Here is a 72,089-nt window from a genome sequence, read left to right on the forward strand (position 1 = left end):
TAAGCCCTCGCTCAAAGTCCGTCAACTGCACATACGGTTCACGTCCACGCTGTCGCGGCATGCTACCAGTGTTAAAGACTGCGATGGAGCTCCGTATGCCACGGCAAACTGGCTGACACTGACGGCGGCGGTGCACAAATGCTGCGCAGCTAGCGCCATTCGACGGCCAACACCGCGGTTCCTGGTGTGTCCGCTGTGCCGTGCGTGTGATCATTGCTTGTACAGCCCTCTCGCAGTGTCCGGAGCAAGTATGGTGGGTCTGACACACCGGTGTCAATGTGTTCTTTTTTTCCATTTCCAGGAGTGTATTAATATGATACACGGCCTACGTTTCCCACAAAAAATACTTTTGCTCACAGATAACTTTGTGAGCTATCGAATCTGTGGCAATGGCACTCTACTGCAACTTCATTTATCATACAGTGACTGTGTCCTACTATTTACATTAATTGCTTACTCTTGATGGAAGACTGCTATGAATTCTTTTTACTTTGTGTACTGCATACTCGGTTCGCTAGACAAACAATCAAACAGCTCGTATTAATGAGTTTTATTAAAAAAGACAATTACAGGTACTTAACCTTGAGATGTGTCGCAAGCAAAGGGCGATATGCAAAATAATCGGACTTCTTCAGAATCGACAAACACAATTCTATGCTACATAGAGATAGCTAACGAAGTGACTAACGTTGACGCTGCTATCGAAGTGTGCTTCCACCTGTTGGGCACGGCGCTTATATCTTCTTCACTTAGGGACCACTGCTGTTTCGTTGTCGTCCTGGAATGAGGTCGGTCAGCGTTCGATTGGCTGACCTCATAGCCGTCTCTTCTCTTTCGTTTCCGACTGGCGTGCCGGCACTGACATTTCGCTGTGACGCTTTGGATTTTGTATGCCGATGGGAACTTAACTTCGAGGAAAGTTTCTCCTTGCTTATCTTATCACTAATTCATAGCGATTGAAAATAGATTACAAGGAAGATTAATTCTTTAGAATTTCAGGAGTACCAGGGGGTGTCGTGACGATGATGATTAGTGACATGTCGCTATGCGACCTTTAATAATTGCATTGTGTGTTGTATTGACCGGAACTTTCTGGAAGGAGGACAGGGTAGGTGTGGGCGAAATTCTGTGTTCGCTAAGATTCCCCGCTGATGGGAAAAGAGGTATGTGGCCACCCATATGCTTTAGGCTTCCTGTGGTTGAATAGCGAGATGTTCCCAGAAATTTTCGCGAGGGCGGGCTAATCCGCGTGAGGCAGAGGGCTGAGAGGGCTATTCTCGGACGATGGTACCGCTAGCCACCTTTCTGCTGCGTGATGAGCTGTTCTTGTGGTGGCTCCTGAAGTCCTTGAGGAACGCAGTTGGGCGTTTCTTGGAAGCTGAGGGGAAGCCACATCCATATTTTCGCACACGGGTTGGGAAACGAGCGACTTTTTGCACGGTAAATGTGCAGCCAATAAGGAAATAGAGCATCGCCTACTGCCAAATTCTGATTAGTCTACGGCAATACCAAAGGCGTGAACTGGAAAATTTTGGAAGACCTTCCCTGTAAAGTAACGGGGAAAAAGAAATTCACGCTTGTCATGGTGGAACACCCAGGAGACGGGCTCCCTCAGTGTGTGAGAGCAGAAGAAAGTGATTTCGAAAGGAGTCGGGGAGCAGGCAGATTATTGGGCGGTTCTATCAGGCACGGCAGAGCGGGGTCTTTCCCGAGAGCTTATGAGTGGTGCCCGGTCCAGCCAGGCGCTTCTTGTTGTTGTTACGAGTTAAATGCTGCGAACAACGTTTGCGCTAATTGTAGTCTGTGCGGATCTCAACTTGCGAGCGCTTTCCACAACATGTGTTGTTGCCGTTTGGCTCAGAGTTTGTATTACGAAGATGGTGTTCTGAGCTTCGCCGATGTTGCTGCATTTGTGAGCTGCGTTGGCTTTGATAAGCACTGGACCTACCAATGTCTTGTAGAATCCATGTCAGGCAGAATCGCTGCTGTATTGCATTCCGAAGATGGACATGAAGAGCGTGTAGGGCAGTGAACATAAATGAATTTGATGAAGACGGAAGGAGTGGACACTTTGAACATGTGTTCTCACTTTGAACTTAGTAAATATTCTTTCATTAAAACGTCAGTAATATAGTTTAGTCACTTATATATATGGTCATCTATCGTTTATTTTTATGAAGAATCTGCCCACAAATTTTATAGCGTTTGAAGTTGAACTCATTGTAAATATCGGTCTTATCATGATAACTCCCAGGAAACTTCGAAAGAGGGAAAGGAAGCTAACGGTAACGAAAGTTAGGGACGTGATTATCAGGTGTGATTTTATCCTTAAAAACAAGTGAAGCCTCCCGAAACGTAGTATTATGCTTAACTTGTTTCTGGGGCAATATATCTCCGATAGAAGTTTGAAGGTTTAGTGAGTGTATGTATGTATGTTTGTTACTGTGTGTAACTGACATATAATGCAGTGTACTTGCTTGGTTAAGAAACGTAGGTTTATTCATTTGTATCGTATCAGCTGCAAGGAACAGAAGAAGTAAGAACAAGGATGCCTTAAAGGTAACACATGATGTTAGATACCATCAGGGACTGGGAAAATAACATTTAAATATTTCGTGTACCACGATATTGTGCTAATATCTCCCTCATGTGAGGTGTGCACAGGACACCATAAATACTCCATCAGATTTTCCGAAAACGTCGCGTTTCATTGCTAGCAAGCTACTTGTTTTAGACTCACGTAGTCAGAGCACGCATTTTATGTTACACCAAGAAAAGAAACACAGGAAAGACCAATCCATTCCAGAGGGAGCACAAACTTCGGATTGCATAAAGAATGAAAACGAAAATATCATCAACAATTTACTTACGTTGTTGTGGCCTTGCGTGTGCAACTGCTTACTATTTTCATGTGATGTAGACTAGTTTCCTTGCAATCACAAATAACGTCACTGAATTTCAGTCTAAGGAACAGTCTGATAGGGAATGAATTCTTCCTTCAAGGAATCCTGTGCAGAATTAAGCCTTGTGATATTTTGTGAAGTACACGTTATCAGAATATTCTTAGAAGATCGCTACTGTATGTTATTCAGCTAATTTGTGATTTCGTTACAGTTCCCAGAACGAATTTTTCACTCAGCAGCGGAATGTACGCCGATATGAAACTTCCTGGTAGGTTAAAGCTGCGCACTGGACCGCGCTTTTCCTTACGCGGGCAAATTCCCTACCAAAAGAGTACATGCCCGCGAAATGCAAAGGTCCCGTGTTCCAGTCTCGGTCCGGCACTCAGTTTTAATATGCCAGGAAGTATCATAGCAGTTTATTGAGAGAATAAAACAAAACAAACAAACACCGTCCGAACAGGCTGTAAAGGCCCAACGGTACCGTCCTGCCGTCGTGTCATCCTCAGCCCTTAGGCGTCTCTGGATGCAGATGGGCATGTGATCAGTAAACGCTCTCCCAGCCGTTGGCATGTTTCGTGAACAGCTCCGCTATTTCTCAGTCAAGTAGCTCCTCAACTAGCCTCACAAGCACTGAGTGCACCCCGCTTGCCAACAGCGCTCGGCAGACCCGGATGGTGACCCAGCCAAGTGTCAGCCAAGTCCCACAGCTTTGAACTTTGGTTATCTGACGGGAATCGGTAATAACACTGCGGCAAAGCCATTGGCTTATTGAAAGAATGGCGTAAGATATCTGGAGTTAGATGACTGTCTCAGTGTGATTCAGTTCTTTCACTGACACACTATTATACTAGTATAAGCTTTATTGCTGAAAAGGGTGTCAAATGTTCAAGGTATCGATGACAGATGATAACCTATTCAGACCATTATTTTGCCCTTTTTCGTTGTTGGCGGATTGTTTTCGCAGGTTTCCCTTATTCTGCGTTTTTGTAGTGGCGCTTTGTATCACGACAGTGAAGAGAAGCCGAAGTTAGTATTATTCTCTCTGCTTCCTTCTAAATTGAAGTACGCTATATACAGCTACAGGAATGACTTCCGCTATGCTCTTTTGCGTTCGCTAATTACTCTTCTTTTATCAGTTTTCGCTGAACGTTATGCGTACAGAAAAACGTTTCTTGATCTTAATTTACAAGCAAAGGAAGTTCTTAGAAAGTAAAGAACGAAGGCTCACATTTTACGGAACATTAGAAGTAATTCTTCACTTGGAGTATGACGCTGTCCTGTTCGAACGCGTCATTTTAATCTGCCGAGAATCTTCGTGGAACAATTAATTTTAAGCACTGTTTATCCGTAACGATATTGCACGGATTCCAGATGAAGTACTGGGCTAAGAATTTTTTATTTATACGTAATTCTTTCTCGGAAGCACAGACTGACCTTTGGTTTTGGTCAGTCAACGGTGATATGACAGTATGTACTGATCTGACGCTAATATTATACTAATGTTGTGGAGCAATGGTTCTTAGGTGGTGGTTATAGTTGTCCACTACAACTTAAGACAACTGCTGATGATGGAATTTAATACAAACAAATTAACGTTTGAATAGGGCTTCGCCACTAGGCATTTTCATCTAGAAAAGAATGAAAGAAAATTCGTATTACCTTCATGTCTATGTCAGAACAACGGGTGTTTTATTGAAGTTAGGTGGTTATGGTATTTTTCGTGTTATGAAGGTTATTTCTTATTTGGGTTTGGCTGCACGTCCATTGATGTGTTGCTATGATGGTTGTACCATGAGACACGGTAAAACATTTGTTATCAGTGAACAAATTGCTTTTGTTGCTTTAAGAGCATGTAATATCAGCGAAAGTTTCCACCTACGATTATCATAAGTCGTTCACATATTAAAATGCTAATTATCCATATCTGTACAATATCCCAAAAATAATTCATATGAAAACTGAAGTCAACACGTCGCTCTTAACGGAACAAAATCGAAAGATGTAAAGGCAATTTCGGGAGTACCCCAAGGATGTGTGAGAGGACCGTTACTGTTTACAGTGTATAAATGATCTAATAGAATGCGTTGGAAGCTCTTTAAGGCTGTTCGCAGATGATGCGGTTGTCTATAAGTTGGTGGCAGCACCAGAAGACAATAAAGATTTGCAGAAGGACGTAAAAAAGATTGATGAATGGTGCAGTTGACCCTGGACGTATGTAAATGTAACATATTGCATATACATACGAAAAGAAATCCACTACTTATAAATACAATGTTGATGACAAATTGCTAGAAATAGTAACATCAGGAAAGTATTTACAGTTATCAATCCGGAACAGCCTTAAGTGGAGCGACCACATAAAAAAGATGTAGTAGGAGAAGCAGATGCCGGACTGAGATTAATCGGAAGAATCTTGAAGAAATGAAATTCATCCACTGTGGAAGTGGCTTATAAGGCGCGTTTTCGACCGATTCTTGAGTACTGTTCATCAGTCTGGGCTCATTACCAGGTAGGGGAAATCCACCGAAGAGTGACGCGTTACGTCACGGGATTGTCTGGTAGGGGCAAGAGTGTTACCAACGTGCTCAACAAATTCCATTGTCAGACGCTACAAGAGAGGCGTTGTGCATCACACAGAGGTTTACTATTGAAAGTTCTGGAGAGTACTTTCCAGGAGGAGTCGGGAATATATTACTTCCTCCTACATACGTCTGCAGAAACGAAAATAACGAGAAATTAGGGCTAATTCAGAGGCTTACCGACAATCATTCTTCCCAAGCGCCATTCATAAATGGAACAAGGACGGGGAGATCAATTGCTGGTATCATAAGTGCACTCCGCCACGCACCGTCACGTGGTTTGCGGAGTATTGATGTAGGGTACATAGCAAAATGTAATTTTCTCATAGAATTACCGGTGAAGATATTTCTTAGAAATCCGGGAATGGTGCAACATATTTTACGGGATATTAAAAGTAATGCTTCAAGCGTAGCACGACGCTCTCGTATTTGAACCTGCCATTTAAGTCTGCCGAGAATCTTCGTGGAGCAATCGTGCTGAGAAGATTAAAAGAATTATTTTTCAACGTACGACGTTGTAGGGATCGCAGACGACATTCTGGTGCTTCAGAATGGACTTCAAATCTTTTACTTACACGTGATTCTTCCTCAGAGCAAAACCTGGCCTTAGAGTTTGATCACTCAACCCTATGTCAGTCTCTACGTTACACCAATGACTGTCTCTACTTATCTGACGCTAATGTTATACTGAAGTTATGGGGTTAATAGCTCTTCTTAGGTGTCGTAACACGTATTCTCTTCCACAATTTTAGCTCCTTTATTTCCTTCGCACACTGTCGGACAACTGTTCAAAGTGCAAGTATATATGACACACACTCCTGGAAATTGAAATAAGAACACCGTGAATTCATTGTCCCAGGAAGGGGAAACTTTATTGACACATTCCTGGGGTCAGATACATCACATGATCACACTGACAGAACCACAGGCACATAGACACAGGCAACAGAGCATGCACAATGTCGGCACTAGTACAGTGTATATCCACCTTTCGCAGCAATGCAGGCTGCTATTCTCCCCGATCGTAGAGATGCTGGATGTAGTCCTGTGGAACGGCTTGCCATGCCATTTCCACCTGGCGCCTCAGTTGGACCAGCGTTCGTGCTGGACGTGCAGACCGCGTGAGACGACGCTTCATCCAGTCCCAAACATGCTCAATGGGGGACAGATCCGGAGATCTTGCTGGCCAGGGTAGTTGACTTACACCTTCTAGAGCACGTTGGGTGGCACGGGATACATGCGGACGTGCATTGTCCTGTTGGAACAGCAAGTTCCCTTGCCGGTCTAGGAATGGTAGAACGATGGGTTCGATGACGGTTTGGATGTACCGTGCACTATTCAGTGTCCCCTCGACGATCACCAGTGGTGTACGGCCAGTGTAGGAGATCGCTCCCCACACCATGATGCCGGGTGTCGGCCCTGTGTGCCTCGGTCGTATGCAGTCCTGATTGTGGCGCTCACCTGCACGGCGCCAAACACGCATACGACCATCATTGGCACCAAGGCAGAAGCGACTCTCATCGCTGAAGACGACACGTCTCCATTCGTCCCTCCATTCACGCCTGTCGCGACACCACTGGAGGCGGGCTGCACGATGTTGGGGCGTGAGCGGAAGACGGCCTAACGGTGTGCGGGACCGTACCCAGCTTCATGGAGACGGTTGCGAATGGTCCTCGCCGTATACCCCAGGAGCAACAGTGTCCCTAATTTGCTGGGAAGTGGCGGTGCGGTCCCCTACGGCACTGCGTAGGATCCTACGGTCTTGGCGTGCATCCGTGCGTCGCTGCGGTCCGGTCCCAGGTCGACGGGCACGCGCACCTTCCGCCGACCACTGGCGACAACATCGATGTACTGTGGAGACCTCACGCCCCACGTGTTGAGCAATTCGGCGGTACGTCCACCCGGCCTCCCGCATGCCCACTATAAGCCCTCGCTCAAAGTCCGTCAACTGCACATACGGTTCACGTCCACGCTGTCGCGGCATGCTACCAGTGTTAAAGACCGATGGAGCTCCGTATGCCACGGCAAACTGGCTGACACTGACGGCGGCGGTGCACAAATGCTGCGCAGCTAGCGCCATTCGACGGCCAACACCGCGGGTCCTGGTGTGTCCGCTGTGCCGTGCGTGTGATCATTGCTTGTACAGCCCTCTCGCAGTGTCCGGAGCAAGTATGGTGGGTCTGACACACCGGTGTCAATGTGTTCTTTTTTCCATTTCCAGGAGTGTATAATGGAATGTATTTACACGCATTCTTCTTGGGATGTGATTTTTTTTCTCTTTCGATGAGCGGAGAGCAGTTTCGAAGCTTTTTGGTCAAATTATTTACTTGACAATAAAAATAGACACCGCAGAGTTGCAGTAGCGAGTGCATGTGAAGGGCGCATTACTTTAGTATTGCTTGGTGTCAATCTTTTATCTTGAAAAATCTCTTTGTGGAATTGTTTGTTCTCCCCACGAGTCAATTAACAGTTCTCATCACATGAGTAAAAATGTTTTGTTTAAGGTTGTTGTATGTTTCCCAGATTTTGATGAAGTAATGAGGCGTACCCATCCACCAAATATTTCTTTGCTTTTATGAAAATAAGAAAAAAGATTAAAAAAATTTCCTCAGCAAGAATCGAGGCCACGATCCTCGAATTACCGTTCCGTAGTACGACAGACATGGGACCCGTGGTCTAGGGTAGCGTCTTTGATTCATAATCAAAAACGTCTTCGGTCCCGGGTTCGATCCCCGTCGCTGTCTAAATTTTGATAAATAATCAGCATTGGAGGCCGAAGACTTCCGGCATAAGAAGTCAGCCTCATTCTGCCAACGGCCTTGTCAAAGAGGGCGGAGGAGCGGATAGAAGTTCAGGGCACTCTCTTGTCCTAGGGGTGGGAAATTACCCCTAAAGGCGGAAGAATCAGCAATGATCAACGACGTGAGGATGCAGAAACCACAATGGAAACCACTGCATTAAAGACACGTAACGTGTATCCACAGGACATGTGGCCTGTAATTGAAGAAGTATCATGATGATCTCTCCATTGGCAAAAGATTCCGGAATAGTCCCCCATTCAGATCTCCGGGAGGGGACTGCCAAGGGGGAGGTTACCATGAGAAAAAGATTGAATAATCTTCGAAAGGATAACGTTCTACGAGTCGGGGCGTGGAATGTCAGGAGCTTGAACGTGGTAGGGAAACTAGAAAATCTGAAAAGCGAAATGCAAAGGCTCAATCTAGATATAGTAGGGGTCAGTGAAGTGAAGTGGAAGGAAGACAAGGATTTCTGGTCAGATGAGTATCGGGTAATATCAACGGCAGCAGAAAATGGTATAACAGGTGTAGGATTCGTTATGAATAGGAAGGTAGGGCAGAGGGTGTGTTACTGTGAACAGTTCAGTGACCGGGTTGTTCTAATCAGAATCGACAGCAGACCAACACCGACAACGATAGTTCAGGTATACATGCCGACGTCGCAAGCTGAAGATGAACAGATAGAGAAAGTGTATGAGGATATTGAAAGGGTAATACAGTATGTAAAGGGGGACGAAAATCTAATAGTCATGGGCGACTGGAATGCAGTTGTAGGGGAAGGAGTAGAAGAAAAGGTTACAGGAGAATATGGGCTTGGGACAAGGAATGAAAGAGGAGAAAGTCTAATTTAGTTCTGTAACAAGTTTCAGTTAGTAATAGCGAATACCCTGTTCAAGAATCACAAGAGGAGGAGGTATACTTGGAAAAGGCCGGGAGATACGGGAAGATTTCAATTTTTTTACATCATGGTCAGACAGAGATTCCGAAATCAGATACTGGATTTTAAGGCGTCCCCAGGAACAGATATAGACTCAGATCACAATATAGTAGTGATGAAGAGTAGGCTGAAGTTCAAGACATTAGTCAGGAAGAATCAATATGCAAAGAAGTGGGATACGGAAGTACTAAGGAATGACGAGATACGTTTGAAGTTCTCTAACGCTATAGATACAGCAATAAGGAATAGCGCAGTAGGCAGTACAATTGAAGAGGAATGGACATCTCTAAAAAGGGCCATCACAGAAGTTGGGAAGGAAAACATAGGTACAAAGAAGGTAGCTGCGAAGAAACCATGGGTAACAGAAGAAATACTTCAGTTGATTGATGAAAGGAGGAACTACAAACATGTTCCGGGAAAATCAGGAATACAGAAATACAAGTCGCTGAGGAATGAAATAAATAGGAAGTGCAGGGAAGCTAAGACGAAATGGCTGCAGGAAAAATGTGAAAACATCGAAAAAGATATGATTGTCGGAAGGACAGACTCAGCATACAGGAAAGTCAAAACAACCTTTGGTGACATTAAAAGCAACGGTGGTAACATTAAGAGTGCAACGGGAATTCCACTGTTAAATGCAGAGGAGAGAGCAGATAGGTGGAAAGAATACATTGAAAGCCTCTATGAGGGTGAAGATTTGTCTGATGTGATAGAAGAAGAAACAGGAATCGATTTAGAAGAGATAGGGGATCCAGTATTAGAATCGGAATTTAAAAGAGCTTTGGAGAACTTACGGTCAAATAAGGCAGAAGGGATAGAAACATTCCATCAGAATTTCTAAAATCATTGGGGGAAATGGCAACAAAACGACTATTCACGTTGGTGTGTAGAATATATGAGTCTGGCGACATACCATCTGACTTTCGGAAAAGCATCGTCCACACAATTCCGAAGACGGCAAGAGCTGACAAGTGCGAGAATGATCGCATAATCAGCTTAACAGCTCATGCATCGAAGCTGCTTACAAGAATAATATACAGAAGAATGGAAAAGAAAATTGAGAATGCGCTAGGTGACGATCAATTTGGCTTTAGGAAAAGTAAAGGGACGAGAGAGGCAATTCTGACGTTACGGCTAATAATGGAAGCAAGGCTAAAGAAAAATCAAGACACTTTCATAGGATTTGTCGACTTGGAAAAAGAGTTCGACAATATAAAATGGTGCAAGCGGTTCGAGATTCTGAAAAAAGTAGGGTAAGCTATGGGGAGAGACGGGCCATATACAGTATGTACAACAACCAAGAGGGAATAATAAGAGTGGACGATCAAGAACGAAGTGCTCGTATTAATAAGGGTGTAAGAGAAGGCTGTAGCCTTTCGCCCCTACTCTTCAGTCTGTACATCGAGGAAGCAATGATGGAAATGAAAGAAAGGTTCAGGAGTGGAATTAAAATACAAGGTGAAAGGATATCAATGATACGATTCGCTGATGATATTGCTATCCTGAGTGAAAGTGAAGAAGAATTAAATGATCTGCAGAACGGAATGAACAGTCTAATAAGTACACAGTATGGTTTGAGAGTAAATCGGAGAAAGACGAAGGTAATGAGAAGTAGTAGAAATGAGAACAGCGAGAAACTTAACATCAGGATTGATGGTCACGAAGTCAATGAAGTTAAGGAATTCTGCTACCTAGGCAGTAAAATAACCAATGACGGACGGAGCAAGGAGGACATCAAAAACAGGCAAAAAAGGCATTTCTGGCCAAGAGAAGTCAACTAATATCAAATACCGGCCTTAATTTGAGGAAGAAATTTCTGAGGATGTACGTCTGGAGTACAGCATTGTATGGTAGTGAAACATGGACTGTGGGAAAACCGGAACAGAAGAGAATCGAAGCATTTGAGATGTGGTGCTATAGACGAATGTTGAAAATTAGGTGGACTGATAAGGTAAGGAATGAGGAGGTTCTTCGCGGAATCGGAGAGGAAAGGAATATATGGAAAACACTGATAAGGAGAAGGGACAGGATGATAGGACATCTGCTAAGACATGAGGGAATGACTTCCATGGTACTAGAGGGAGCTGTAGAGGGCAAAAACTGTAGAGGAAGACAGCGATTGGAATACGGCAAGCAAATAATTGAGGACGTAGGTTGCAAGTGCTACTCTGAGATGAAGAGGTTAGCACAGGAAAGCAATTCGTGGAGGGCCGCATCAAACCAGTCAGTAGACTGATGACCAAAAAAAAAAAAAGTACGCCAGTCTTCGCCTGTAAGCTACAATAAGATAAAAGACACAGCATGTCGCTCACGTGCCGAAAGTGCGATTTTTTCTAAACGCTTGGCTACCCGCAGCTCCAACTTCTGTCACTTTTATTTCTGGCTAAAACTTGAATTTTCTACAAATTTGGACGAAATCGGTGGTGACGAGTAGACGCGGTCCCCTAGTGAGCCATAGAAGCAAATAAGATTTCTTAGAAAGCGAAGTTAATGCGGTTTAACGGCGTTAGAGAGGCCTTAATGACAATGTCGTCACTTTGCTTATAGCACTGCGAAACTATCGTTCTCGACCGCGCAATGTGTGGCAATCAACGCCCCAATGGAAGGGGTGGTTTCATTGGCGCCCTTTATGCCAACTACTGAGGTATTTTCTCGTCGATTCTGAGCGGTGGTGTGTCTGAAATGTTTTTCTTGTCCCCCACAAGAAAACTTCGAGAGTACCATGGCAGAGGCGTCGAAAGAAGGGGTGAAGTGTGGGTAAGAAATGGTGCAACGACCTTCCAATTATGTGAAACGTCCATGATGGTGTTCGGCAGAATTGTGGTGAAATTTTGTGGCGATGTGACATTAATTACCTTAGAGCTCACTTCAACTTCCGAGCCGTTGTCTTTCTTTCGCAAGTGTCAACATCATGCTGTTTGAAATGTGGCCGAACCCGAGGGTGGCGTAGCAGGGTACCATGCTTTTGCATCATTACAGAGAAAGGTTGTACGCGCCTGTGCGCCACATTTCAAACTTGTGCATCGAAATGGGAGGCAGTTAGGGGGTTTCGAAAAAGTGTCGTTGAATTTTGTTGCGCAGAATCTATACATACATACATTCTCCTTCTACACGTGTTATAAATTAAAGTTGCCCGCCACCGTTTTCGGCCTATGTATGAAAGCTAATATCAGGAACTTTAGTATCTTGATAACCTTTTCAGTAATAGATAGCCTACATTGGTTAGTTCATGTATAATGTATATAATTTATAAATACTAAATATTTTGTGCAAATTGGCTGAACTATAGTGAATTATAGTCCCGCACTGCGTTTCTTCTGTCTCTATGTGAAAGCTATCTCAGAAACTACGTGTAGGGATTATGGTACTCGCGGCGGACTGCTGCGACCCCCTACTCTCCCTCCCCCGAATAATGAGCGACCAATTACGGCATCTCTACGCAGTGCCCCGTAAACAAAATCACCACTACGCCAGACAATTCCTCGGGCTTTAGGTACTTAGCACTACGTATGCTAAGCTGGGGCGAGTCGCTAGTTATTTACTATGACTTTTACTGTTGTTCTGTGTTATCATTGACTCCTTGTTGTTAATTCATGATGCGTGTGAACTACGGAATGAATGCTCCGCGATCACTTGTTGTTGTCTCCATAGTTTTCTGGTCGTGATTTTATGCCTTCCTATACGGTTGCGGGTTTGACTGTAGCTATTTCTCGGCATGTCTTTCGTGGCATCTGGTAAATTTATGAATAACTTCCCCGAGTTCTTTCACTTTTATTATCATTGGTATTGTGACGTAGCTCGTCTGAATTATCATAGCGACAGTTTACTGTAAAAAAAGAAGTTCATTAGTTCCACAGGAATTTTGGAAACATTGTCGTTGAATTAAATACTCCTCAAGAGTGTGTCCTGAACCTGTGCAGTGAGTTACAGATAGAGGGGAGGGGACACATTGTTAGTTCCGCGGTGAATGGTGATATAGTTTTGAGGTTTCATGATAAATGACTTCGTGTCAAATAGGACATGATTATAACAAGTATATGCTCATATTCGAATGTATGCGCTAATAACCGGCACTGTTGAAACGTCCCCTTTGAACAATTATTACAGGACTGTGCTTAAACTGACACACAATATTTTTTTAGCGCAACGCAATCTGACTTTCAAAAATCTCTACAAAAACTCCGCCATCTCTCTCCCCACATCCACCACTGCTGGCGGCTCACCTCCAACTGCGCAACGCTACGCGCTGTTCACAGCCAGCTGCCTAACACTACAATGGTTGAGTATTACAACAATGCAAAGCTGCCACAGACTGCACACAGCACAGCCAGTGATTTTTTTTATAAAGACATGGCATTACCAATAAAAAAAACCTAAACAGCCTACTTACATAGCCCCCATGCTCCCCACAAAAATTTTTACAAATTGGTTTGGGCAGTGCCCAATACAGATTTGAAAAAAATTTTCATAATTACAATAACAAAGAAATCAAATGCACACACTTATTGATACAATGTTGGTCAAAAGCTAAAATTTTCTTACAGTCCATAAAGACAGTCCTGATCATTCATCACATTGCAGTGTTTTTCTCAAAGTCTGAGCAGTAAAAGAAAATGCACACGGAAGTAGTGGATTTCCATGCAGTCTTGAAGAAGTATCGTTGTCCTTCCAACGGAAAGACGGTGCTGACTCTCGACATGCAGACAGGTCATGGGCCACAACAGAGCAAACCCACAGCGGAGTCAGTCGAAGTTTTGAAGAGTATTGGTGGGTAGGTCATCACAGAGCAGACCCACTGTAGTCCTGGTAGAGATTGCGGTATTGGTGGGCCACCAAAGATGCAGACCCACTGTAGTCCTTGTAGAGATGGCCAGCAGCCATCTGTTGTGACTATGCAGGTACACAATCACCATTGAAGAGTCTTGCGGATAATAGAGCAAGTCCATAAACCACCACTTGTGCACTCACAAAGTTTTTGAATTGTCCTGAGAACCAGCAATGCTGTTAACCAGTCCCTTGCTGAATTATTAACACATGTGCAAACACTAACAGTCCCTACTTCTCACATATTGTCCATATCCTATGACCAATAGAAACGTTTGCAGTGAAATGTAACTCACAAGTTAGTTAATTTGATGACCTGGTGTCAATTACAATTTTATAACAGAAGAATACAATTACAAAGGTACAAAATACATCATTAAAGAACATAACAATACAGATAACATTTGTAGTACAGGTTTTACAATAGAATAGAAATAAACATATACATCAGTGTTACAAAAATAATGACATAAGTACATACATAAAGATCAGAATAAATTTTGAAACATCAACTTCACACATGAGCATTAAAACAAAACAGAATAAATAATGTCTAAACATCTTTACAAGGTAAATAACATATTATTAATGCCAATTGTATTTGAGGATAGCAGTATTCCTCATCATAGTGAATGTAACTTAGTATTAGAAGAGAAAAAAGTTCTATGAAACAGTACACAGAGACAGGAAGAAAACAAATACACAAGGGTACACAAACACAAAGCATAATAACACAGGGGGAAAGGACAGGGTTTGTTTTCAATATAACATTTGGTACTGCAGTATATTGCGAACAAAACCTTTTTTGTTCTTGGAGATCTCCCTTCATTCATCATTGTTCCCAAAAAGTCCTATCTATACCTCCTTTTTGTATTCCAACCATATTTCTTTCAAAATAATTATGGCTCATTGTACAATACTCATTTTGGCCCAAAACGTTTTCATATACCTTCAATGCATTTCTTTCCATTCATCACAACTAGTTTCTTATATAGTCTACCCCCTCTTAAGCTAACTTAAATCTACTGAGCTCAGATGCTAAACTAAGGGACAAGGCAATGCAGCAGCACATAAAACAATTAACGCAAACAGCAATGACAAAAAAGTGCAGATTTGCAAAGGAAGCAGCATTTTAGAAATTAGCGAAGCAATTGTAATATTACGACTAATATAAGGCAATGTGCAGCAAACAAGAAAAATAAATCTGGCTTAGCAGAGTAACACAAATTAAAATTCAGTAGCACTATGCCTGGCAAACAGCATAACTTATGCCTAAACATGACAAAGTTCAAGCAGAAAAAGTATTACACTAAAAATGGTCATGTCTAATACCTATGTCACATCTTAACACTAGAGTGATGCATCACAATTTATTCTACAAAAGAAATTAACAAGTACTTGAAAAGAAAACTATGATTGCAGTTCCTGTGAAGGTAAATGTCTTTTTGTGCTCCCTCATTTTTTTTGAAAAAATTTTTATTTACTCGATCTGTAGACAGAAAATTTTTATATTAGTACATCTATAAAATTTTATTTTAACCAATGCTGCAGTGCAGCTAGAAACTAGATATCAAATGAAATAAGCAATTACGCAAACCAAAGCATAAAAATATCATTCAATAGTCATGTGACATTTCATAAGTTAGTAGACATTCTCTCAACTCTCGTAGAAAGACGCTTGTCATAATCAGGTGTGCAGATGTAAAAATATTTCTCGTCATTTCATTAGGCATTTCTGTAAATATCATAAATTAAGAGCTCCACAGTGTCAACATATGTTTTCAAGTTCGACCGTGTCGTTTTTGCGATGCTCTCTACAAAGGAACGTCAATAGCGAGGATAATGGCCTCCCTTTTTTTTTTTCTACCTGTGCCGCTGAAAAGGGCTCGCAATAATGGCTTTTTCTCCAGGCGTCTGACAGTTGGGTGCCCGCGATGCATTACGTGCAGGTGGTCACTGAACTTTCTTAGCGAAATATTTATGACACCAGTTTCCGCTACAGTGACAGTCTCATATAAAAATATTTCACATGTCAAGAATTAGCGTTGCAAATCTGTAGAAACAAAATCCTATAAATATAAGAGCGTCCAAAAAATTTTCGCCAGCATTGTGATACATTCACGCATATACACACATTTCATAACTCTTAAAGTACGATTCTTGGTTTCCAACAACCTTCTTCACAAACCATAGTCCCTAACTTCTATTCATTATTCATATACATATAAACACGTAATCACATTCCTTATATAGCATCAGCTTATTGATCATAAACATACCTCAACAGCATAATACACATCGTCGTCGTAAAAATAACATCATAACACCTAAGTCAAATCTCAAAAACGTCGTAGCTTTCTGCAATAATTTCAAACCCTAAAGAATATTCTCTGCTCATTTCAATAGTGTCATCTACCTCAAACGTACTTAAAAATCATGATCTCATACCAAATATATCATTCAAAGCTCTCATAATATCACAATGGTTCTGAAAAAATATGAACAGTTCACAAAGTACAGACAAAATACAATTTCATAAGTGTGAAGGTATCCAACTGCGTAATTGCGTAAACATCTGTCACTGATGTAGTAAAGAAATGTTTGTTTCTCTGTTAAATAATCAGATAGCTGTGTAATTCTGTGTTAGAGAAATATGGTACCGATGTGTAAAGTTGTATAAGCAAATACCATATTAGCTAGGGCTCCTTGTGCTTGCCAAACACATGGTACACAAAGTAGGCGTGTACCCCCCTGAGGATTAATGTATATGATGTGTTGGTGAATGTGCCAACACCTTGTAGATAGAGGAGGCCGAAATGCACGCTATCTAACGCAGACGGGCGTGAATTCTGGAACAGGATAAGTAGTGAATTCTAATAAGAAAAGTATGCAGCTCCTCTAATACTTAACTTTTATTTATCCTTGTTGTGAATACAGCATTCTTGATGAGACATTTCATACGATAACTATCAAACTATGTAAGGCTAATGGCGCCTTGCTAAGTCGTAGCCATTAACTTAGCTGAAGGCTATTCTGTCTCTCGGCAAATGAGAGCAAAGGCTTCGTCGGTATAGGCGCTAGCAACGTCGTCGTACAACTGGGCGAGTTCTCGTAGGTCTCTCGAGACCTGCCATGTGGTGGCGCTCGGTCTGCGATCACACAGTGGCGACACGCGGGTCCGACATGTACTAATGGACCGCGGCCGATTTAAGCTACCACCTAGCAAGTGTGGTGTCTGGCTGTGACACCACAGTATAATACCCTCAGGTGTTACAGATTACAGCAATGGAATGAAATGTATCACAGAAAACCCTTGTATCATTGCACTTCAAATATCTTAAAAAAATAAATGATTTAAGTGCAAAATTAATCACTCAAATGCGTGTCCTGTAGCGCTAAATGTGCGTCTTGTCGTAAGATAATTCTGTGGAAGTGTCGTAGTTATCGTCCTCTGTAAGCAAAGTTCTGCTGAAGTCAATGTACTTACCTCGTAATAAACGAAGTGAATTGCTTTGCGTATAGATATCTTAGTATTACGCTTATTGCCGTGATGAAGTAAGTACTGTGCTGTAAGGTGTTGTTGTGCTACGGAAAAGGCTGTCTCATTGTAGCTACACCACAAAAGTTACTACTAAATCATGTTTTACTTTCCAGAATAAAACAGAAAACTGTGCAGATATAAAACAGAAACACTGCAAAAGCAACATTGTAAACTGTCACTCATTAGTAGCGTCGTGATAAAAATCGTGTAGCTGTCACATAAACTAACCACTGTGTCATCTGGTATCTCACAGAAAGTACTTTAAATCCAGAATGTATTTTCAAGTAAACCAAAATGTTGCATTAAAATCTCATTAGCAGTACCAGTATGTGTCCTAAGTATGTAAGCCTGATAGTCGTTATGTAATCGTGCAGCTAACAAGCAAGAATGTACAAATACAACACTGTGTAGTCTGTTCACTATAACAATGCATTCATAATTTCTGTTTAAATAAGTTCTCTTGGTTCTTGGCTGGATATTTAACTTCAAACATTGTTGCATGGTAACAGTTTCTAAGTCTGACAATGCATACTAGAAATGTGAAGTGAAGAGTTTTATGGCAAAGACAAAGTTAAAAAGCAGATTATATTTCAATAAACGGTTTTACATGTGAAATGTGGTGTAAACCTTTACTCTTCTTAGTACGCAGAGTTTCAACTTTAACGCAATTATCATGCAGTATACGTCGGTAAAGAACACTGGAATTTTTCTCAAGGTTAGCTTCTATGTTATTTTTCTCTGAGCCAGCCTGCGCACGTGGGTGCCTGCGGCACGAGTCATTGTCTGTCTCTTTGTTGGCGCGCGTTGTTATTGGGATTAGGAGACCTAACTTCTACAAATTCGCCTTGCCGAGAGGGCCCAGCTCTGTTAGAATCCCGCCAGTTATGATGAAACTCACGTCTGTCGTTATGATTATATCGTCTGTCGTCATGTCGGTAGTTCCTGTAGTTTCTTTCTTGTCGGTCATGTGGAGGAGAATTTCTCCCTGAATCGTAACTGCGCGCTGGACCGTTGCATCTAAAGTTATTCTGTCTCCCTTGAGAATAATTATTTTGGTTCCCATATTGTCTGTTTCTATGGTTGTCTCTGTCACATTCATTACTATGGAAAAGCGATCTTTCTCTGTAACTATTATTCTGCCAGCGGTTGTCATAAGGGTGGTGTCTGTTTTGGTCACGAATTGTGTTGTGAGAATAGCCTTTTCGTGTCCATTTATTATTTCTGTCATCACGGAAATGTGGCGGATGTGACCTGTAATTGTTGTTCTCATGTTTTCGCGTTCCGCGATTGTCGGTGTCAATTTCTAGTTCTTGTAAGATTCCCTGAAAAGCTTCAATGTCGTCTTTGCAACGTCCTGCTAAAATAATATGTCGTAAATGTTCAGGCAATTTGATTAAGCAAATGCGGATGAGTTCCGAGGGGCTGTATGGGTTTGAAAGATACTGATTCTTATGCAACATGTCTTCAAAATATTTGACAAGACTGGAAAATTCAGATTGTTCAAAGTGTTTCATCATCATGATGCTATGTTTTACTCGGTCTTGTGTAGCTTGAGACCAATATGCTGAGAGGAAGGCATGATAAAATTCTCCTTCACTGTGACAATCGTGAATGACCGATCGCATTCTTACAGCTGGTTCATTCTCCAAGTAGCCACACATAAATTCTAATCTGTGCTCTAATGACCAGTTGGGAGGAAAACAATGAGAGAATTGATGGAGCCACGCTTGTGGATGAATGTCGTTGGCAGAATTCTTAAACGTTTTGAATTTACGTGTAGTAATGAACAGCTTATAGTCAAAATCATCATGTCGGCGAGTCGCATAGCGGTCATTGTTACGTCGTGTCGGCGGTTCCATCACAAAATTCGGTGTGCCTTGCCAATTTCTTTCATAATTTCCGAAGTGTCTTGTGTTATTATTTTGTGGTTGTTCCGTATTTCTATGTCCCTCTTCCCGTGTTGGGGCGCGAGTGTCCTCTGAAATACGTAATTCTTGTATTACCTGTGTCAGCTGATCTTGTACTTCGCGGATTTCTCTTTGGTGTTGCGTATTAATTTGATTCAGATTTTGTTTCAGTTTCCTAATTTGTTCGCTCTCTTCTGTGTCATTAAAGACTACCGGTTTTGTGTCATTCAGATTATCATCTACCTTCGTAGATAAGTTAGTGAACTGATCCGAAAGTTCGGCTACTTTCTCCGATAGTGAACACATTTCCTCAGTGTGTTTTTCTGAACCAAGTTTCAGAGTATCTACTGTGTCCTTTAAGTTTTCCTGAGTTTTTGCAAGTTGCGTAACCGAATCGGTAGATGCAACTGAGTCAAATTTAGCTTGCAAGGTCTCATGATTTTCGTGAACAGTAGTTTGCAGTTCTTTTATGGCTGCTTCGTGATTCTGTAGTGCATTTTCATGCCGCGAAAAAATAGGTTGGAAATGCTCACAAATTTGTGTTTTTACGTCATTACAGACTTTTTGACATTTCGATTCGATGTTATGTAACTCAGTAGTTAAATCTTCACGTGTTTGTTCAACCGTGGAGTCTAACTTTTGAAGATTTTGTTCCATTGTGTCTAACTTTTGAAGCATTTGCTGTGTTTGTCTCTGATTTTGTTCCATTGTGTCTAACTGTTGCTGTGTTTGTCTCTGATTTTGTTCCATTGTGTCTAACTTTTGAAGCTTTTGTTGTGTTTGTCCCATTTGTTGTATTATTTGTAATAACAATGCACTGGTGTCTGGAACATGTTCCTCAGTGCTTTTCGGCAGTGAATTTGCACCGGAAACATTCACATTTTGACAAGCAGAAAATGTGTCTTGACTTATTTGAGAAAACGGTGAGGATCCAAAACCTGAATCTACAGTATTTGCGAGATCGTGTCGTGTCATTTCGGATTCCTGAGGCGAGCTATTGCCGACCGATCGATCGATAATACTTCCCTGTTCACCAATTGTTTCACTGCCTACGCCATTGTTTGCCGCCCGCTCCATTTCCCTATGCACAATTGCCAAATTACTACTTTGATCATTAGTCAATTCATTACTCGGTGGCGCTAACACACTGCTTTCGTTTTCACTGTCATTTCTCAGTTTACTTTGGAGCCTAGTATTACGTTTTTCACACGCCATTATTGTCACAATATTTCACACGACAACACAGAAAAGCACAATTTGAAGAGCAAAAATAAGAGAACACATTAACATAGCACTGAAAATAATATCTAGTTAATTGCAGCTGCGAAATACTTGGTGCAAATCTACATGCATGCCACAACTGTTTTACTGTACAACAATGAAAGACTGCAACTACAAAGGAGATTTTCTCTACAATTACGCGCTAGCAATAAACAAAAGCTACACTAATTACACAAACTACAAGAAAAAAATCAGAAGATTCCAGTGAGGTATCCTCGGCTAAGGGTCGACATATGAAACGTCCCCTTTGAACAATTATTACAGGACTGTGCTTAAACTGACACACAATATTTTTTTTAGCGCAACGCAATCTGACTTTCAAAAATCTCTACAAAAGAATAGCCCTGACTAACATTAAACTATACCTTTCACAAATCACTAAATCACTTACCTCACAATAATCTTCGTTTCTCCCACTACTGCAATACAGCAAGTGCCACTACTGCCAGCTAAATAAAAGATTCAAACTATGGAAGGCACTAACTACTGATAGGGATAGTTAGCAAATGAAAGATATTAATAGAGAACAAACAATGTATTTACCTTGATATCATCATATATATATATATATATATATATATATATATATATATATATATATATATATATATATATATAAGTTCATGACAAATTTCAAAACTCCGCCATCTCTCTCCCCACATCCACCACTGCTGGCGGCTCACCTCCAACTGCGCAACGCTACGCGCTGTTCACAGCCAGCTGCCTAACACTACAATGGTTGAGTATTACAACAATGCAAAGCAGCCACAGACTGCACACAGCACAGCCAGTGATTTTTTTTATACAGAGGTGGCATTACCAATAAAAAAAACCTAAACAGCCTACTTACACTGTCATGTACTCTTTGACATCATACGTTGAACTGATTCTTTAAATTATTGATATGACGATCCAGTTTGTTGAAAACTGTAATTAGAAGAAATAAAGTGTAACCTCGACGGAAGAAATTTTGTGTATAAATTCTTATTTTCAATTGATAATTGCTAACAGGTAATTCTCCCCCCCCCCCCGCCCCCCCCCCAGAATGAATGGCCCTTGCAGTGCCAGGCTCATGACAACGCTGGGTCGTAGTATGAACTCCATGTACCACACGGATAAAAATCCACTGGATTGTACTCGAATTCATCCCCATTCGCTGTTGTGCAACGGCCGGCACTCTCGGCAACAGAACCATGAAACTGTGATCCACTACATATCTGAAACTCTTGAGAAGAGTTACATTTGTTACATCTAAAGGCCCCACTCCAGCAGACCTGTCAGTTATATTTGAACAGTCCACCTGAGCACCGGTAGCTTGAATGGACGGAATGCTGAATACATCTTCAGGTGTAACCAGGCCGGCAAGCAGGTGAGGTTGAATGTTATCGTGTCCCCCAGTGATAAAGATGGGCTTGCAATTCTTGCTGAAATTATGTTATGAGAGAATAAGGGTGAAAAGGGGTAAAACGTCGGGTGTGTTGTAAAGAATGATTGCTGAAGAGACAGAAGTGTACGGTGTTGAGAAATGCGAAGTCTCCTCGAGAATGACTTACAGCAACACTGACGTTCCTAACTAAGGAGTGAAATCTGGAGGACCTAAAGCTTTTTATTGTCGTATCACCTGAGGCAACTGGAATGTGCAAGGAAATGTGAAGGTGAATGGGAGACAGATTTGTTGGAAAACTTCTGGAAAAATGCACTGTCTCTGTAAAGGAGACTGCATACAAGTTGCTAGTCAAACAATAGTGGTGTATTATTACGGCCTTTGTTCTTATCAAGTAGGTATGGCAATAGACATTAAACTGGGATCGCGAGCCATGTTCTGGTATAAGTGCTAAAGCGCTCAGCCTCGGTGCAGACTTACCGCACCGCCATGCCACCCGGTCTGAATGCGAAGAGGGGGAAGAGGAAATAAACTGTGAACGCGCCGCATTTAAATGGGAGTGCGGTCGCACTACATACGACCTGGTTTTATATTTCACACTTCGCAGCAACATACATCACAAACAAAACAAATATTCTGCGTTGTTTAATTATTTTTGGTACATTGAAAAGTAGTATAATTCTTATCTCATACAAATTATCGGCATTCTGACAGACGCCGACAATTTCATAGATTTCCGCGCTCAGACTGCCACGTAATTGTGACTTACTTAGTTTATAATCAAAAAAGATCCTTGAGCCGTGTCGGCTCGTATCGATTGCGATCTATAGATCGTGTCTGTGGATCGTTTTGCCTCTGGTAGCCTGGCGGCGCTCACGAGGGTTTGAAATGTTTGCGAGGTGAGCGAGTGCGGAACGGACAGTCGCCGGTGGACGAGGAGGAAGGAAGTCGGCGGGAGCGAAGGTGTGTTGTAACGCGCCGGAGGTCGGTGCCTTGACCGACTCCCTCTGAGGGAACCGTCGCAACGGGAACGATTATGATTAGCTGACTCCGCGCGCTGAAAGGGCATCTCTTACCTGTTGTCGAGCGGTGTTGTGTGTTGTAGTTTGGCGGAGTTAGCGGGCTGTGTTGTCACGGCCCTGCCCTATGTGATTCTTCCCTGAGTTGTAAATTTCCGCTTTCCTGGAATTTTGGATTCCGCCGTTAGAGTGGTCTGTATCGCTTATACAAACTGTTTGAGCCTACCAACCTCAGTGTTCAAAAATGGTTCAAATAGCTCTGAGCACTATGCGACTTAACTTCTGAGGTCATCAGTCGCCTAGAACTTAGACCTAATTAAACCTAACTAACCTAAGGACATCACAAATCCATGCCCGAGGCAGGATTCGAACCTGCGACCGTAGCAGTCGCTCGGTTCCAGACTGTAGCGCCCAGAACCGCACGGCCACTCCGGCCGGCCCTCAGTGTTCGCTGAGGGCGCTGTATTACTTTCCTGAAAAATAACTTAGTTGTGATTCTCGGGTGTGACAATTGTTGCGATAGATCTTTACTGTTAGGTTTTAAGATACCTCCGGTGGTGGAGTTATTTTCTCCGTGGGGAATCTTCTCCCTTAATAGTATTTATCCTTGCCAAATGACGCCTAACATTATTAATGTCACCGCCTATGCAAGATGTGGGAATGTGACGGCGGTCGCAGATGCTACTGGTGCTGTCACGATCATTTGTGATTAATGTGCTGTTTTAATTATGTTTCAGATTCTGATCTGGCCAGAACTATCAGTGTACAGGCGCGATTCGGAGAGTTGTGAAATTGTCTGTATTGGCATTCTTGGGTGTTGTAAGACGAGATTCCTTACCTGGTTCTTGGAGCCTGGTCGGGTCTGCGGGCCGCCTTGTACTATTATCTGACCTTTCAGTATTAACAGAACCAAGATTTCAACTCTGAAGAGAAATTAAAAATTGTTATTTAAAATCTACTTAAACTATGTTTGTAGGGTGATTATATTTGTTATATTTGTTTCAAAATTGGCTAAGCCATTGTGCTCCTTTGTATTTAAAGCATTCCACTCACTATTTATGAGCTGCTGTTTTATGAAAGATTATTTAATGTGTTTTACTGTTTTTGGTTTTTAAAAAAAAGGTTTGGCTCCCTTGGCAAATAATGAATGTTGTCATAACCTGGTGCCTAGCCCTTCCATGAACTCCTTTTAACCTTGTTTCCTGCAGCTCAGTCCTTCACACAAATGTGCTAATAGAAATATAGTAGCAAATTTGCAACATTGTTATGGATATTTAGAAATTCTACCTGAGGAAAGCAACGTAGACGTACTAGACAGTTAACGAACAAGGATTTGTCATTGAAATGGGAATAACCCTGCAGATGAAACACACATGCACATGAGCATGCACATGCACATGGGCAGAGGGGCTTTCCACTGAAATTGCAAACGGTCTTGGAAACGCATCGAAACCAGATATAAGATTGGCAGTGTCATAAAAACATTTAGGAGACTATCCTTGTTAATTAGGCCATAATGAATTCTTGAAACCTCGCGTTTTCGTTAACGGTACTGAGCTTAGGGAACTGCACTGTGTTTGCTAGAATGCGTCCCTTCAGTAGCGCGATTTTCTTTTTAAATGCATCGCCATCAAATCAGAAAGAAGTTGTTTCTCAACTTGCTGTGTCTTACTGTGTGCAGTGTGCAGTCAAGTGCACTCAAAATGCAAGGTCTGCAATCCGGATGTTTCAGTTTCGTTCCTGTGCTCTTTTTCATTCATAAATTCAACAATAGCGAGTTTTAATTCTAAAAATCGTTCCAGGCATGCCACATGACGTAGCCAACGTACTTTGCAGCAATATACAAAATCTACATACTCTTCGTTCGATTCCATCGAAAACTGTTGCAACTGACAGTGGAATAAAGCATGCAACTTCAGAAGTTTTACTATTCATACCACCAATTCCTGCACTTGCTGCACGCCTGCAATTTTACCTAGGGTGCTTCTTGATGTACAGAACAATGAAACCCGTCTGTCGACCGTTGTAATTGTTTCCTCTTTCATTGTCAACTAAGTCTTTAATAGCGTAGGCAAACAAAGCGATCGAAATGATGTAATGCCTGATAGATATGCAACACACCTAACATACAGGTAATGCGGTTACGATCTTAACTGACCAAAGCTACTTAAAACTACCGTAGTCTACGCTTACTTACGATAGTCGTCGGTAGCCCTCGCTCGTTTCACTCCTCTGCTTGTTAGTGATTCTTCACGAATATATGAGCTATGTTCAAAAAGTAAGGTGATTTTACATTTTTATGAAAAATATTTATTTATTCATCAATATTCATGTTGTCCCCTACAAAGTAAATCCCCTTAAGATACAATACACTAGTGCCAACGCTTCTTCCAATCCTCGATGCACTTCTCATAAGCACTTTTTGATACAGCCTTGAGTACTTCCAGCGACGCAGTTTTTATTTCCTCAATCGTGGAAAATCTTCGTCCTTTCATAGCTCTCTTCAGTTTCGGGAACAGGAAAAAGTCACAGGGGGCCAAATACCGGTGAACAGTGGCTGAGGCATGATTGTTATGTTGTTCTTGGCCAAAAAATCTCACACAAGCAACGCTGAATGAGCAGGTGCATTCTCGTGATGCAAAAGGCATGAATTGTTCTTTCACAATTCCGGACGTTTTTTGCGTATTGCTTTTCGCGATCGGCGCATAATGTCGAGGTAATACTCCTTATTGACTGTACGACCTTGAGGCAAAAATTCATGATGCACTACGCCACGGTAATTGAAAAAAAGTGAGCAAAACTTTGACATTTAATTGAACTTGGCGTGCTTTTTTCGGTCTTGGCTCTCTGGGATGCTTCCATTGGGACGATTGGGGTTTGGTTTAGACGACATAACCGTAAACCCATGTTTCGTCACCAGTTATGACCTTTTTGAGCAAATCAGGATCATCATTGACGACATTCAAGAGCTCCTGAGCGATGCTCATGTGATGGTTCTTCTGATCAAAATTGAGAAGTTTTGGAACAAACTTCACTGACACACGTCTCATGGCCAAAACATCCGAAAAAACTCAACAACTTCTCTTGCGGTAATTCGACGATTTTCGAAAACAATTTTCTTCACAACTTCGACGTTATCGCCTGTTGTTGATGTTCCGGGGTGCCCAGAGCGAGGTTCGTCGTTGACATCTTCTCGGCCATTTTGGAAGAGCTTGTACCACTTGTAAACATTTTTTTTACTTAGAGCACACTCACCATATGGCACCGTCAACATTTCAAGTGTTTTAGAGCACTTGATTCCATTTTTCATAATAAAGTTGATGCAAATTCTTTGCTCCATTTTTTATAACACTCGAAAATCGCCGAGCACACTAAAACACGTCTAATCTTTCTGTCTGTTAGAGACAAACGAAGTAAGCTGTACACTTGAAACTCTGAACATACACTACTGGCCATTAAAAATTGCTACACCAAGAAGAAATGCAGATGATAAACGGGTATTCATTGGACAAATATATTATACTAGAACTGACATGTGATTACATTTTCACGCAATTTGGGCGCATAGATCCTGAGAAATCAGTACCCAGAACAACCACCTCTGGCCGTAATAACGGCCTTGATACGAATTCGCCTGGGCATTGAGTCAAACAGAGCATGGATGGCGTGTACATGTACAGCTGCCTATGCAGATTCAACACAATACCGCAGTTCATCAAGATTAGTGACTGGCGTATTGTGACGAGCCAGTTGCTCGGCCACCATTGACCAGACGTTTTCAGTTGGTGAGAGATCTGGAGAATGTGCTAGCCAGGACAGCAGTCGAACATTTTCTGCACACAGAAAGGCCCGTACAGGACCTGCAACATGCGGTCGTGCATTATCCTGCTGAAATGTAGGGTTTCACGGGGATCGAATGAAGGGTAGAGCCACGGGTCGTAACACATCTGAAATGTAACGTCCACTGTTTAAAGTGTCGTCAATGCGAACAAAAGGTGACCGAGACGTGTAACCAACGGCAACCCATACCCTCACGCCGGGTCATACGCCAGTATGGCGATGACGAATACACGCTTCCAATGTGCGTTCACCTCGATGTCGCCGAACACGGATGCGACCATCACGATTCTATAAAAACCTGGATTCATCCGAAAAAATGACGTCTTGCCATTCGTGCACCCAGGTTCGTCGTTGAGTACATCATCGCTGGCGCTCCTGTCTGTGATGCAGCGTCAAGGGTAACCGCAGCCATGGTCTCAGAGCTGGTAGTCCATGCTGCTGCAAACGTCGTCGAACTGTTCGTGCAGATGGTTGTTGTCTTGCAAACGTCCCCATCTGTTGACTCGGGGATCGAGACGTGGCTGCACGATCCGTTACAGCCATGCGGATAAGATGCCTGTCATCTCGACTGCTAGTGATACGAGGCCATTGGAATCCAGCACGGCGTTCCGTATTACCCTGCTGAACCCACTGATTCCATATTCTGCTAACAGTCATTGGATCTCGACCAACTCAAGCAGCAATGTCGTGAAACGATAAACCGCAATCGCGATAGGCTACAATCCGACCTTTATCAAAGTCGGAAACGTGATGGTACACGCTTCTCTTCCTTACGCGAGGCATCACAACAACGTTTCACCAACTGTTGTTTGTGTATGAGAAATCGGTTGGAAACTTTCCTCATGTCAGCACGTTGTAGGTGTCGCCACCGTCGCCAACCTAGTGTGAATGCTCTGAAAAGCTAATGATTTGCATATCACAACATCTTCTTCCTGTCTGTTATATTTCGCGTCTGTAGCATGTCATCTTTGTGGTGTAGCAATTTTAATGGCCAGTAGTGTATATTTGGGACATGTGTATCACTATAACAAAAAAAAAAAAAAGATCGATAGTCGAATGTACGTTGCCCGCGCAATTTGAAAAGCCACCTTACTGTTTGAACAGGCCTCGTATATTAACCAGTGTATTCGCATGTGGCTCGCTATCAGACTGGCGCAGCCGCCATCTGTTGCAAGCAGCAGTTGTAGCGACAGGCTGACGACAGCGGATGCGCGCGGGCGGTGTCCATCCCCGCTGCCAGCAGGGGTAATAGATGGCGGCGGCGTGTGCCCGTCTAGCCATGTGGCCGCTGTCAGCCGCGGTGGCGCTAAATGGACGCTGCCACTCAGGCGGCGCGCCGTGCAAAGTGCCCCCCCGCCTCCGCCTACGCCTCTGCCCGCCCCCCACTTCCCAGCCGTATCGCCAGCCGATGCGTCCGATATGTCTCCCGGAAACATCGTTCAGCAGCATTACAGCTTTTGTTTTGTTAGTCACTACACCACGAGTGGAAAGGCAGATAATGTGCTCGGATGGGGACTCGTACAAGGCAAAACCGGGAGATTACGCATACATATTTAGTCCGGAAGCCACTTCACAGTGCGTAGCGAATCTTCCAGTCTCATCGGTTTTCTGTTCTATTCCTTTCGTATACTGAGCGAGGGTAAATTACAGACTATATTCGACGGTACATGCTCTAATGTCACTTATCTTACTCCCCTGGTGTCTACGAAAGATGTACAGTGGCGACAGCTTCTACATCTACATCTACATCATGCCCCACAAGTCACCTAATAATGTGTGGCGGAGGGTACTTTTGGTACCACCTTAGGGGTTGCGAAGCAACTCAAATCGCTTGATACGGGCAAGTCTTCAGGTTCAGATTGTATACTGATTAGGTTCCTTTCAGATTACGCTGATACAATAGCTCCCTACTTAGCAATCATATACAACCGCTTGCTCACCGATAGATCTGTACCTACAGATTGGAAAATTCCGCAGGTTGCACCAGTGTTTAAGAAGGGTAGTAGGAGTAATCCATCAAACTACAGACCTATATCATTGACGTAGGTTTGCAGTAGGGTTTTGGAGCATATACGGTATTTGAACATTATGAATCACCTCGAAGGGAACGATCTATTGATACGTAATCAGCATGGTTTCAGAAAGCATCGTTCTTGTGCAACGCAGCTAGCTCTTTATTCGCTCGAAGTGATAGCCGCTATCGACAGGGAATCTCAAGTTGATTCCGTATTTCTAGATTTCGGGAAAGCTTTCGACACCGTTCCTCACAAGCGACTTCTAATGAAGCTGCGGGCCTATGGGGTATCGTCTCAGTTGTGCGACTGGATTCGTGATTTCCTATCAGGGAGGTCGCAGTTCGTAGCAATGGACGGCAAATCATAGAGTAAAACTGAAGTGATATCAGGTGTTCCCCAGGGAAGCGTCCTGGGACCTCGGCTGTTCCTGATCTATATAAATGACCTGGGTGACAATCTGAGCAGTTCTCTTAGGTTGTTCGCAGATGATGCTGTAATTTACCGTCTAGTAAGGTCATCCGAAGACTAGTATCAGTTGCAAAGCGATTTAGAAAAGATTTCTGTATGGTGTGGCAGGTGGCAGTTGACATTAAATAACGAAAAGTGTGAGGTGATCCACATGAGTTCCAAAAGAAATCCGTTGGAATTCGATTACTCGATAAATAGTACAATTCTCAAGGCTGTTAATTCAACTAAGTACCTGGGTATTAAAATTACGAACAACTTCAGTTGGAAAGACCACATAGATAATATTGTGGGGAAGGCTAGCCAAAGGTTGCGTTTCATTGGCAGGACACTTAGAAGATGCAACAAGTCCACTAAAGAGACAGCTTACACTACACTCGTTCGTCCTCTGTTAGAATATTGCTGCGCGGTGTGGGATCCTTATCAGGTGGGATTGACGGAGGACATCGAGAGAGTGCAAAAAAGGGCAGCTCGTTTTGTATTATCACGTAATAGGGGAGAGAGTGTGGCAGATATGATACGCGAGTTGGGATGGAAGTCATTAAAGCAAAGACGTTTTTCGTCGCGGCGAGATCTATTTACGAAATTTCAGCCACCAACTTTCTCTTCCGAATGCGAAAATATTTTGTTGAGCCCAACCTACATAGGTAGGAATGATCATCAAAATAAAATAAGAGAAATCAGAGCTCGAACAGAAAGGTTTAGGTGTTCGTTTTTCCCGCGCGCTGTTCGGGAGTGGAATGGTAGAGAGATAGTATGATTGTGGTTCGATGAACCCTCTGCCAAACACTTAAATATGAATTGCAGAGTAATCATGTAGATGTAGAAGTAGATCTGATCCTTCCAACCCTTTTCCACTCGCGAATGGTGCATGTTAAGAATGATTGTCGGTAATCCTCTGTATTGGCTCTAATTTCTCGAATTTTCGCCTCGTAGTCAATACGCGAGATGTATGTGGGGGGAAGTAATATGTTGTCAGACTCCTCCTGAAAAAGTGCTGTCCCGAAATTTCAATAGTAAATCTCTCGGTGACGCACAACGCCTCTCTTTTAACATCTGCCAGTGGAGTTTGTTTAGCATTTCCGTAACGCTCTCTCGCCAGCTAAACGATCCCGTGAGGAAACGCTCCGCTCTTCGGTAGATCTTATCTATCTCCTCTTTCAGTCCTACGTGATAGGGATCCCAGATAGATGAACAGTACTCAAGAATCGGGCGAACAAGCGCCTTATAAGCCACTTCTTTCGTGGATGAGTAACACTTCCTGTAGATTCTTCCGATGAATCTGAGTCTGGTGTCTGCTTTTCTCACTATCTGTTTTATGTGGTCATTCCACTTAAGGTCGCTCTGGTTAGTTATGCCTAGATATTTTACGGCAGACGCTGTCTCCAGCTGTTTGTCATCAATAGTGTAGCTGTACAGTAGTGGGTTTCTTTTCCTATGTATGCGCAAAATGTTACATTTATTTACGTTCAGGGTCAACTGCCAGATCCTGCGCCATTCATCAATTCTCTGCAGGTCGTTCTGCAAATTCTTACTATCTTCTGGCGTTGCTACACAACAGTTTCTCAGTCTTCTTCGAATACAGGTTCCGTAAATGTATCCGACGGAGTTTCCCGAGAACTGCTTTGTCTTTATTTCAGGGATTCACATTTAAATTCTCTGGTCATTTCTGTTACGCTTCCGTATCAGCTGTACCAACATATTAGCGTCTCTGAATTCCTTTCTACGGGGATTGGACAGAAGTACGGAAACACCAGAAACACAACAGAATAAAACGCCTAATACGGTGTGTGAAACCCATTGGTACCTAAAACAGTTTCTTGCCCTGGAATGGATAAATACAGGACCTGTATGGTTTTCAAGGGAATCTTATACCATTCTTTCTGCGAAACAGGGGAAAGTTCAGGAATCGATGATGGAGATCGCTAGCAAACACGGACCTTCTCTCCAAACTAGACTACAAAGGCTGAATATTACTGTGATTTGATGACTGTGGTGGCCAGAGAAGATGCGACAGTTCATCCTCGTGCTCACAGAACTAGTCCTGGACGATGCGAACATGTGACCAGGGGCTCTTTCGTCTTGGCATACAGCACCACAATTATGGAACAAACTTTGTACCATAAGGTGGTTCAAAAATGGTTCAAATGGCTCTGAGCACTATGGGACTTAACTTCTGTGGTCATCAGTCCCCTAGAACTTAGAACTACTTAAACGTAACTAACCTAAGGACATCACACACATCCATGCCCGAGGCAGGATTCTAACCTGCGACCGTAGCGGTCACGCGGTTCCAGACTGAAGCGCCTAGAACCGCACGGTCACACCGGCCGGCCCATAAGGTGGACTTAATTATCCAAAATGCTCATATCATACGTTGTAGTAATGCGACCTTGCAGAGTAACCATGGGGCGCATGGAATATAACGATTTGGCTGCCAAAATGACAGAACCTCTGCCATGTTTCACTCTAGGGACGTAGGCTTGGTAAGAAGCTGCAAAAAGGTGTGGAACAAGACTTATTCGACGCTACGACTTTCTCCTATCGCTCCATAGTCCGGGTTTCACGCCCTGGGCACAGCGTTTTCCTGTTACAGACATTTTCTTCACTGTTGATTAGTTTTGGAACTCCAGATCTTGATGTACAGAACAATGAATCCCGTCTGTCGACCGTTGTAATTGTTTGCTCTTTCACTGTCAACTAAGTCTTTAATAGCGTAGGCCAACAAAGCGATCGAAATGATAACGCCCGATAGATATGCAACACACCTGACACACGGGTAATGTGGCTACGATCTTAAATGACCAAAGCTACTAGGAAAACTACTGTAGCCTACGCTTACTTACGGTAGTCTTTGGTAGCCCTCGCTCGTTTCACTGCTTTGCTTGTTAGTGATTATCCACCAATATACCGGCCGGCCCCACATCTTGGATAGGCGGCGAAATTAATAATGTTAGGCATCATCTGGCAAGGATAAATACTATTAAGGGAAAAGATTCCCCACGGAGAAAATAACTCCACTACCGGAGGCATCTTAAAACCTTAGATAGGAGCGTATGGTATCGTTGGCCGGGAGGCGATAAGCGGCATATGAAAGTGACGTCGGTCTGCAATGTTGTGGGATCTGTATTATGGTTTTTTATGTAATATTAGACACAATCTACACCCATTATGTGATCATACCATTTTTCATCTATAGGACTGGATTTCTTCTATTGCTGTCCGCCTGCTCGCCTACCATACAAGCGGGCCCAGGTGCGATTCCCGGCCGAGTTGGAGATTTTCTCCACTGGGGGACTGGATGTTGTGTTGTCCTCATCATCATTTTATCATCACCACCGGCGCGCAAGTCGCCCAACTCATGGACAATAAGTTCCCAACGTTTCAATGTTGAAATCGCATCCGTGGCCTCCCTGCCACGCCCATGTTTTGAAGCAGCACTTCAATGCCAGCTCAGTGAACAACGATTCTGTGTATTACTTTCAACCAAACGTGTGCGGCATACATACTATTTGGTTTTATAGGTCATCTTTGGCCGATCCTGCACTTCTCAAAAAGCGTGTTCATGGCAAAATCCAAAATCCAAATGAGTCTCTAAATTCACTCATTTGGAAACGATGCTCTAAAGACACATTTGCATCTGCTACAGTTGTCAGAACTGCAACTTATGATGCAGTTATCGTATTTAATGATGGGAACGGGAAGATGAAGGTGTTAGAAAGAATAGGCTTGAAGATAGGAAATTTTACTCAAGACATCTTGAGAAAAATAGATTTACAGCGCGTCTCTGCAGCTGAAAAGTCAGTTGAAGACCTGGTAAATCTGGTAAAGGAAAGAAGACAGAAAACAAGAAACCAGACGAGAAGCCTTGAAGGGAAAGACGACCCAGAGTACTTCTGAAGAAGTGACACACGCACAAAAGTTAGGTCGAACTTTAAACTACGTTTCCCGAAAAGTTTGCTTTTTAAAGTTTGTGTACCTTTTCCTCAGATTCTATGAATGCTAGAATTATGAAATTTTGTACACATATTTTTGTAAACCTAATAAACGTTGTCTCAAGAGCAAATTTTGAAATTCTGATTGCAAGCTGAGATATGGGGCAAAGTACTGTAAGTAGGCTGTTTAGGTTTTTATGCTGGTAACGCCATGTAGCGCTCTATATGAAATTCAGTGACTGTGCTGTGTGCAGTCTGTGGCTGGTTTGCATTCTTGGAATTTGCTATTGTAGTGTTGGGCAGTTGGATGTGAACAGTGCGTAGCGTTGCGCAGTTGGAGGTGAGCCGCCAGCAGTAGTGGATGTGGGGAGAGAGATGGCGGAATTTTGAGAGCGGACGATCTGGACGTGTGTCCATCAGAGAGAGTAAATTTGTAAGACTGGATGTCATGAGCTGATACATATATTATGACTTTTGAACACTATTAAGGTAAATAAATTGTTTGTTCTGTATCAAAATCTTTCATTTGCTAACTATGCCTATCAGTAATTAGTGCCTTCAATAGTTTGAATCTTTTATTTAGCTTCCAGTAGTGGCGCTCGCTGTATTGCAGTAGTTCGAGTAACGAAGATTTTTGTGAGGTAAGTGATGTTAGTCGGGGCCATTCTTTTGTAGGGATTATTGAAAGTCAGATTGCGTTGCGCTAAAAGTATTATGTGTCAGTTTAGTGTTGATCACAACAGGTAAAGAGCGAAATGTCTGAGTACGTTCAGTTCTGCTCAGCTGTTTGAAAATCAAATGACGTAAGGGGTTTATCAGTGCAATCATTCATAAATTTTTCTAAAGGGACGTTTCATATGTCGACCCTTAGCCGAGGATGCCTCACTGGACTCTGCTGATTTTTTCTTGTAGTTTGTGTAATTAGTGTAGCTATTGTTTATTGCTAGAGCGTAAGTGTAGAGATAATTTCCTTTGCAGTTGTAGTTTTTCATTGTTGTAGTGTAAAACAGTTGTGGCATGCATGTAGATTTGCACCAAGTATTTCGCAGTCGCACTTGCAATTAAATAGATATTATTTTCAGTGCTATGTTAAATCGTTTTCTTATTTTTGCTCTTCAAATTGTGCTTCTCTTGTTATCGTGTGTGTGTGCCGGCCGCGGTGGTCTAGCGGTTCTAGGCGCTCAGTCCGGAACCGCGCGACTGCTACGGTCGCAGGTTCGAATCCTGCCTCGGGCATGGATGTGTGTGATGCCCTTAGGTTAGTTAGGTTTAAGTAGTTCTAAGTTCTAGGGGACTGATGACCACAGATGTTAAGTCCCATAGTGCTCAGAGCCATTTGAACCATTTTTTTTTGTTATCGTGTGAAATACGTGATAATTATGGCGTGCGAAAAACATAACACTAGGCTCCAAAGTAAATTGAGAAATGATAGTGACGACGAGCGTAGTTTATCAGCACCACCGTGTAGTGAATTAACAGACATTCAAAGTAGTAATTTGGTAACTGTGCATAGGGAAATGGAGCGGGCGGAAAATAATGGTGAAAACAATTATTGAACAGGGAAGCATTATCGATCGATCGGTCGGCAACAGCTCGCCTCAGGAATCCGAAATGACAGGACACAATCTTGCAAATACTGTAGATTCAGGTTTTTCGTCCTCACCGTTTTCTCAAATAAGTCAAGACACATTTTCTGCTTTTCAAAATGTGAATATTGCCTGTTAAAATGCACTGCCGAATAGCGCTGAGGAACATGTTTCAGACACCAGTGCATTGTTATTACAATTAATGCAACAAATGGAACCAAAGCTTAGAAAGTTAGACACAACGGAACAAAATCAGAGACAAACACAGCAAAAGTTAGACACAATAGGACAAAATCTTGAAAAGTTAGACACGATGGAACAAAATCAGAGACAAACACAGCAACAGCTTCAAAAGTTAGACTCAATGGAACAAACACTTGAACAAACACGTGACAGTTTAACTGCTGAGTTACTTAAAATCGAATCGAAATGTCAAAAAGTCTGTAATGACGTAAAAACACAAATTTGTGAGCATTTTCAACCTATTTTTTCGCGTCATGAAAATGCATTACAGAATCACGAAGCAGCCATGAAAGAACTGCAAACTATTGTTCATGAAAATCACGACACCTTACAAGCTAAAATTGACTCAGTTGCATCTACCGATTCAGTTACGCAACTTGCAAAAACTCAGGAAAACTTAAAAGACACAGTAGATACGATTTCAACACAAATGGACACTCTGAAACTTGATTCAGAAAAACACACTAAGGAAATCAGTTCATTATCGGAGAAAGTAGCCATATTTTCGGATCAGTTCACTAACTTATCTACGAAGGTAGATGATAATCTGAATGACACACGACCAGTAGTCTTTAATGACACAGAAGAGTACGAACAAATTATGAAATTTAAACAAAATCAATACCAAATTAATACGCAACACAAAAAAGAAATCTGGGAAGTACAAGATCAGTTGACGCAGGTAATACAAGAATTACATATTTCAGAGGACACTCGCGCTCCAATACGGGAAGAGGGACATAGAAATACGGAACAGCCACAAAATAATAACACAGGGAACTTCGGAAATTATGAAAGAAATTGGCAAGGCACACCGAATTTTGAGATGGAACCGCCGAAACGAAGTAACAGTGACCGATATGCGAGTCGCCGACATGATGATTTTGACTATAAGCTGTTCATTACTACACGTAAATCCAATCCGGCCACGACATTCATCCACAAGCATGACTTCATCAATTCTCTCATTGTTTTCCTCCCAACTGGTCATTGGAGCACAGGTTAGAATTTATATGTGGCTACTTAGAGAATGAACCAGCTGTAAGAATGCGATCGGTCATTCACGATTGTCACAGTGAAGGAGAATTTTATCACGCCTTCCTCTCAGCATATTGGTCTCAAGCTACTCAAGACCTAGTAAAACATAACATCATAATGATGAAACATTTCGAACAATCTGCATTTTCCAGTCATGTGAAATATTTTGAAGACATGTTGCATAAGAATCAGTATCTTTCAAACCCATACAGCCCGTCAGAACTCATCCGCATTTGCTTAATCAAATTGCCTGAACATTTACGACATACACTCCTGGAAATTGAAATAAGAACACCGTGAATTCATTGTCCCAGGAAGGGGAAACTTTATTGACACATTCCTGGGGTCAGATACATCACATGATCACACTGACAGAACCACAGGCACATAGACACAGGCAACAGAGCATGCACAATGTCGGCACTAGTACAGTGTATATCCACCTTTCGCAGCAATGCAGGCTGCTATTCTCCCATGAAGACGATCGTAGAGATGCTGGATGTAGTCCTGTGGAACGGCTTGCCATGCCATTTCCACCTGGCGCCTCAGTTGGACCAGCGTTCGTGCTGGACGTGCAGACCGCGTGAGACGACGCTTCATCCAGTCCCAAACATGCTCAATGGGGGACAGATCCGGAGATCTTGCTGGCCAGGGTAGTTGACTTACACCTTCTAGAGCACGTTGGGTGGCACGGGATACATGCGGACATGCATTGTCCTGTTGGAACAGCAAGTTCCCTTGCCGGTCTAGGAATGGTAGAACGATGGGTTCGATGACGGTTTGGATGTACCGTGCACTATTCAGTGTCCCCTCGACGATCACCAGTGGTGTACGGCCAGTGTAGGAGATCGCTCCCCACACCATGATGCCGGGTGTTGGCCCTGTGTGCCTCGGTCGTATGCAGTCCTGATTGTGGCGCTCACCTGCACGGCGCCAAACACGCATACGACCATCATTGGCACCAAGGCAGAAGCGACTCTCATCGCTGAAGACGACACGTCTCCATTCGTCCCTCCATTCACGCCTATCGCGACACCACTGGAGGCGGGCTGCACGATGTTGGGGCGTGAGCGGAAGACGGCCTAACGGTGTGCGGGACCGTAGCCCAGCTTCATGGAGACGGTTGCGAATGGTCCTCGCCGATACCCCAGGAGCAACAGTGTCCCTAATTTGCAGGGAAGTGGCGGTGCGGTCCCCTACGGCACTGCGTAGGATCCTACGGTCTTGGCGTGCATCCGTGCGTCGCTGCGGTCCGGTCCCAGGTCGACGGGCACGTGCACCTTCCGCCGACCACTGGCGACAACATCGATGTACTGTGGAGACCTCACGCCCCACGTGTTGAGCAATTCGGCGGTACGTCCACCCGGCCTCCCGCATGCCCACTATACGCCCTCGCTCAAAGTCCGTCAACTGCACATACGGTTCACGTCCACGCTGTCGCAGCATGCTACCAGTGTTAAAGACTGCGATAGAGCTCCGTATGCCACGGCAAACTGGCTGACACTGACGGCGGCGGTGCAGAAATGCTGCGCAGCTAGCGCCATTCGACGGCCAACACCGCGGTTCCTGGTGTGTCCGCTGTGCCGTGCGTGTGATCATTGCTTGTACAGCCCTCTCGCAGTGTCCGGAGCAAGTATGGTGGGTCTGACACACCGGTGTCAATGTGTTCTTTTTTCCATTTCCAGGAGTGTATTATTTTGGCAGGACGTTGCAAAGACGACATTGAAGCTTTTCAGGGACTGTTACAAGAATTGGAAGTTGACACTGACAATCGCGGAACGCAAAAACAGGAACACAGCAATTACAGGTCACATCTGTCACAATTCCGCGATGACAGAAATAATAACTGGACACGACAAGGCTATTCTTACAACGCAAATCGTGACCAAAACAGACACCACCCGTATGACAACCGTTGGCAGAGTAGTAATAATTACAGTGAAAGATCACCTCTCCCTGGTAATGACTATGACAGCGACAATCAGAGAAACAGACAATATGGGAACCAAAATAATAATTATCAAGGGAGACAGAATAACTTCAGACGCAACAGTTCAGTGCGCAGTTACGATTCAGGGAGAAATTGTCCACCACGTTACCGACAAGAAAAAAATTACAGCAACTACCGACATGACGACAGACGATATAATCGTAACGACAGACCTGAATTTCATCAGTACTGGCGGGATTCAAACGGGGCAGGGGCCTCTCGACAAGGTGAATTTGTAGAAGTTAGATCTCCAAATCCCAACAACGACGCGCGACAACAGAGACAGACAATGACTTGCACCGCAGGCAGCCACGTGCGCCGGCTGGCTCAGAGAGGAATAACATAGACGCTAACCTTGAGAAAAATTTCAGCATTCCTTACCGACGTATACCACATGATAATTGCGTTGAAGTTGAAACTCTGCGTACTAGGAAGAGTAAAGGATTGCACCACATTTCACATGTAAAACCGTTTATTGAGAGATAATCTGTTTTTCAGTCTTTGCTATAAAATTTTTCACTTCGCGTTACTAGTACTTTTTGTCACACTTAGAAACTGTTAACATGCAACTATGTTTTAAAGTTAACTATCCAGTCAAGAACCTAGGGAACTTATTTAGACAGTAATTACAAATGCATTGTTATAATGAACAGAGGACACAGTGTTATTGTGTGTGTACATTCTTGCTTGTTAGTTGCACGATTACGTAACGACTATAAGGCTCACATACTTAGAACATATACTGCTAATGATAGTTTAATGCAACATTTTGGTTTACTTGAAAAGAGATTCTTTGTTTGAAGAACTTTCTGTGAGATTAAAGATGACTTAGTATTTGGTTTCTTTGACAGCTACACGATTATATCATGACGCTACTAATGTGTGACACATTATACATTGTTGCCTTTGCGGTGTATCTGTTTTATATCTGTACAGTTTTTCTGAATTCTTCTGGAAAGTAAAACATGTTTTAGTAGTAACTTTTGTGGTATAGCTACAATGAGACAGCCTTTTTCGTAGCACAACAATACGTTACAGTACAGTACTTTCTTCACCACGGCAATAAGCGTAATAACTACGATATCTATACGCAAAGCATTTCACTTTTGTTTATTACGAGGTAAGTACATTGACTTCTACATAACTTTGCTTACGGACGACGATAATTACGACACTTGGCACATTTTTTACCCTTAAGTAATGATAGAGATTACCTTACAACAAGACGCACAGTTTAGCGCTACAGTACACGTATTTGAGTGATTAATTTTGTACTTAAGACATTTATTTTTAAAGATTTTTGAATTATAAAGATACAAAGGTTTTCCGTGATACATTTGATTCCATTGCTGTAATCTGTAACACCTGAGGGTATAATTACATTAATCCTCAAGGAGTACACGCCTACTTTGTGTGCTAAGCGTGTAGCGAGCGCTAGGAGCTCTAGCTACTATGGTATTTGCTTACACAACGTTACACATCGGTACCATATTTCTCTAACACATACATTACACAGCTATCTGATATTGAACTGAGAGAGACAAACTTTTTTTTTACTACATCAGTGACACATGTTTACGCAATTACACAGTTGGGTAACTTCACACTTATGAAATTGTATTTTGTCTGGACTTAGTGAACTGTTCATATTTTTTTCGGAACCATTGTGATACTATGAGAGCTTTGAATGATGTATTTGGTATGGGATCAAGATTTTTAAAGTACGTTTGAGATAGATGACATTATTGAAATGAGCAGAGAATTTTTTTTTTACATTTTTAAATTATTGGAGGAAGCTACGACGATTTTGAAATTTGACTGAGGTGTTATGATGTTATTATTACGACGACGATGTGTATTATGCTGTTGAGGTATGTTTATGATGAATAAGCTGATGCTATATGAGGAATTTGTATATGCTTCATACTTATTACGATGAAATATTGAAGAAGTGTCTACGAATATGTATATGTGTAATAAGGTAAGGAATAATGAGTAGTGGTTAGGGACTCTTGATTTGTGAAAACGGATGTTGGAAACCAAGAATCATACTTTAAGAGTTATGAAATGTGTGTACATGCGTGAATGTTTCACAATGCCGGCGAAAATTTTTTGGTCACTGTTATATTTGTAGGATTTTGTTTCTACACATTTGTAACGCAAATTATCGACCTGTGAAATTTTTTTATATGAGACTGTCACTGTAGTGCAAACTGCTGTCGTAAATATTTTGGTAAGAAAGCTAAGTGATCTTGACGTAATGCGTTGTGGGCGCCCACCTGCCTGGAAAAAAAAGCCAGTAGGTGGAAAAAAAGAGGTCATTAACCTCACTATTGACATTCCTTTGTAGAAAGCATCGCAAATATGACACGCTATTACTTGGAAACATATGATTATACTGTGGAGCTTGTACTTTCTGATATTTAGTGAAATGCCTAATGAAATGATGAGAAATATTTTATGTCTATACACCTGATTCTGATTTCTGTCTTTCTAGTTGAGAGAATTTTTTACTGCCTTACGAAATGCCATATGGCTAGTGAATGATGTTTCATGCCTTGCTTTATGTATATATTTGCCTATTTTGTTTGATGTCTGGTTTCCAGCTATGTTGCAGCATTGGTTTTTTTTAAATAAAATTAAATGCATTTGCTAATGTGAACACTTTCTGGCAACAGATCCATTAAATAATAACTCTATGATCCACATTCTTCGAAAAAGAAGCACTTGGAAAGGAAAGAACAATATGGAGGGACTAATAACAGTAACTGAATACATAATTTTCTTTTCAAGTACTTGGTAATATTTTTGTACAATAAGTTGTTGTGGTGCACCACTTTAATTACATAGACATTAAGATGTGAATAGACATTTCCCTTATCTGCACTGTTGTCTTTAGTGTACTATTTTTTCTGCTTCAGCTTTGTCATGTTTAGATATAAGTTATTGCATTTGCTGCTGCTGTTTGTCAGGCATAGTGCTACTGAATTTGACTTTGTATTACTCTGTTAAGCCAGTTTTACTACTGATTTATTTTTCTTGTTGCTGCACATTGGCTTATATTAGTTGTAATGTTACATTTGTTCTGATAATTTAGATTTACTGCTGCTTGCTTTGCTAATTTGCATTTTTTTGTCATTGCTGTTTGTGTTAATTGTTTTGTACTGCTGCATTGCCTTGTCCCATAGTTTATGTATCTGAGCTCAGTAGATTTAAGTTAGCTTAAGAGGGGGGATACTATATAAGAAACTAACTACGGAGAATAGGGAACGAATACATTGAGAAGTTATATGAAAAATATTTGGGCCAAAGAGAGTATTGTACAATTGTACAATGAGAAATATTTAGTTTGAAAGAGGATACGAACAAAACAGTAGGGTTTAGGGACAACAGGGATAGAAAGTTTTTTTTTTTTTTTTTTTTTTTTGCAGGAAAGATCTGTGGAATGAAGTTTTAGGTTGGACTGCAGTACCAAATGTTACACTGTAAACAAACCTTGTCCTTTCGTTTTGTGTCATTCCGCTATGTGGTTGTGTAGCCTTGTGTATTTGTGTTTTTCCTGTCTTTATGTGTTTAGCTAATAACATTTATGTTGTTGAATTTTTCTAATAGTAAGCTACATTCACTATAATGAGGAATACTGTTATCCTCAAATATAATTTGCATTAATAATATGTCATTTACTTTGTAATGATGTTTATACATTATTTTCGAAAGCTATTCTGATCTTTTATGTATTTACTTATGTCATAATTCCTGTAACACTGATGTACATGTTTATTTCTATTCTTTTGTAAAGCCTGTACTAGTACCAATGTTATCTGTATTATTATGTTTTAATGATGTTTTCTGTGCCTTTGTAATCGTATTCTCATGTTGTAAAATTGTAATTGACGCCAGTTCATCAAATTAAGTAACTTGTAAGCATTCATTTCAGTGCACACGTTTCCGTTGGTCATAGTATATGCACAATATGTGAGAAGTTGGGACTGTTAGTGTTTGCACGTGTGTTAATAATTTAGCAAGGGACTAGTTAACAGCACTGCTGGTTCTAAGGACAATTCCAAAAACTTTGTGAGTGCACAAGTGGTGGTTTGTGGACTTGCTATATTGTCCGCAAGACTCTTCGATGGTGATGGTCAGTGTGCGATTTGCAGGGGGGGATGGGGGGGGGGATTTCCCCCCATCTGCATCAGACCATCCTCTCCTCTGGTTTTAGTTTATGCATCCCAACCTGGGATGTTTATTTCCCACACACTGGAGTAAAACTTTACATATAATTTAAATTTGTGGAACCGAACACTGAAAGTTTTTATTAAGTCTTACTATTAATACTATTAATATGTTTCAGTTTTCTATCATCGGATCAAGCACTACTTTTCACAAATGTGCCTCTACTTTTTGAATTCTCCTCGTATATCTGTACCCGTATGTAGATGATTTTGTAAATAAGCTTTACCTATAATGTACTTTTAAAGATATAACAAGGGATGGCTTTTCTGATAGTGCATACGCATCAATACTGAGTTTCGGCATTAACATATATTTATAAATAGCTGCTTAGCCATGCGTAACGCCACAGTCCAAGCTAGTAACATATATAATTCTACTAACCCCCTAAGACATTCCCCCCACTGGTAAAAGCACAAATCGCACCCTGGTAATTGTGCATCTGCACAGTCGCAATAGATGGCTGCTGGCCGTCTCTACAAGAACTGCAGTGGGTCTGCACCTCTGGTGGCCCACCAATACCACACTCTGTACCAGGAATACAGTGGGTCCGTTCTGTGATGACCTACCTACCAATATTCTTTAACTTCGACTGACTCTGCAGTGGGTTTGCTCTGTTGTGGCCCATTACCTGTCTGCATGACAAGACTGCATGGAAATCCACTACTTCCGTGTGCATTTTCTTTTACTGCTCAGACTTTGAGAAAAAAAACACTACTATTTTACTGTGATGAATGATCAGGACTGTCTTTATGGGCTGTGAGAAAATTTTAGCTTTTGAACAACATTGTATCAATAAGTGTGTGCATTTGATATCTTTGTTATTGTAATTATAAAATTTTTTTCAAATCTATATTGGCCACTGCCCAAAACAATTTGTAAAATTTTTTTGTGGGGAGCATGGGGGCTAGGTAAGTAGGCTGTTTAGGTTTTTATGGTGGTAACGTCATGTAGTGCTCTATATGAAAATCACTGACTGTGATGTGTGCAGTCTGTGGCTGGTTTGCATTCTTGGAATTTGCTGTTGTAGTGTTGGGCAGTTGGATGTGAACAGTGCGTAGCGTTGCGCAGTTGGAGGTGAGCCGCCAGCAGTAGTGGATGTGGGGGAGAGATGGCGGAATTTTGAGAGCGGACGATCTGGACGTGTGTCCATCAGAGAGAGTAAATTTGTAAGACTGGCTGTCATTAGCTGACTTTTGAACACTATTAAAGTAAATAAATTGTTTTTTCTCTATTAAAATCTTTCATTTGCTAACTATGCCTATCAGTAATTAGTGCCTTCAGTAGTTTGAATCTTTTATTTAGCTGGCAGTAGTGGCGCTCGCTGTACTGCAGTAGTTCGAGTAACGAAGATTTTTGTGAGGTAAGTGATTTGTGAAAGGTATAGGTTAATGTTAGTCAGGGCCATTCTTTTGTAGGGATTATTGAAAGTCAGATTGCGTTGCGCTAAAAAATATTGTGTGTCAATTTAGTGGTGATCAGATTAAGTAAAGAGAGAAATGACTGAGTACGTTCAGATCTGCTCAGCTGTTTGAAAATCAAATAACGTAAGAGGTTTATCAGCACAGTCATTCATTAATTTTTCTAAGGGGACGTTTCAGTACTTGTGGAATTATAATTAAGAAATTATGAAAATTCTCCTATTTGACTTATTCCAAAAACCTCACGAGAGAAGCTTACAACATGTAATGAGATGAAACAGAGAAATTTTTGCAGAAATCTCTTGAATACGTTCTGAGAAAAGGGAATATACATTATTTTTTGAAAATAAAACTTCAAATTTCATTAAAAAGTGTTGAACATGTATAATCAACGGATTTTATATGAAAACGTGTTACTTTAATGTAAGCGTGGTACAAAATGTCATTGCCATATCTCCAAAACTGTGGATTTGATGCATTTTTGAAATAGTGTCTGTTTTTCATCAACGTCCCCCCTTAACGCTCCTACAGGTGTGCATGATCATCGGTCAGTGTGACTGATCGCAATTTTTGTTCCAGGCCATATTCCGTGCAAGCGTACAAGTATTCGCCGTTGTAAGTTCAATAGACGGAATTAAATTTGAAACAAAGTCTGTGTCGGAGGCAAAGCACCCTTTGTCGATGACTACGCTCGCGTCATTGCATCAGCAGGCGCTGATATTTCCGCTTCTAAATAGTAAGTAATTTTAAGGAGTGTTAAGCTTGTAACTTGTGTCGGTAGTCGGTTGCGTGATTAGTTCAGATTTTCTACATCTTAGGCATTCTCGCCTGTAGCCTTATTTCTGGAGATTGTTGTTCCATTTTGATAAGTGTTGGCAGGGTAGCTTTGGCAGCAGACGACGCGTTCCTGGTCCCTGTTCCCAGAGCAAAGGCGTGTTTGTCTTATGCTGTGGCGGCAGTTCCGTCGTCGCATGGCGTCTGGGTTGGCCGGCGACCTGGTGCTTCTACCAGCCGCGTTGTGGTGGCTCAAGTTAAGTTGATCGTTTGATGCGTGCCACGGCGGGGTGTCGCCGATTAATCGGGAACCAGTAGTCTGCTCTGTTTGCTGAATTTAATTATGTCATGAGGTTTAAAGCCCGTTTTGCAAACCCGAAGTTACCTGCTATGTCTCCTCTTTAACTACTCGTTTAAACCTTGCTTCCTTATTACTACTTCTGAGCAGGCTAAGTTTAAGGCTTTTTACTTATCAATATAAACTGCTAAGCCTTTCTTTTGAAGTGCAGTCATTAGCTACTATTACCTATTGTGAATCTTGCCTGCTTGTGCCTTTCTTTTCTTTCTTTTTTATATTTTTTAATCAATGGTCATTGTCAACGTTTCTGCTGGTGTGAGCCAGTTGGGAGTCACATTTAAATTGCATGTTCTCCCAACTCATCTTTTACTTTGGGCAGTTGTATTTCTTATTAATGGTCGTTGTCAACGCTTCTGCTAGTGTGTACCAGTTGGGAGTCACATTTAAATTACATATCCTCCCAGATTATCTTGTAATTTGTGCAATTATATATTTATTTAAGGGTCATTATCAATATTTTGTTGGGGTGTACTAGTTGGGATTTACATTTAAATTGTACATCTTCCCAGTTTTGTCTGTTTTGGAAGATTGTGTATTTTATTATTTAACACATTTTTATTAAGGCTTATGGCCACAAACAGTGGCGTGACTTGTGATCCTTTCTGTAGTTTGGATCGGCGTTATCCACTTGGGTGACGTGTTACCCAAGTTTGGAACTTGTTGGTACTTTTAGGGCTGACATAGAACTTCATTTCGCTGATAATATATTTTGTTGAAACTGCTTGCAGCCACGCCTAGTTCCTATGACTTCTTTCTCGTTTTTGGGAACTGTATGCATTGGGTTTCAAGCCCTGCTCTTAGCGATACAACTTGTTAAAATTTGATTTTAATGAATTGAGCCTGTTTGATTTTTTAAGATTGTGAGGGTTGTGACTGTTTCCACAAGGTTTTTTAAGTTATAATTATATTGTTGTTAATCAGTAAAGTGTATTCTGTGAAACAACAAATGACGAAATATGTCGGTCCAACTTTCCATGTCTTTTCCTTAAAGTTATCCAATCCTAGCTGTGAGGTATCAGTTTTACGTCTGCAGTCTTTATATTCATATTTTTATATCCCTTTTTGAACACTGTTTTCCAAAGAAAATTGCTAAATGTAACACCACCAACTTTTCAAAGAAGCCTTGGATTACTAAAGGTATTAAAGTGTCTTCAGAAAGAAAAAGAAAACTGTATGAGACAGCAAGAACTAGTAAAGATCCAGAAGTAGTTTTACACTATAGAAATTATTGTAACATACTGTGAAAAGTTGCAAGGAAATCAAGAAATATGTATGTAAAAGAAGCAATAAAATCAAATCAATATGGAATGTTGTTAGAAGGGAGACATGAAAAGTAACCACTGGGGTAGGTAGTATTGCTGTTAAAGAGAATGAGACCATCTTAACAAACAGTACACAGGTAGCCAATGTATTTAACAATCACTTCTTAAGAGTAGGAGAAAAATTGGTGAGAATAGTTAAAAAGAAAAAGTCAGGCAGTACACGGAAGAGTCAGTTTTGAAAAATTTTACTCAGATTTTCATCTGACAACCTCTTGTGAAATAAGGAAAATTATTAAATCTTTGAAAAATAAATGTTCTGTTGGGGTAGATGACATCTCTAACAAGTTATTAAAACAATGAGGAGCAATTACAGCTGATGTTTTGAGTCACATATGTAATGCATCACTGACTCAGGGTATTTTTCCAGACAGGTTAAAATATGCCATTGTCAGGCCTCTCTACAAAAGAGGGGAAACCTAAGATGTAAATAATTACCGGCCAGTATCCTTACAACACTTTCAAAAATCTTTGAGAAAGTAATGTACTCATCACTGTGGGGGTCCGGATGGGGGTTTGTCGGGGACGGCCAGCTCGCCCCACGCATCCCCCGATCGGACTACGACTGTGGTTGCCCGGGATACTGCCCGTATTGAGGCTGATCCCTCACCTGTGGTAGAGTGGGAGGTCGTCTCAAGGTGTGGCAGGGGGCGAAAGACATTCCGGAGGTCTGAACGGAAGGCCTCTCCAGTTTGTCTGACGAACCGGTTTCAGGCTCTGTCTCAGGCTGATACTGATCTTCGGCCTGACATGGCTGCTTGTCCTGTTCCAGAGGTTGTCCCTCAGTCTGCAAGATCCGGGCGGTCGCAGAGGGTGGGCTTACTGGTAGTTGGGAGCTCCAACGTCAGGCGCGTAATGGGGCCCTTTAGGGATATGGCAGCAAGAGAGGGGAAGAAAACCAATGTGCACTCCGTGTGCATACCGGGGGGAGTCATTCCAGATGTGGAAAGGGTCCTTCCGGATGCCATGAAGGGTACAGGGTGCACCCATCTGCAGGTGGTCGCTCATGTCGGCACCAATGATGTGTGTCGCTATGGATCGGAGGAAATCCTCTCTGGCTTCCGGCGGCTATCTGATTTGGTGAAGACTGCCAGTCTCGCTAGCGGGATGAAAGCAGAGCTCACCATCTGCAGCATCGTCGACAGGACTGACTGCGGACCTTTGGTACAGAGCCGAGTGGAGGGTATGAATCAGAGGCTGAGACGGTTCTGCGACCGTGTGGGCTGCAGATTCCTCGTCTTGCGCCATAGGGTGGTGGGGTTTCGGGTTCCGCTGGATAGGTCAGTAGTCCACTACACGCAACAAGCGGCTACACGGGTAGCAGGGGTTGTGTGGCGTGGGCTGGGCGGTTTTTTAGGTTAGATGGCCTTGGGCAAGTACAGAAAGGGCAACAGCCTCAACGGGTGCGGGGTAAAGTCAGGACATGCGGGGACCAAGCAGCAATCGGTATTGTAATTGTAAACTGTCGAAGCTGCGTTGGTAAAGTACAGGAACTTCAAGCGCTGATAGAAAGCACCGAAGCTGAAATCGTTATAGGTACAGAAAGCTAGCTGAAGCCAGAGATAAATTCTGCCGAAATTTTTACAAAGGTACAGACGGTGTTTAGAAAGGATAGATTGCATGCAACCGGTGGTGGAGTGTTCGTCGCTGTTAGTAGTAGTTTATCCTGTAGTGAAGTAGAAGTGGATAGTTCCTGTGAATTATTGTGGGTGGAGGTTACACTCAACAACCGAGCTAGGTTAATAATTGGCTCCTTTTACCGACCTCCCGACTCAGCAGCATTAGTGGCAGAACAACTGAGAGAAAATTTGGAATACATTTCACATAAATTTTCTCAGCATGTTATAGTCTTAGGTGGAGATTTCGATTTACCAGATATAGACTGGGACACTCAGTTGTTTAGGACGGGTGGTAGGGACAGAGCATCGAATGACATTATACTCAGTGCACTATCCGAAAATTACCTCGAGCAATTAAACAAAGAACCGACTCGTGGAGATAACATCTTGGACCTACTGATAACAAACAGACCCGAACTTTTCGACTCTGTACGTGCAGAACAGGGAATCAGTGATCATAAGGCCGTTGCAGCATCCTTGAATATGGAAGTTAATAGGAATATAAAAAAAAGGGAGGAAGGTTTATCTGTTTAGCAAGAGTAATAGAAGGCAGATTTCAGACTACCTAACAGATCAAAACGAAAATTTCTGTTCCGACACTGACAATGTTGAGTGTTTATGGAAAAAGTTCAAGGCAATCGTAAAATGCGTTTTAGACAGGTACGTGCCGAGTAAAACTGTGAGGGACGTGTACAACAACAAAGTTAGGAAACTACTGCGAAAGCAAAGAGAGCTTCACTCCAAGTTTAAACGCAGCCAAAACCTGTCAGACAAACAGAAGCTAAACGATGTCAAAGTTAGCGTAAGGAGGGCTATGCGTGAAGCGTTCAGTGAATTCGAAAGTAAAATTCTATGTACCGACTTGACAGAAAATCCTAGGAAGTTCTGGTCTTACGTTAAATCAGTAAGTGGCTCGAAACAACACTCCGGGATGATGATGGAATTCAAACAGAGGATGACACGCGTAAAGCTGAAATACTAAACACCTTTTTCCAAAGCTGTTTCACAGAGGAAGACCGCACTGCAGTTCCTTCTCTAAATCCTCGCACAAACGAAAAAATGGCTGACATCGAAATAAGTGTCCAAGGAATAGAAAAGAAACTGGAATCACTCAACAGAGGAAAGTCCACTGGACCTGACGGGATACCAATTCGACTCTACACAGAGTACGCGAAAGAACTTGCCCCCCTTCTAACAGCCGTGTACCGCAAGTGTCTAGAGGAACGGAGGGTTCCAAATGATTGGAAAAGAGCACAGGTAGTCCCAGTCTTCAAGAAGGGTCGTCGAGCAGATGCGCAAAACTATAGACCTATATCTCTGACGTCGATCTGTTGTAGAATTTTAGAACATGTTTTTTGCTCGAGTATCATGTCCTTTTTGGAAACCCAGAATCTACTCTGTAGGAATCAACATGGATTCCGTAAGCAGCGATCGTGTGAGACCCAACTCGCTTTATTTGTTCACGAGACCCAGAAAATATTAGATACCGGCTCCCAGGTAGATGCTATTTTTCTTGACTTTCGGAAGGCGTTCGATACAGTTCCGCACTGTCGCCTGATAAACAAAGTAAGAGCCTACGGAATATCAGACCAGCTGTGTGGCTGGATTGAAGAGTTTTTAGCAAACAGAACGCAGCATGTTGTTATCAATGGAGAGACGTCTACAGACGTTAAAGTAACCTCTGGCGTGCCACAGGGGAGTGTTATGGGACCATTGCTTTTCACAATATATATAAATGACCTAGTAGATAGTGTCGGAAGTTCCATGCGGCTTTTCGCGGATGATGTTGTAGTATACAGAGAAGTTGCAGCATTAGAAAATTGTAGCGAAATGCAGGAAGATCTGCAGCGGATAGGCACTTGGTGCAGGGAGTGGCAACTGTCCCTTAACATAGACAAATGTAATGTATTGCGAATACACAGAAAGAAGAATCCTTTATTGTATGATTATATGATAGCGGAACAAACACTGGTAGCAGTTACTTCTGTAAAATATCTGGGAGTATGCGTGCGGAACGATTTGAAGTGGAATGATCATATAAAATTAATTGTTGGTAAGGCGGGTACCAGGTTGAGATTCATTGGGAGAGTGCTTAGAAAATGTAGTCCATCAACAAAGGAGGTGGCTTACAAAACACTCGTTCGACCTATACTTGAGTATTGCTCATCAGTGTGGGATCCGTACCAGATCGGGTTGACGGAGTAGATAGAGAAGATCCAAAGAAGAGCGGCGCGTTTCGTCACAGGGTTATTTGGTAACCGTGATAGCGTTACGGAGATGTTTAACAAACTCAAGTGGCAGACTCTGCAAGAGAGGCGCTCTGCATCGCGGTGTAGCTTGCTCGCCAGGTTTCGAGAGGGTGCGTTTCTGGATGAGGTATCGAATATATTGCTTTTCCCTACTTATACCTCCAGAGGAGATCACGAAAGTAAAATTAGAGAGATTAGAGCGCGCACGGAGGCTTTCAGACAGTCGTTCTTCCCGCGAACCATACGCGACTGGAACAGGAAAGGGAAGTAATGACAGTGGCACGTAAAGTGCCCTCCGCCACACACCGTTGGGTGGCTTGCGGAGTATAAATGTAGATGTAGATGTAGAAGAGTGGTTATCCATCTCAACAGTAATGGGATACTTAGTAAATCACAGTTCGGATTTCAGAAATGCTATTCCACTGAGACAGCAATATACAATTTCACTGCCCACACAATTGTCTTTAAATAGTAAAATGTCACCAGTAGGAATATTCTGTGACTTATCCAAAGCATCTAATTGTGGAACCATTACATTGTCAGAGAAATTACAATTCTATGGTATAAGTGGAACAGCATATGAGTGGTTTAAGTCATATCTACAGAACAGGAAACAAAAAGTCGCTTTATATGCTTCAGGTGATTCAAAGGAGTTTGCCACTTCATCTCACTGGGGTGAAATTACATTAGGTGTTCCACAATGTTCGATCATGGGTCCCATATTGTTCTTGATATATGTGAATAACCTCCCTTCTTATGTGAAACAAGATGCTGAACTGACACTGTTTGCTGATGATACATGCATAATTATTAATCCAGTAAAAGAAAGTCCGATGGAAAATGATACAAATAAGGTCTTTGGAAAAGTTATTAATTGGGTTTCTGCGAATGGGCTTGCTCTAAACTTTAAAAAAACACAGTACATCCAATTTTCTGCTGCAAAAAGTAAAATTCCTTCAATAAACATGACACATCGAAAGAAGTCAGTAGCCGGGGTAGAGCATACTGAGTTTTTGGGTGTACATATAGATGAGGATCTTATTTGGAAAATTCATATTTTGGATCTCCTAAAGCGACTAGGTTCATCAACTTTTGCAATCAGAATAATTGCCAATTTTGAGGATCTAGAAATTAGTAAGGTAACATACTTTGCATACTTCCACTCTCTGATGTCACACAGAATAATATTCTGGGGCAACTCAACACTTAGGCAAAAGGTAATCACTGTTCAAATGAAAGTAGTTAGAATAATGTGTGGGGTTCATAGTTGCACATCTTGTAGGCATCTGTTTAAAAGGTTAGGAATTCTTACAACTTCTTCACAGTACATTTACACAGTAATGAAATTTTTTCTCAACAACATGGACCAGTTTAAAATCAACAGCGACATTCATGATTACAATACCAGAAAAAAGAAAGACCTACACTATCCTTTACTTAACCCATCTTTGGCACAGAAAGGGGCAAAATATGCTGCTATAAAACTTTTTGTTAAATTACTGGATGAAATAAAATGTCTGACAGACAGAAGTAATAGTTTCAAAAACAAACTGAAATCATACCTCCTTGACAACTCCTTCTATACCATAGATGAATTCTTGGATATGAGTAAATAAAACTGGAGATATGATACATGCATTTTGTGGCATTTAAGGGACTGGGATAGATAATAGAAATATTTTGGTATAACACTATAATGTAAAAAAAAAAAGAAACCTTGTTTGATGTGCGCATTTCTTGTGCATTAGACACGTTCCACATCATAACGAGTTTTCCGTGCTATTGATCAATGGAACACGTAACTAACTACCACCAGTGGTATCTGGGGCGCTTACCCTGAGGTCCGTTTCTGTGGGTGCGCAGTTTTATAATGGGTGACAAAGTGACCAAGAGCAAAGGAAAAGGCGAAAGACGGAAGAAGAAGAAGAAGATAGTGAAGGAAAAATATTAAGAAGGGAAAGGACTGGTAGGCACTAAAATGAGAGGCGGGGATATATAATAGGACGACAGGAGTAGCTTAGGACTCCAATGTTTTGATAAGACCTACCTACTTTCCTTGATACAGAGAGCTTGATCCTTTTGACCGCCTACTAGCTGCAGCCACTTTCGTTATGTCGAGTGAGCCAGTTTAACTGAACTGTGAAGAGTATATTTTGCGTTTGTTGTTTTATCATGGCTTTACATTGCTTGGCAATTAAGCAATTGAAAGAGAATCAAGGTTTGTTCCAAGCAATGATACTTTGGACTGTATGTTGTTCCATGTTCTGAACTGTAAAACCAAAAAAGAGTAATTGAAATGGGTATCTTTTCCTTCATTATTTCCAATTATTTCAGTGGCAGCTCTTACTTTTTCCTAACTACTTACAAGTTTAGACGGTTTGGTTGATTTGGAGCTCAGAATTGTAAGTTTGGTGACATCTGATCGAAATACGGAACCAAACAATTCCAGACTTAATTACTCTTGACTAAAATACTCAACAACTAGTAAAAAGCACGTACATTGCGATACCGTTTTTTGATGCAGTCAGATGTAGCAAAATATCAAGGGCAGGGGGAGAGCTGGCTGAAGTGAGACTTAAACAAGTAGTAGGCTACTCCACTGTCCTTCTCAAACTCTGTTATAGAGCAATAGACGTAGTCTAATGGCTTGCTCTCTGAAAGTGGATTCCCTAAATTTAATTTTATCATTTTCCTTGTTCAAAACTTTTCTGATTGTTTTGATACGGGTCACCACGGTTTCTTGTAGCGAACCAATCTCTTTTTGACACAGTAGCATTTACAACAAATGTCTTCAGTTATTTGTTGTAAACATTCCAATCTCTGTCTGCAACTACGAATTTTATCTTCTGCTGTTGTCTCTATGTCCACGGAGCCATTCCCTGGTATCTTCACACATGTTTTATCAGTCAATCCGCTAATGAGTTTTACCGACACATTCTATTCCTCACTCATTCTGGGGGAAGCATTCTTATTCCTTATCAGTCCACTCAATTTTCTGTATACTTTGGTAACACCACAGCTCAAATGTCTTTATCCTTCTTTCCCGCTTTTCCTACGGTCTGTCATTCACACAATTCTGTGCTCCAGACTAAAATTATCAGAAATTTCTTTCTCCTGTTAAGGCATTTGATTGATATTAGCAAATTTGTTTTGGTGATGAATTCTCTCTTCTCGTGCGCTAATATGCTTCTTATATTCACCGTGATTCACCCATCTTGCGTTATTTTGCTTCCAACGTACTAAAATGATTTCACACCGACGAATATATAGTCTCCAGTTTTGATGTTACGTTTGACACTAATCTTATTTTCCACTTCTCCTCGACGTATTCATCTACCTTTGGTTTACACTCAACAAATATTCTGTGCTCAATAGTCTGTTGAATCAATTGAACATGTCCGGCAGTACATCTTCGCTTTCACAGAGAATAACATCAGTGAAACACTGATATCCTTTCACCAAGAAGTTTCTATTTTTTATTTTCCAGGACAAACAGAAGAGAACCAAGATTTTTTCTTCCAGCCTTATGTCCTTTTAAAATCCGAGTACTTTTCTCTTGATCAGATTAGAAAAGATTAGATTAGATTTACTTTTCATTCTAATATATCCATAACGAGGAAATCCTCCTGGATGTACAGGGTGTTTCAAAAATGATCGGTATATTTGAAACGGCAATAAAAACTAAACGAGCAGCGATAGAAATACACCGTTTGTTGCAATATGCCTGGGACAACAGTACATTTTCAGGCAGACAAACTTTCGAAATTTCTGTTGCTTTGCTCTGCGTTGTTCTGGAGACGATACTATGTTTGTTCAGACGAAGCAAAGTTTACGAACCACGGTAATGTAAAGTTGCGTAGCATGCACTACCGGGCAGCTAAAAATCCGCGCTCCCTTCGTCAGATACAACAACAATGACCGTAAAGCGGAAACCTATGGTGCGGTATCACAGAAAATTCCACGGGGGGATCTTACTTTATCTATACGGCTTTCAAAATCACGTCCTCCGAGTACATGATATAGTCGTAGATAAGGGTGGAATTTGTGTCGATGCGAGATGCGAATGACACTCCTCTGACTGATCCCACACACCTTGGCTATACGTCTTGTGCCACCATTCGTCATATCAAAGCAGCATGTTCAACTTCACATCATTGGTGTACACGTCTGCGTACAAGGAGTTTTGAAGCAGAAATGACCTCCTGCTAGTTGTGCAGTGCAGACAAGTAAACAGTCGAAAGGCTTTTTCTTCTGCTTATTGGCTGTCGGCTCGTACCCTCTCAGTCATCTCAATGGAAAGACGACCTGACAGAGTAATGGAGTTGTTTTTCTTGCCAGTTAAGATACGAACGCGAGGACAACACAACACCCAGTGCCCGAGCGGAGAAAATCTTCGACTCCTCTGGGAATCGAACCCGCGCCCCTTTGGTTAGCAAGCTGCCGCGCTGATCCCGCAGCTACCGAGGCGAGCAGTCGAGAGACTTGATACAATGATATAGGCTGGTTGACAATGTTTACAACGCAGTAACCGATTCCGGCCGACTGCCTTTCAATTTTAGAATATTTCTCGGATTCTTTTGTCAAGAATTTCAGTTTCAACATTAACAAGCATTATATCACTGTACTCGACTTTTCAAGTTCTCCCGGAAGCTTTTAAAACAGGTATGGTATTCTAATTAAAAATAATACTTGCTTAAATATCTAGATCGATGTAAGACTTAAGACTCTTTATCACATAACCAAATACGTGCCCCTTAGCTTAATATCGTCAGACGGAAACCTTTTTTCGATATCTGGAACAGTTTACGAAATAAAAGGGATGTTACGTCTTATGTAACTGACCATGTGTATCGAGGAGGCGCGCTAGAACACGAACTCCGCATGCATGCAAACGCGAAAGATAAGATCAGTGGTAGTGGAGCACCAAGAAAAATGTGACTTGGTTACGGATTTTTAAAAACATGTACGTGTTCGCCAGACAAAGTAATGTTTACAGAAATAAAATTCTTGAAGCAGTTGACATAGCGAATAAGGAGATGTAAGATGTAACAGACGACAGCTGCAGGGCTCCGCTTCCGTGGCTACCCGTCATTACGGAAGTAAACACCTAGCCACGGCGAGTGAGAAATATAAACAGTTACCAGAGAATAACAGAGGCAACACAGCAACAGTAGTATTTGGGATCCTCCTCCTTTGTCAGTATCTGCTTTCAGTATTTACCAAATAGCGACAGTCCGCCAAGAACACCGGACGATTTTACGCAGCCTTTTATAAATGAACGCGACATCGACTTTCGACGGTGTTCAGACATCCATGGACACCAGTGTTATCCTGAAGGATATCCCAGCATAAGGATCGAAACGCTGAGCAATGAAGAAGTTTACAGATGAATGTGCCGCGGATTGACGACTCAGGTTTGACCATGAATGACAACGCCGACGGAAGCCTAAAAACATACATAAAGGTGTACCTTTTTCGCCTGTTAGTTCTGCCTCTACAGCACTGTTAGCTGTACATGAATTTCTCACGTTCTCCAAAGATATCGCTGGAGACGTTGTGGGTAAATCTATCGACTAAACTGAAATACAGAAGTGTATTCGTATACTTCCATTGTTATTTAATATTTATCATAAAATACTATTGTGAGATAAAGTCTTGCATACTAGTTATTCTTTATTAAATAATGAAGCAATCTATGAGCCAATCACAAAACGTTATTTTTCCACCCATGCACGACTTCCTAATCAATGAGGTTTCTTTTGTTGAGAGTGATCCTCTCCCAAGAAATATAGCTTACTATCACACCTGATAAACAATATTGTACGGTTGAAAGTTGTTCGTTACAATGCCAATCTTGCCTTAAGGCAAAGGCCCCGAGTTCGAGTCTCGGTCCGGCACACAGTTTTAATCTGCCAGGAAGTTTCATATCAGCGCACACTCCGCTGCAGAGTGAAAATCTCATTCTGGAAACATCCCCCAGGCTGTGGCTAAGCCATTTCTCCGCAATATCCTTTCTTTCAGGAGAGCTAGTTCTGCAAGGTTCGCAGGAGAGCTTTTGTAAAGTTTGGAAGGTAGGAGACGAGGTACTGGGAGAAGTGAAGCTGTGAGGACGGGGCCTGAGTCGTGCTTGGGTAGCTCAGTTGGTAGAGCACTTGCCCGCGAAAGGCAAAGGTCCCGAGTTCGAGTCTCGGTCCGGCACACAGTTTTAATCTGCCAGGAAGTTTCGATATTTTTGACCATTGCTTCCACTTTTTCGCTACGCACGACTGCTAGGGTAACTTACTTTGAGGTTACGTTTTGGTGGTAATTTTCATGCAATGATCTACAAGAAGAATGGTGATGTAGCGGCAGGCATTTTGCAGTTAGCGTAATTTTGTCGGCGGTGTTTTCAGGTCATGTTTAAATTTGTCTTTACTGGTGTTCAAGCTTAATGTCAGAGAGTTAGATAACTGCCTATGTACGTGGGACGTACTGGCGTACTGACCAAATCACACTCTCATTAATTTAAATGTGTTTTGGATTTTTCTGATGTATCTATAATCTAAGTGTAAAGTCTGATGTATTACCGCTTTTGAAATGCGTCCTAATAATCATAATTTTAATTAAAGCGTCTACGATTTATTATAACTCCCGTGTCACTTAGGGAAATTCATGTTCAAAATGCTGTCGCGCACGCCACTTGGTATTCGTTTTCCAAACTGCTCTTAATTTCGACCACGAACTTTACTATGTGTTCTGCCTTCAACAGGAACGTTGAAAAATGCGAAGCAAAACTGCAATCAGCAGAAGCGTGTTCAAAACACTGATATCAGCAGAAACCTACTCATATTCTTTGTATACTTCACTCCTTAGAAGGCAAGTGGTGCTACGGAGATTCAGAGACTGCTTGCTGCTTATCCGATCACGTCTGACTTGGTCGTTACATACATTTGTATTTCAGGTTTTATGTGGACAGGTGTTAGGCTATCAGACTGAGCTACGCATGCTCACGCACTTAATCTACCTACAAGGAAAATCAGTCTCACGATAATCGAACAGATCCTGCAATTTCTAAAAGTAATTGTGATCTTAAATGTCACTCAAATTTCCATTTGTGCACCATTTCTTTCCTTTCAGCAACGTAAGCATTCTCTGCTCATTATTATGTTTTGAAAAAAACAAAGACTCTGTAACATCAGTATGACCTTATTGTAAAGTTGTTTTTGTAATGCTATTTAGCCTGAAGATGAAGTTTAACCCTTGAAACAAGTCGCTAAATAAATAAGTAATACAATAGTTGACAAAGTTTGTGACTGGTAGCTGTAATGTAAAAAAAAGTCTACACAGAAGACTCAGTTTTTTAGATCATGACTCACACTTTTCTGGTCTGCTTCTGCTGACATGAAAAATTCCTAAATCTATAGTTTTTTAATTAACGCCGTTAATGTTGTCACATATTACTGAATAATGCAGTGTCTCCACTGCCCTCTTTGAAATTACCGTGGTTTCCTTGAAAATGATACGTGAGCTTCGCAGAAGTTACCCTCGATCAAAGCAAACATCTATAATCCCTGCCGATACAAAGACTCAAGAATCCAACGTATAACTAAGGGCCGGCCGGAGTGGCCGTGCTGTTCTGGGCGCTACAGTCTGGAACCGAGCGACCGCTACGGTCGCAGGTTCGAATCCTGCCTCGGGCATGGATGTGTGTGATGTCCTTAGGTTAGTTAGGTTTAATTAGTTCTAAGTTCTAGGCGACTGATGACCTCAGAAGTTAAGTCGCATAGTGCTCAGAGCCACTTTTATAACTAAGGTAGAAAACAGCAGGTGGGCAGTGTCAGCTGTCGGGAGGTGGAAGACAGCTTACAGAGAGAAGACGAGAGGGAAGAACCGATTCATGTCGGATGTCAGCCTTTAATAGAGATGCTGGTGGAATACATCGATAATAACTGCGGGGAGAGCACGAGGGAGCGTGAAGTGGTGCTTGTTGATAGGGCCGCCGAAGGGGCATGGCTGTTTGGCTGCGAGCAACGCAGTAAGCGTACGAAGACAAGCGTCTCATGAAAACAAAAGCAGTCAACATTGACAGAGGTCGGCTGAAAGCTGTCATAGGGACGGGCACTGAGGAGCGACAATAAATTTTGAGAGCTGGAGAGTTGTTGTTTGGATGAGAGTAAACTAACGTTTCCTGTCGTGATTATTTATATATTTTCTTTCTTTTTATTTAACTGATATCATCTATGTTACCTAAAATATGTAAATTTGTGTGTGTAAGTATTGTACTTGTATATGAATATTTTCTGTTTTATGAGTGCTGTGCCTAGACAGATTTATATCTGTCATCAGAGGATAGAGAAGTGCTTAGGGAGAGAGAGAGAGAGAGAGAGAGAGAGAGAGAGAGAGACAGTAATTGCTTGAGGTTCTTTTGGACACTTATGCGAAAACTTGAGGATTTGAAGGATTTAAGTACTAACAGTTAGCGGAAGAGGTATACAGGGTGTTACAAAAAGGTACGGCCAAACCTTCAGGAAACATTCCTCACACACAAAGAAAGAAAATATGTTATGTGGACATGGGTCCGGAAACGCTTACTTTCCATGTTACAGCTCATTTGATTACTTCTCTTCAAATCACACTAATCATGGAATGGAAACACACAGCAACAGAACGAACCAGCGTGACTTCAAACACTTTGTTACAGGAAATGTCCAAAATGTCCTCCGTGCGAGGATACATGCATCCACCCTCCGTCGCATGGAATCCCTGACGCGCTGATGCAGCCCTGGAGAATGGCGTATTGTATCACAGCCGTCCACAATACGAGCACGAAGAATCTCTACATTTGGTACCGGGGTTGCGTAGACAAGAGCTTTCAAATGCCCCCATAAATGAAAGTCAAGAGGATTGAGGTCAGGAGAGCGTGGAGGCCACGGAATTGGTCCGCCTCTACCAATCCATCGGTCGCCGAATCTGTTGTTGAGAAGCGTACGAACACTTCGACTGAAATGTGCAGGAGCTCCATCGTGCATGAACCACATGTTGTGTCGTACTTGTAAAGGCACATGTTCTAGCAGCACAGGTAGAGTATCCCGTATGAAATCATGATAACGTGCTCCATTGAGCGTAGGTGGAAGAACATGGGGCCCAATCAAGACATCACCAACAATGCCTGCCCAAACGTTCACAGAAAATCTGTGTTGATGACGTGATTTCACAATTGCGGTGAATCGAGGAAGTACAGTACATACTGATGAAACTAAAATGAGCTCTAACATGGAAATTAAGCGTTTCCGGACACATGTCCACATAACATCTTTTCTTTATTTGTGTGTGAGGAATGTTTCCTGAAAGTTTGGCCGTACCTTTTTGTAACATCCTGTATAAAGGTGGATTAAAGAACGTGTAATTTCAAGTGATTAAAGTTGTTGAGATCTGCAAGCGATTTATGAACTGACGTGTGAGCTATAAATGACGAAAGAATGTTGTGGCCATTTACGGAATTACAGTGAAATATGATTGATTACTTAAGAACGCATTCGTGAAGGCTTTGCACTTCTAATTGCTTCATGTGTTTTTTTCTGTTTCAAATGGTTCAAATGGCTCTGAGCACTATGGGACTTAACATCTATGGTCATTAGGCCCCTAGAACTTAGAACTACTTAAACCTAACTAACCTACGGACATCACACAACACCCAGTCATCACGAGGCAGAGAAAATCCCTGACCCCGCCGGGAATCGAACCCGGGAACCCGGGCGTGGGAAGCGACAACGCTACCACACGACCACGAGCTGCGGACCTTTTCTGTTTCATAAAAGTTAGCGCCTTTACGCTTATGTATCGGTCTTACGATGAAACATGAGTGAAATTCGGCGACTGTGAGTAGACTGAAAGTATTAGTCCCACCTGGACATTCCTTCGTAAACTGCGCCGAGTTTATTCGTACTCTTAGGAAAATCCGTTTGATTCAAGCCAGTTTGTCACCCAATAGTGTCAGTAATTATTTTGGTATGCATTTGTGTTAATTTAAGAAAATTGCCATGTCATCTCAATGAAATCAGCGAACGCAGAAATTGGAGCGTCGCTAGTCGTCTTTATCCGTGACGATGTAACAGAAACTTTTTGGCCTGCATCTTCTGGCATCGAAAAACATTGACAACGGAAGTGAGCAGAGTGAAGTCACGTGTAGCCTATGTAACAGGGGCTAAAACGCAGATTAAAAACTTCCTTCTTCTCTTGTGTAGGAAAATAAAATTATTTATTTAGAAGCAAACACTCAATAGATATATTTATTGGGCTATGCTGGAGTATTGGTATTTAAAAACTAACAAATATGTTTCGTAGCATGTGTGAAACTTAGTAGCTAGCGGTATGTAAAAACTTTTAGAGCCACTACTAAACTGCCGGCCGAAGTGGCCGTGCGGTTCTGGGCGCTGCAGTCTGGAACCGCGAGACCGCTACGGTCGCAGGTTCGAATCCTGCCTCGGGCATGGATGTGTTTGATTTCCTTAGGTTAGTTAGGTTTAACTAGTTCTAAGTTCTAGGGAACTAATGACCTTAGAAGTTGAGCTCCATAGTGCTCAGAGCCATTTGAACCATTTGAACCACTACTAAACTAATTAAAAGTAAGCACTATTACAGTTTCAGTTAGTAGAACATATCAAATTTTGGAAAATATAAAGTGACAAAATTGTGTGTGCGCATGAGCTTTATGTGTGCAATTGCCATTTTGACAGCGAAGTAAAGACGAGTGGCGGGAGAACATTAGTAAGGACGTGGAAAAATAACGAAGTACTGATACAGTTATGCATCAATCATTATATTTTAATTCATGTTTATTTAGCTGGGTCATTCTATGCTAGGTGATCGGGGGTTTCTAATCGCTCATCTGAGGTTTTGTTCAAATTTGATATTCAGATCTGCTACACGACCACAGGGAAATTTACAGATTTGTAATTCCAAGATTTTAACACAATGTGAACTGGGACCTCTTAAGTGAAGGGCATGGAAATGTCACGACGACCTTTACATAGTCTTAGCTCTGTTAGAAGTGGTGTAATTCAATGCATAATTGCAATAAAGTTCTAACACTCGATAAGATAGTTGAACATTTTTCACTGTGCGCATTCTGTAGTTTTGTCATTTGGCTTGCTAATTTTGCTCCTTGTGCACTCAAAGCTCTCTGCAAATTTTCTCGCGACAACATTTTTTCTAAATTGAAATAGCTTGATCTTCACACGCAGCTGGATAAAAAGAAACGCTTTCATTATGTGGCCTTATTACGGAGTAACTTATTTGTAAATCTTATAAGATTATCATTTTTGGGTCCACTGTTTCTGATGCAGACTGGAGTGAAGTTGTGCGAAAAGAAATTTGCACCAAAGGACATGATTTTTGAATGCTTGTATCTCACAAAAAAATGAAATGGTTGTATGGCATTATCGACCGGCCGCCTGGTGCAGGTCATTGTATTTGACGCCACTTCGGCGACCTTTGCATCGATGAAGATGGAAAGGAATGATTAAGAGAACAACACAAAGAACCAATTCATCATAAGGGACACCTGATCCACAACTGCGTTAACTGCCCTTAAAAAAAGAAACTTTTGCTCTACAAAATACCTAATTTCCACCAACGCTTTTTGCATTGACGGTCTATAGTAAACCAGTTAAGTTTCTCATGCAAAGGAATAATATTGAGTCATTTCAGAGAAACATAAACATAAAGATGACAAATTATTTTTTACCAAATTCGGTCCTCTCTCACATCAAACAGCCGCTCACGTTCTACATTTTGTTATTTTGCTATCAGTTCACACAGAAACAGGAATTTTTGGGAAAATATATTGTAAACATACTCTACAGAATTCATCAAAAATCATAGAATTATCTCCAACATGCCATGCTCTTGAGGAGGAGCCGGCCGCGGTGGTCTAGCGGTTCAGGCGCTCAGTCCGGAGCCGCGGGACTGCTTCGGTCGCAGGTTCGAATCCTGCCTCGGGCATGGATGTGTGTGATGTCCTTAGGTTAGTTAGGTTTAAGTAGTTCTAAGTTCTAGGGGACTGATGACCACAGATGTTAAGTCCCATAGTGCTCAGAGCCATTTGAACCATCTTGAGGAGGAAGCTGGTGCAAAAATCATTAACTACAAAATGGTTCAAATGGCTCTGAGCACTATGGGACTTAACATCTATGGTCATTAGGCCCCTAGAACTTAGAACTACTTAAACCTAACTAACCTAAGGACATCACACACATCCATGCCCGAGGCAGGATTCGAACCTGCGACCGTAGCGGTCACGCGGTTCCAGACTGAAGCGCCTCATCAACTACAAGTTGTTGCCTAATATCTACGCGTTACTTGTTTTCTCAGGTGTATAATTATATTTATTTTTGGATCATTCTGTTTACCAGTGACGATGCCCCTCGTGTAACATAAAAACTACTAAATTTATGACACATTAGGCTTATTTTATAAGTTTTGAAATTCTTGGAACGATATTACATAAATTTAGTCCAACTTTGGTTTTGTTGGTTTCAGTACTGTTGATTCGAATATTTGATGGATTCAGCAAGCGAAAAAGATCTACCACAGTGGTATTTTGCTAAATTGCTTGTTTAAAGTTGTCTGCTGATGTATAATTCCAACAAAAGGCTGATTAATATGAGGATGTTTCTCCGAAACAAAAGGAAAGGTTGTTGAGTCGTTTTATCCTGAGTTTCGATGCTGAATGCGCAATTTTTCATCATAAAACCATTTATTGGAATTTTGAATCAGTTCATGCTTAATCATTTTCAAAGAATTAACACAATAAGAAAAAAAGCTGAGATGAGTTGATGGAACTCTGGAAAATCAGCTGAACATTTTCAAGCTCGTTCTATTGGGCAAAAGTTGTGTTTAAACTGTTATACTGATCTTTTTAAGAAACTGGCTTCTGTTACAGCTTTGACTTCATTTTGTGAAGATGTGCAGATGGAAGCAAGTGAGTTCCAGCAGCCAGCAGGTCCAGGTAAACAGGAGTGCATGATCATACTCATCTGTTGTCAGGCTGTAAATAAAAAAAAATTACATTTCTATTTATGTTGAGAAAATTCATATTCTGGCATTCGCACCAAGGACTTGGGTCCATTAAAAATCTCAGCAGAATTTTGTCTCTCTGAGAGAGTAGTTACAATAGCTATAAAGCTGAAAAGTAAAGACGGTCTAATGGCAGTACCAGGGGAAAGCAGGGCAAAGTTCGTTCTGAAATAGCATGAACTCCAGTGCTTGAATTTTTTAAGAGCGATGAGTTCAGTAGGCACTGCCTTGGGGTGACGGATTGTTTTCCCTTCGGAATAAATGGAACAAAAGTTCAGAAAAAATATCTATTCCCAAGAAACTTGAAAGAAATATTCACTTGTTATCCAAACAAGCATGACCAAGAAATTAGCTTTTCTAAATTCTGTGAACTCAAGCTGAAATGGTGTGTCACTGTTGGTTCCTCAGGATCACACTCAGTGAATGTGTGCACCATTCACCAGAATGTCAAACTGATGCTTGCCAGAAGCATCACGGACTAGGACTATAAACTTTTGACGGGCTTGACTGTTTGCAGTACTGCATCAGTGTGAGAGTTGACCTGGAAGAATTGCTCTAGACTAACATATTACATTTATCTTGAAAGAACTGTGCAGCTCAAACAATGGATGCAAACAGATCGTGCATCACTTGAAACGAAACACCAGCGAGTAAATGTTTTTGTTACGGAGGGGGCATCAAAAATATATGATATGATTGGTCAGAATTTGGTTTAAAAAATCACTTGTAATATCTTCAAACAGTGGAGCAACTTTGAAGCCTGATAAAGTGACTGCTCTGCTTCGTTTTCAGGGGAATTACTTCTTTGTTGAAAAGGATTTCATTGGGAAAACTGTCAACCTATTGTGCATAACGTCGTTGTTTATTTCTTTTAAAGTGGGCAAATATAATTAGAAAGATTTTCGCATAGCCTAAGTTAATATAGCATTGCCCTTCATGTCTTTTTGACTTTTTTAGTAAATCAAAATGTTATCAATAAATCTGCAGAAACTTATTTACTTCCGTTGAGAGTCTGCAGCCCAGCAACAAAATTTCAGGAATTTCACGAATCTGTACAACAAACTCAACGATCTGGTTGTAAACACCGAGTGCTACTACAGTCTCTGTGACGAAAAATTAAATTCACCTTTGTTGAGAAGGTCCAAATTAAATCAACCGGAGCTTCTACATCTACATCTATACTCCGCGAGCCACCTTACGGTGTGTGGCGGAGGGTACTTATTGTACCACTATCTGATCCCCCCTTCCCTGTTCCATTCACGAATTGTGCGTGGGAAGAACGACTGCTTGTAAGTCTCCGTATTTGCTCTAATTTCTCGGATCTTTTCGTTGTGATCATTACGCGAGATATATGTGGGCGGTAGTAATATGTTGCCCATCTCTTCCCGGAATGTGCTCTCTCGTAATTTCGATAATAAACCTCTCCGTATTGCGTAACGCCTTTCTTGAAGTGTCCGCCACTGGAGCTTGTTCAGCATCTCCGTAACGCTCTCGCGCTGACTAAATGTCCCCATGACGAATCGCGCTGCTTTTCGCTGGATCATGTCTATCTCTTCTATTAATCCAACCTGGTAAGGGTCCCATACTGATGAGCAATACTCAAGAATCGGACGAACAAGCGTTTTGTAAGCTACTTCTTTCGTCGATGAGTCACATTTTCTTAGAATTCTTCCTATGAATCTCAATTTGTTTTATGTGATCATTCCACTTCAGATCGCTCCGGATAGTAACTCCTAAGTATTTTACGGTCGTTACCGCTTCCAATGATTTACCACCTATGGCATAATCGTACTGGAATGGATTTCTGCCCCTATGTATGCGCATTATATTACATTTATCTACGTTTAGGGATAGCTGCCAGCTGTCGCACCATTCATTAATCCTCTGCAGGTCTTCCTGGAGTACGTACGAGTCTTCTGATGTTGCTACTTTCTTGTAGACAACCGTGTCATCTGCAAATAGCCTCACGGAGCTACCGATGTTGTCAACTAAGTCATTTATGTATATTGTAAACAATAAAGGTCCTATCACGCTTCCTTGCGGTACTCCCGAAATTACCTCTACATCTGCAGATTTTGAACCGTTAAGAATGACATGTTGTGTTCTTTCTTCTAGGAAATCCTGAATCCAATCACAAACCTGGTCCGATATTCCGTAAGCACGTATTTTTTTCACTAAACGTAAGTGCGGAACCGTATCAAATGCCTTCCTGAAGTCCAGGAATACGGCATCAATCTGCTCGCCAGTGTCTACGGCACTGTGAATTTCTTGGGGAGAAAGGTTCTCTGTGGCTTCAAGGGGTGCTGGAACAAAATAAAATAATATGTTTATTCCAATGTAGTCTTGCTTCTAACAAACCCATTTCCAGACACAAGGTAGGGGACGTGGATATGCAATCCTTCTCAACCAAGGGAACAACACGTTAATCCTCTCACGTGCTATTCGCGCGGGGTGACTGAGATCCAGTATGTTGTTGAGTATAGCCCTCTTGAACAGATAGATTCCATACTTGCATTACAGTTGTGGAAACCCCCCACCAGTCCAAACAGCTATATCGCTGAATGATAAACTTGTGTCGATAAGTTAAGATCTTGCTGCTGTCAAACTCGGACACGTGCTCCAGGTCGTTTCTCCATCTTACGTGAGACATAATACAATCTTTCCTCAAACGATCAATACTCAAATGCGTTTTCTGAATGGGAAACCTACGGCTTATCTTTCCTTATACACAGAATGTAGATGGCGTCACTGCTGCCTACTTTGTAGGGTTGTGCTGAAAGCCAATCATTTGCATATCCAAGCATGTGGCAGATTCGAGACCAATTAGACGTTTTTACATGCTGTCTGCATGGCCCTCGAATTTCAGTGGCCGGCAGTACTGTAGACGCTGCTTATTACTTTTGTGGGGAAACTGAAAGAAGTGGGGGAAGACGCGCCACGAGATCAGGTTGCTACCCGGTCAGTGCGCGGTGTCTGAGTGTGCAGACCGGTGCAGCTGGGGCGGTCGGAGGGCAGCTGCAGATGGCGGCCGATATGCGGCGATCAATCAGCCGGGACGCCTAATAGGGCGGCCGGCCGCGATAACGCTAATTCCTCCCTAGGGTGGCCCGCCTCCGCTCTGGCCTAGACCGCAGCGCGACAGCCCGCCCGGGGATTCCCAGAGAGCGGGCTGCACTAGCCCAGGGCTCCACGTGCGTATGCTGCTGGCTATTGATGCTGCAGGACTGCGAATACGACATGCAAGAAACGTCTAACCCGCATGATCTGTCCTGCATGCTTTTACAGGTAAATAATTAGAATAGCAGCGCAACCACACACTGAAAGTGGGAACATCACCATCTTCGATCTGTATGTAAAAACACATTAAGCAGCAGGTTTCTCGTTCAGATATTGCATTTTATGGTTCGTCGACTCTGAGAATACTATGCTATGCTTCGTATAAGAGGCAGAAACGTCTACTCATAAGCGTTGGAATTGGACAAAGGCAGAATTGTGGTTTATCGAGATTGTGGGTTATTGTTCCGTGATATTATTGATCGTGTTGCTCGGGATCGTACGACAATCATGCACATATGAAAGCGACGTATTTAGGAATGTCATACTCAACGCTGTTGAGGATTTGGTTCAAAATGGTTCAAATGGCTCTGAGCACTATGGGACTCAACTGCTGAGGTCATTAGTCCCCTAGAACTTAGAACTAGTTAAACCTAACTAACCTAAGGACATCACAAACATCCATGCCCGAGGCAGGATTCGAACCTGCGACCGTAGCGGTCCTGCGGTTCCAGACTGCAGCGCCTTTAACCGCACGGCCACTTCGGCCGGCTGTTGAGGATTTCAATGACACTATGTGACCGAGAGGACAGTCATATCGTTAGCTTTGTCACGCAGCACCATGCAGCCACGTCATATACCAAACTTTGAATCAGGAAACAGGTTTGTTTACTGCAAGAGAAGTAGCCACTTTGGCAGTTAATTGTTCAGTGGTACGCAGACAACGAAGCTGCAACATTGACCTCACAACTTCGTTTACACACAGAGACCTTTCGTAGATCATTTTTCATCATTCCTTCCTTCTGGAAGGTAAAGCAGTGGAGGGTCACGTAAGAATCCTTGCCTGTTATTCAGGATTTTCAGCGGCAGCCCCCTATTACGGGGGTGTAATGGGCAGCCAGTTGAATATATTAGACAGCCATCCCTGTTACGGACGGGCTGCGCAACCTGGGAATCCACTCGGTGAGCCTCCCCTGGCCCCAACTCATAGGTTGCTTCGGAGGCTAGGGTTATAGTCACAAAGCAAGCCACACAGGGCAAGACCCACACAGAAGGTGCGAAGACGCAGGATATATTGAATAGGTAGTTCTGAACCGGTTCTTTGCCAAGGACTCGTAATAGGACAGTTATTCAGGATTTTCTGGGGCAGCCCCCTATTACGTGGGTCTAATGGTACGAGTGTCTAAAGATGGTAAAATATCGACCGAAACCGGTTACCATCGAAATAAGTGTTTTTGCGATCGAGACTGTTTGTTATTCACTTTTAAAGCACCTTTAACCATGCCGCTGTTTCTCCACTAGAAATGTTCTCCAAAATTACTAAACTGATCATCATCAAGCAGACCCCCCCTTTTCTTTTCCATTCTTCTATGTAGTAGTCTTGTCCGCAGGATGAATGCATGAGCTGTTCTGCTGATTGTACGACAATTTTGGCACTTATCTGCCTTGCTATATTTGTAAATGTTTGGACGATATTTTTGCAAAAGTCTGATGGCACATCACCAGTCTCTTAGTTTTGACACATCAACTTGAAAATTCGCTTGGTTGCAACTTCCCCCAAAGATTTTAGAAATTCCAGTGGAATGTTGTCTATCCCTTCTGCCCTGTTTGATCTCAAATCTTCAAGACCTTCTCCAAATTCTGACTCTAATGCTGGATCCCCTATATCATTCCTACTGACTCTAATTTCTTCCTCAATCAGATCCCAGACAAGTCCCCTCCCTCATAAAGGCCTTCAATGTACTGTTTCCAACTACCCGCTCTCTCTTCTGCGTTTAACAGTGGCATTCCCAGCGCACTCTTAATGGTACCACCCTTGCTTTCAGGTTCGTCAACGTTGTTTTGACTTTTTTATGTGCTGAGTCAGTCTTCCTAATGATCATTTCTTTCATTTCTTTTTTGGTTTCTCCACTTCTTTCCTGCAACCCTGTCACCGTGACTGCCCTGTGCCTGCTGTTTATTTCATTCCTATGTGATTTATATTGCTGTATTTCCGTCTATCCCTTCCTTAATCGATTAGCTGATTTCTGTACATATTTACGTAGCGTTTGCTCATTCAGTAGTATCCCGCTATCACAAGGGGACCCAAGTACCAGTCCACGATGTTTACGAGGTGTGGCTAGAAAAAAACCGGACTAGTACTGGTGAAACAATAAAACGAATGCAATAAGGCTGAAAGTCGCATTGCCTGTCACGTGACTCTCGCTCCGCCTACTGCTCGAGTTTCATCTGCCTCCTGCACTCAGTCTGCCCGTGGAGTCTGTTTTAAGTAGTTGACGTTTTGTCTGTGCGTCGGAAAATGTTGAGTGTACAGAAAGAACAGCGTGTTAACATCAAATTTTGTTTCAAACTAGGAAAATCTGCAAGTGAAACGTTTGTAATGTTACAACAAGTGTACGGCGATGATTGTTTATCGCGAACACAAGTGTTTGAGTGGTTTAAACGATTTAAAGATGGCCGCGAAGACACCAGTGATGACACTCGCACTGGCAGACCATTGTCAGCAAAAACTGATGCAAACATTGAAAAAATCGGTAAACTTGTTCGACAAGATCGCCGTTTAACAATCAGAGCAGTGTCTGAGTTAACAGGAGTTGACAAGGAAAGTGTTAGGCAGATTCTTCATGAAAGTTTCAACATGAACAAAGTGTGTTCAAAAATGGTTCCGAAGTGTCTCACAATTGAACAGAAGGAACGCCGAAGAATGATTTGTTCTGACATCCTGGAAAACATTGAAAGTGATCCCACCTTCTTACAAAATGTTATTACTTGCGATGAATCGTGGTTTTTTACTTACGATCCCGAAACTAAACGCCAATCGATGCATTGGAAAACTCCTGGTTCTCCACGACAAAAAAAAGCACGAATGTCAAAATCGAAATTCAAGGCAAAGATGATTGTTTGTTTTTTGACATCAAAGGGATTGTGCACATTGATTGGGTACCAGAGGGACAAACAGTGAATCAGCATTACTACATTAGCGTCCTGGCTACCCTACGTGAGCGAGTACGGAGAAAACGGAACGATTTGTGGAGAAAAAAGTCATGGATCCTTCACCAAGACAATGCCCCAGCTCACAGTGCGTTGTCAGTGAAGACGTTTTTGGCAAAACACAACATTCCCATCTTAGATCATCCACCCTACTCACATGATTTGGCCCCCTGTGACTTTTTTCTTTTCCCTAAAGTCAAGTCAGCTTTGAAAGGAACTAGATTTGAGACTGTTGAAGCAGTAAAAGAAAAAGCGACGGAAGTAATGTATGGACTTACCGAAAATGATCTGCAGCATTGCTATGAACAGTGGAAAATTCGTATGGAGCGGTGTAGAGACCGAGGAGGAGAGTACATTGAAGGAGATAACATGAAATTGTAAATAATTGTAAATAAATGTTTTTTCCAGCATCAGTCCGGTTTTTTTCTAGCCGCTCCTCGTATTCTATATATTTTCACAGCCTCCGATTATGGGGGAACTTAGCATTGAATCAGTCGGTTTGACGACAGCACTCTATTACGGAGGGCCTCCCGAAAAGGACCGCGAACCCGCTTACTCAGGACATTAAGTAGCAGCTCTCTATCACAAGGGGCCTCGTTGGCTGGAAGAGTCTATTCAGTTTTATTCGGCAGCCAGTTCCTGTTATGGAAGGCCTTCCCTATCAGCCTCCTTGGGATCTGCTCGGTGACACAGTGCGCGCCCCCTGGTACCGACTCATAAGTTTCCCAAGAGGCTAGGTTCTTACAGTCACGAGGTGCGCCACACAGGGGTGAGAGCCTCTCGGACAGTGCAATGAGGTCTGGAGCACCCCAGAGACAGACTGTCAGCGTTGAAACCACTGTCGCATCTACACTTGATGCGGTGAAGCGGCATCGTAGAGAGGCGGCCAACCGACACTGGACATAGAAGTGGCACCACGGTGACATTTCAGAAGAGTCCGAGTCCTCTGTACAGCCTTACGATGGTCGTTTACTGTGCATGGGGGGCTCCCAGAAGAACAACGTTGACAGGTTGCATTTGAAATTGTCATAAGGGTCCACCATCTGGCATAATGGTACAGGATACCGTTGAGTACACGACACTCTCATCTCTGGTTTGCGAAGCCGGTAATTTGGACGCAGGCATTGCACTTCTGATTGGTTAAGGGCAGTGGCTGTCACCGATCATTGAGCTTTCAGTGACGTAATTTTACGACAAGATAAGACTGCGTGTTGCCTTTGTTGTCACTATTCTACTTCAATACAACTGATATTCAACTGGTATCCTGACCAGAATGTTCTCCTCTCTCACTGATTGAAAAGACCTGATCGTGGGTCACTGAGAGATTGGCACCATCCACTACGACTGATGAAATCTGGCAGAACTGAAGGCGCATGTAATGGCATATATGTATATGTCATTAAAGCCCAGTTCAAGTCATTATTGCTGTCAGAAGTCGCAGCTTCGTCTACCCAATTTCACACACACAAACATCCAAGAACTGTGATAATGCGTTTTTACTGTTGTACCGTTTAAGAAAAATTTTATTTTCAAACCGTTCTGTTTTCTCCTTTTTATTGGTCAGCGGCTTTCTTTCACAAACGCGGCATCAACTTAACATGGTCAATGGAATACTAGTTGGAAATGTTCTGGTTGTTTAGAGTAATAACTAATGCCCAGGAAAATGACCCTAAGGTAATTATTAATGAAATGGACATTTTATTGTTCCACTTCAGCTTCGTGTGTATCAGAAAAATGTTTATTGCTTCCTCATGCCATACAGTGACACCACACAACACACAATAATTCGACACACTGATTTATTAGTTTTAAAATTACATTTCAATGATTCTTTTAGTAGTCTGCCATTATAGAGTATTTTTTAATGAAAAGGAAAGAAGGAAGAACAGTGTTTACCGTCCCGTCGACAGAGAGGTCATTAAAGACAGAGCATAAGCTGGAATTAGAGAAAATGGTCACAGGAACCATCCCGGAATTTGCCTTAAGTGATTTAAGTAAATCATAGGTAACCTATATCTGAATGGCTCGGTGGTGATTTGAACTGAACTGTCGTCCTTCCGAATGCGAGGCCAGTGTGCTAACAACTGTGCCACCTCACTCGGTAAGGGGCGTTTCAAGGCCTCGATGACAAATTTTAAGGAAAGATACATCACAGCCAAAGGATCAGCTTATACCATCAGCTTTCGTTAACATTATAGTTAACCTTTCCTGAGAATGTAAACACTTTGAACAACTTACGCAAAACCCTGTTGCGTTTTCAATTCGATCTAAACTTAATCCTAACAAGCACACTTGTTTCGTGGTAAGGAGGCCAGAGAAATAAAACGATTTATTAGTTAATTTTAAGCTATTAAATACCAAAAAAACTGTGAGGTAAAATTTCACAGGCATCAGTTTCAGCATTTCTGTGTCCACGAACAAGCAGGTTGCGTAAGGAGAAGACAGAACATCAAAAATCTCGGTCGGTGTGCTTGCGTTTTACATTAGGTGGCTTTTTAGACCAGCTTGAGGCTG

The sequence above is a fragment of the Schistocerca nitens genome, chromosome 5 (assembly GCF_023898315.1).
Source record: "Schistocerca nitens isolate TAMUIC-IGC-003100 chromosome 5, iqSchNite1.1, whole genome shotgun sequence".
Lineage (NCBI taxonomy): Eukaryota > Metazoa > Arthropoda > Insecta > Orthoptera > Acrididae > Schistocerca > Schistocerca nitens.